The 72089-nt window shown below is 47.3% G+C and overlaps 1 protein-coding gene across 2 annotated transcripts; it reads right to left on the bottom strand.

Moving 5' to 3' along the window:
* Nucleotides 1–13399: 13399 nt before the first annotated feature.
* BCL6B (BCL6B transcription repressor) lies at nucleotides 13400–60425 on the bottom strand. Of its 2 annotated transcripts, none has more exons than XM_086946082.1 (10): nucleotides 60326–60425; nucleotides 56151–56251; nucleotides 52749–52920; nucleotides 49890–50111; nucleotides 38268–39050; nucleotides 37613–37752; nucleotides 34702–34872; nucleotides 32290–32420; nucleotides 31226–31363; nucleotides 13400–15195 (listed from the first exon to the last, which is right to left on the bottom strand). In XM_086946082.1, exons 3-10 carry the CDS (start codon nucleotides 52910–52912, stop codon nucleotides 15055–15057), a joined length of 1890 nt encoding a protein of 629 aa, XP_086802208.1. In that variant the 5' UTR covers nucleotides 52913–52920; nucleotides 56151–56251; nucleotides 60326–60425; the 3' UTR covers nucleotides 13400–15054. The 2 variants fall into 2 exon arrangements, with proteins under 2 accessions (XP_086802208.1, XP_086802209.1); XM_086946083.1 differs by having other exon boundaries at nucleotides 52749–52917.
* Nucleotides 60426–72089: the final 11664 nt, after the last annotated feature.

The raw sequence follows: 72089 nt of genomic DNA, 5'->3' as shown, positions 1-72089 counted from the left end.
TGCAGAGTGCAGATTCAGAGTGCAGATTCAGAGTGCAGAGTGCAGATTCAGAGTGCAGATTCAGAGTGCAGATTCAGAGTGCAGAGTGCAGATTCAGAGTGCAGATTCAGAGTGCAGATTCAGAGTGCAGATTCAGAGTGCAGAGTGCAGATTCAGAGTGCAGAGTGCAGATTCAGAGTGCAGATTCAGAGTGCAGAGTGCAGATTCAGAGTGCAGATTCAGAGTGCAGAGTGCAGATTCAGAGTGCAGAGTGCAGATTCAGAGTGCAGATTCAGAGTGCAGAGTGCAGATTCAGAGTGCAGAGTGCAGATTCAGAGTGCAGATTCAGAGTGCAGAGTGCAGATTCGGAGTGCAGAGTGCAGATTCAGAGTGCAGATTCAGAGTGCAGAGTGCAGATTCAGAGTGCAGAGTTCAGATTCTGTGGGTGACTCTGTGTGTGTGTGGGTGGCTTTGCGTGTGTGGCTCTGTGTGGGTGTAAAATGCAATAGGTCATGCATTTGCAAGCGATTAAGCTATTGGCATTGTAAATGACAAGGCCATTTATTTAACGATTACGCTATTGGCAATGTAAATGACAATGCCATTTATGTATGATTTTTTAAAAAAAACACCCCCAAAAAAATGTCATGAGCAATGCCAATAGCTCTACCTTTAATATTGCCGAGACCATTATATTGTAAATGCTTGTTTACACTGTCCCCCTGCCTCGAAGACACACATTTCTCAGTCAGTCCCTTCAACGCTCAGTTGGAAGTTGCCAAAACCCATTTTTTAACTTTAGACACACAAATATCCGGTTGTATATTATTAGATATGTTGAGTAGCCCATCGAGTCTGTTTGTGTTTTTCCTTTTGCTTTTCATGTTAAAAATGCGAACTCGAGCAGCGAAAAACCCAGAAAAAACGTGAGCAGGCGGACTACTCGCTTGTAAAAAGCTTTCTGAACTTCCTAGTCAACTGCTATTAAACGCGTAAAGTGTATACATGTTGTATGTGGTCGTTTTTAGGGTGTGCAGGCAAAAATGGGGGTAAAATTGGGGTCTGCAGTGCTACACGGTGAGCTCTCCTAGATATCAAGTGTGTATGTTACTGTTTTAAACACATTTTTGGTCTGGCAATAATTGTCAGTATGGAACTAATTAAGTTCTATCAAGCCCTGTGTGTGGTGAGGAGGGCCCCTCAGTGTTATACATGCTTTTACGGAGGTTTAGGGACCTTGTTGCTTCACTGCTGATTGGGCTCTGAGACGACCATCCTGCCTAGTTGCCTGTTGTGAATGTGTATAAACAATAAACGTCCGATTATGGTGCCGGTTGGACCTATCCCCCCTCAAGAACACAAAGAACCTACTGACATTTTCTACCTGAAATAGACCATCTAATTTGGAAAGACCACCCTGTGTCCTTCCTGATTTTATTTTCACCCAGTCACTAATCTCAAACTTATACTCCTTTCTCTCCATGCTCACATTTGTCCCCTTGCCTCCTACACCATTTCAACCTTTCAGCCATGCAGGGACCAATTAAGTACCAGGTAAGCATCACACATCTATTGAAATGGGGGTTGCTGTGTGTGGGGGGGCTCGCAGTGTGTAGGGCTTGCAGTGTGTGGGGGGGTCGCAGTGTGTGGGGGGCTCTGTGTGGGTGTGTGTGGAGGGCTCTGTGTGGGTGTGTGTGGGGGGCTTTGTGTGGCTGTGTGTGTGGGGGGCTCTGTGTGGGTGTGTGTGTGGGGGGCTCTGTGTGTGTGGGGGGGGCTCTGTGTGTGTGTGGGGGGCTCTCTGTGTGTGTGTGGGGGGGCTCTCTGTGGGTGTTTGTGGGTGTCATTTGCGAGAGATAAAGCTAGTTGCATTGTAAATGACAATGCCATTTATGTATGTTTAAAAAAAAAACATAAATAAAAATAATGTCAAGAGCAATGCCAATAGCTCTAACTTTAACAAAGGCAAAACCATTGCATTGTAAATGCTTGTTTCTATTCCTTGTGGGTAGCAAATAGGCCTACCTCATGAATATTAATGAAGTAGGTCTCAGTTTGCGACCCATTGGGAATGGCAAAAATCACAGGGATGGTGGCCTGCTGGGTTCAGCAGACCACCATTTTGTTTTTTAAACAGTCCGTTTTCCATAAAGGAAAAGGGGATGTGTTTAAATAAATGAAAAGTTTTCTTTTCATTTGTAAGAGAAGGCAGTGGTCCTTGAAACCATTGCCTGCTCTTAAAATATATATTTTTTCAATTCTCAAACAGAAAGGGGTCCCACAAGGACCCCTTCCCTTTTGTGAATCCTTCCCACCAATTTCAGTTTTGTGGTAAAATATGAATTTTTTGTATCCGCATTTTGGTTGCAAAACTTTTGCACATAATAATGTGAATCAGTATTTAGAAGGGACGCCCCAGACATGCCTCTTCCAAATACTGAATCGCAAACCCAAATTGCGGTTACCGAATCCCATTTTGGGCTTGGTACATACGAAAAATAATTTTTGTGTTCACAAACGACCCAATTGACATTTGCGAACGCAACAAAGCTTCATACATCTGACCCTTTGTGAATAATTATACATTCTGTTGCACTGTGTACTTATCTGGATGACTTGACATCACCAGCATTATTGTTACAGATAATAGGGTTACCAGGAGGATGAGGCATGTCAATTTGAACCTCCCACTCTATGCTTGGATTGGTTGCTTGCTCTTTGCTGTTTTTTTTTTTAATCTGTGTATTATTTTATTGCCTAAATTTTACAGGATAAAATAAGTCGGTAAATATTATGGATATATCACTACCAAACGAAAGGAAATAAAAACATAGTAATTATATACAACTCACCGCGACCATTACCATAAAAATATAGCGGCATATGAGGAAGTGACTGCATCCATTCTAATTATGGTCCAAGAGGGGTATTGGAACCCAAGAAAAAATTGACCATATTTGTTACTTTGAAGCATAGCAGCTCAACCGACTGCAAGCCAAATGAACTGCCAGGCCTACCAAAAAAAAGGAAATATACTGGGCAGTTTGTCGGATGAGGATTGTTATGTTATGGAAGAATTCAATATTGTTGAATGCCAATTAGTCAAAGAGTAATCAATGTCTCCTCCTATGAATATGCCCCAGCATGAAATAGAATATTCCTCAGTTGCTGAAATGATGTCTGTGATATAAAATGTCTTATTTTTAATGGTAAAATGACTAGCAAAGCAGGTAACTACAAATGACCATGCCGTAGAAATTTTAACATCAGTGCTACAATCATTAACACAAACCCCACGACAATAAAATAGGGATTGAGGGCCAGATGTAGGTATCCAAATACCGGTCGGAAACGGACGAAAATACCGATTTTCGGCCGTTTCCGACCGGTATTTGGATATTGAGATGTAGGGGCATGTTAAATTACAGAATCGGTAATTTTACCGAATTTGTAATTTTTCCGATTCTGTAAAACACCGAATTGGTAAAATTACTGATTCTGTAATTCAACATGTAGGTAGCACTATAATCAATGCTACAATGGTTTGAGAATTTGTTGTTTACCACCAACTAGAAGTTGGTGGTAAATAATGAAAACCCTTCAAAAAGCATTTTTTTTGCTTTAAAAACGTGCCATGTTGCAGACATACATGCCCTAAGGGCATGTATGTCAGCAACATGTGCACCCATGCACAATTGAGGGGTGCAACAGGGTGTCAAAGTGACAGACACCCTGTCCCCCTTGCAAATTCGTTAATTTTACCGAATCGGTATTTACCGATTCGGTAATTGGCATTGATTCCTAAGGGCCTCAAGGCCCATAGGAATCAATGCCAATTACCGAATCGGTAAATACCGATTCAGTAATTACCGAATCATTCCGATTCGGTAGTTTCAAAAGTAAAATTACCTAGATCCCATTTACCTACTCTTAAATACCGAATCGGTATGATTCGGTATTTAAGAGTAGGTAAATCGAGATTACCTACATCTGGCCCCAAGAGTGTTCTCGTATTGCCCGTATGTTGTCACGATACTGCACCAATACCGACTGCCATCGCAGATGAAAACATCTTTTTTCAAGGGTTCGATCAGCATAAGATACCCTTCCACCAATGTAGAGCAATAATCACTTAAACCAATGAATTGTTTAAAGTTGTTATTTATCCATGTGAGCTGGCACCCAGTTGATTGTACTGATCATATCATCTTTGGGCTTTATTCCTTCCGATGCAATGCTATGCCATAGATAATCTCCAAACCCTGCCACAAATGTACATTTTTCTAATGACACTGCCAACCCATGATTTCTTTAAGCTCATGCTGGCTTGCTGCATAAGTCAGTATGTCGACCTGAAGGCCAGTACCCCTCCTGTCTCCTTCAATAAATAGTGCATACACTTTTGAAAGACACTTGCCGCAGAGGCCAGACCAAAAGGTATATGCAAATGCTTATATGTGCCAAAGGGTGTTATAGAGTTGGTTAACCTTTACGATCTTTTTCCTTTATTTTTGGTAACAGGTGAAATGATACCATGATATTTCTATTTCACAAATGGATGTCCGCGCATAACCATGTTTGGCAGACCTGTAAAGCCTATACAGGGCACCATGCGTTTTCTTGGTGGGCTTGCAGGTTGAGGGTCAGTTTTACTTCTGGTGGTGGCTGGTTTTGTTCAGTGGCAGCCGCTACTTAACAGGTGTGGTGGGAAGCAGGGGTGGGGGGTAAAAGAAAAAATATAATTAAAAGAAAATTACCTACAGGCTGGCTGCTGCCTCTCGGCCCTCTTTGACTCTTTGGTCGACTCCAGGAGCAGGAAGTTGTAACCAGAAAGCACATCGGCTCCCAGACTCTCCTAGCCAGTCATGATGCTACATTAAGCAGCGTTGTTATTGGTCTGAGCGCCGTGATTCTGCGCTCAGTGAAGGACTGGGAGACTGGGCCTGTTCGCCACCCAGGCTGTTCAATACAGCCGGTAGAGAACATTTAAAGAGCGCATGACTGTTTGGTTGGGCAAAGACAGCCAGCCAAACAATCATGCGCACTTACGAGAGTGTCCACCACTCCTCCCCTGTGCCTGTGACGGCCAGCCCCATCCCGCCCCAAACCAGCTAATGCAGAGCTCTGTGGCGTAGAGTGGTACAAAGTGGAGTGGCATAAAGTAGAGTGGCAAAGCGCAGTATTGCAGAGTATACTATTGTAGAGTGCAGTACTGGAGAGTAGAGTGGGGTGGAGTGTAGTGATGTAGAGTTGAGTGGCATAGAGTGCAGTGGCACAGAGTACAGTGGCATACAAAGCAGTGGTGTAGAGTACAGTGATACAGAGTAGATTAGCATGGTGTAGATTGCAGTGGTGTAGAGTAGAATAGAGTGGCATAGAGTTCAATGGCTGAGTAGATTGCCGTAGAGTGCATTGGTTTTGAGTAAAGTGGTGTGGAGTGCATTGCATACAGTGCAGTGGCATAGAGTAGTGCAAAACAGAGTGGAACAGTGTTGGGTGCAGTGGCGCTGAGTACAGTGGTGCAGAGTGGAATGTTTCAGAGTAGAGTGCATTGGTGCAGAGTAGTGTGGCATACAGTGGATTGGAGTGCACTGGCGTACAGTGGAGTGGTACAGAGTACAGTGCATTGGCATAGAGTGGAATGATACAGAGTATAGTGCATTGGTGTAGAGTGCAGTGTTGCAGAGAAGGGTGGCATAAAGTGGAGTTGCCATGGAGTGGTGTAGAGCGCAGTGGTGCATAGTAGAGTGCATTGACAGTAGAGTGGAATGGCGTAGAGGAGAGGAGAGAGGTGTAGATTGGAGTGGTTTAGAGAAGAGTGCAGTGTCGAAGTGTGGAGTTAAGCGGCATAGTGTAGAGTGGTAAAGAGCAGAGTGCAGTAGTGTGGAGTGCCAAGTATATTGAGCAGTCATTCATTTATATAAAGAATCTTTGGAAGAGAGACTGTTCCTATTTCTATAGGGACTATGGGCCCGATTCACAGCATGAACTTACTACTTTTGGCATTCACAGAATGAACTTACTACTTTTGGCATTCACAGAAGTTAAGATTTTGTCTTACGTCTGTCTTAAGTCTGTCTTAAGACAAATTTAAGACAAAATCCTAACTTCTGTGAATACCAAAAGTAGTAAGTTCATTCTCTGAATACCAAAATAGTAGTACGTTTAGGATTGAGTCTTAAGTTCATTCTGTGAATCGGGCCCGTTGAGTATATGTATGTTTTGTCACTTTGTATTTGTTGATGTATGTTGTTTTTTGTTGTTATTTACAGAGTTATGCATATATTTTTGAAAAAAGTATGTTTTGTTGTGTATTATGAATAGTAATTTGTGGTGTTATTGGTATATGTAGATACACTGCTTCTTAAACCCCAGTTTAGGAGTTTGGGGATTCACTTTGTAAAAAGATTAACCCCTTCCGTGCGGCCGCGATTTTCCCCGTGTGCGGCCGCCGGCAGAACACGGGCGGGCCATGACGAACCCCAGCCGTCATCAGCACACGAGCACTGTAGTGCATGACGGCTGGGGTTCGTCACCAGCATGGAAGGGGTTAATAAATAATACTTGGGAAGTCTTTACCAGACCAGTGACCGATTAATAGGCTTACTGGCTAAGTTGGACAACCATCGATTCCCACATGTGACCATTTTTTTCTGTTTCATTATGTCTTCTGCCTCAACACTTTCAGCTTGGAAGATTTGCTGAAACACATTGTTAGCACGCTGTTGGCCATGGTTCGCTGTTCGGTCTCCGCTTCGACAATGACCTGGACAGTGGGCTTGCACTACCAAAATTGCAAATACATTCAAATTTACTCTGCTCACCAAAATCTCTCATGGATAATGAAGGACTCTCCAAGACACAATACTCTTTTTTGTTGCTAAATTTAATTAAAGTTGAGTGGAGCCCAGTAATCTGATGGCAGCTAACTCCATGTACCAACACACAAGATCACTGATGGAGCTCTTGAACAAGAACGTAGGCAGTGGCATACCAGCACCTACATCCCCTGCGAAGAGGGGGCCCCAGAGATCCAGGGGCACCTTCCGGCATTGCCAATGAGGTGGGCCCTAGGCCTGAAAGCTCCTGACTGGTTCCGGAGTGTGGGGGATCCTCTCCATGTACTTTGCAGGGGGCCCCCTCAAGTTTCGTTACACTGCTTAACGTAGGGAGTGGCAGGTAGAACCAAACACGCATTATCTAAGGGCACGACTCAAGGCATAAGGCATGTGACACACATGCTAAACAGTAAAAGGCATAACAAAGAAAGGTAATGACATACAGGAGACTTGTATGGAATGTAAGGTTCTGAGGAGAGAGAAAACATCTGCCTTGGTAAAAAAGCACCCTTAGGAGAATACAAGCTTGGCAAAGGTTTCATGAGATCTTGACTGAGTTCAACCAACATGATGGGAATTATGGACTCATGTTGCTAAAATGACTAAAAGATGAGATACCAAAGTGTGCTAATTGGAGATTGAGATATTATTTTGACCTTCTGTGTAGAATAAATCATATCGATAAATTCACAGGAGTAGGTCATCGGGAAAAAAATGTACAATTATATTGATATCAATGTAGAGAAGATTTTTCGACTCATCGTGTCATCTGAAACCTCAAGTGACAAGGACCTGATGATATACTGATAACTATCCAGCAGGCATTTCCACTATGCTGGGCCAAGATCTGTTATTCTCTGTAGGACACGCGTTGATTCTGGTAGGCTTCCACCTTCTTGGAAGAGTATATTAATATTACCACTTTATAAAAAGGGGCCCAAGGAATGGCCAGAGAAATATAAACCAAATGCCAGATGCCGGTGGAAAAGCTGTTCAGGCTGATAAATAGGCACTCCCCTCATGCTTTACACAGATGCTTTACTTACTGGCCTCCTGCTTTCACTTTCTTTTTCCACAGAAGCCACAATACTATGTGTCTTCCAATATACCCCCTGCAAACGCCCCAAAGTACAGTGCCCCCTGACACCAGTTGCCTACTATAAGTTCTCTATCCCCTTTGGCCCAGATACCACTTGCCTCTCTGCACTCCCTGTTTCTGCTGCCTGCCAGCTGTGTCAGGTGTAAAATACTAACAAACGAAACCCACCCTTAAAAAGAAGCACAGGACTAGCACACGGCATAGGACGCCCTAAATTAAACAGGTTTAAATAATCGAGGGGAGGATCTGGAACATTAAAAACATATCCTAATGAAAGAAACACAATTTACATAACATGGTTTAAAAACATACTCATTAAAATTTGCAAACCACCAAATACTCAGACTGCAGCATCAACTATCTGTTTCTCGTATGTTAACGTTCTTAAACTAGAAGTTTATTCATACATTTTATTTTAATTTTAATATTAAACTAACATAAACACATTTATTCAAAATTCATTGTATAGTTTTTTATCTACAAACAACTTAGCTTAGTTCAGGCATTTACCTTCGTGCATTCTTTTGTACATTTGTTGTTAGCATTTACTTTCAAATGCTTCTCAAACAATCAATCAATTGATATTTGCAAAGTGCGACTTGTCACCCCTGGGAGTCTCCAGGCAGTGTGCTGCAGGTTCAATCGAAGAGCCAGGTCTTGAGCTCCCCCCTGAAGTGGATCAGGGAGGGTGAGGCGCAGAGGTGGAGAGTGTTCCAGGCTTTGGCGGTGAGGTGCTAGAAGACACGTCCTCCAGTGTGGCTGCAGCAGATGAGTGGAGTCTATGTGAAAGCGAGATGTGCGGATCAAAGGTTTCTGGGTGGTTGGTGGAAAGTCAGGCGGTGGTTCATGTAGTGTGGACCTGTGTTGTGTAGGGCTTTGTAGGCGTGGATCAAGAGCTTGAACTGGCATCTCTTCTGGACTGGGAGCCAGTGGAAGTCTTTGAAGTGTGGGTTAGGTGAGTCCTCCCGGGCAGGCTTTAGATCAGCCTACCTGCTGCGTTCTAGATTGTCTGGAGTCTTTGCATGAGTTTGGATGTTGTGCCAGCGTAGAGTGCATTGCCATAGTCTGGTCGGCGGATGTATGACGTTACAATGCATACTTTTACCACGCATACCTTTACAACGCCTTTTTTACAACGCATACCATTACAACGCATAGCGCTTTGGGGTGCTGGATAGTGAATAGTTTAATTTACTATTCCAACTCCACTCCCCGTGGACACTAGGGAAGGTGTTGGATAGTAAATTAAATCTATTCCCTATCCTAGAGCGCACCCCTGTGTTTACCTGGAATTTCTTGGAGAGTTTGCTGTCTAGTATGATGCTGAGGTTGCTGGCGTGGTCTTTTGGTGTGGGGGTGGGACGGAGCACAGAGGCCCCCCTGGAGTCTTACACTATCCTGCACCCGCTTTACAACATCATCACCACCCTGCCATTGCCTGGAGTCCTTGTTTCTCCACATACAGCAAAAGACTTCCTTGATACTTTTTAAGCGGATGCCAGTCAAATAGTACATGATCTTTACTATTTAGCCGGTCGGATAAACAGTGACGTTCCAGATGTTTAACAGGCCGCTCATTAAATAGATTAGTTCTGTTTTGCACGCCAATGGCTAACTAGAAGAGATTATGTACTATTTGGCCAGTGGCCAGATAAAAACCCACTTCCTTAAAACAAGGGCCATAGCGAATTGCTTGTTTGCTGATTTAGCGAGAGCATAAGTAGGCATTGGTATTTGTTTTGCTACTCGCTTTTCCCTCCACAGGTTGCCCCAGGCCCGGACTGGGAACCAAAAGCAGCCCTGGCAGTGTTTATCATAGCAATCCTTAAAAATCTGCTCAGCCATGTTCCTAACATCTATAGGACGTTCACCCCAGTTTCCTTTGGCTCCCTCTTCCTTACTGCTGCATTCGTCCTTCACATCTCATTCTTACTTCAGTTTTCTTATCCCTCCATCTTTCTTCTCACCATCTTCATTTCCTTGCTGCCCTCACTTTGCTCCATCTTATCCTGGTGCATAAGACATTAAATCATTTTATCAGGATTATAATTTGTGACATGCAAATTACACAAAGATCTGTGCAGCAAACATATTAACACACTAAACTACCTTACATACAATATACACCTGTGCTCTTAACTGTACTTTACATTGGGCCCTAAGGTCTTTTACAGTGATTCAAGACCACGACCTCTGATCTAATCTGTAATGTAGCTGGAGTAGCACAGATCCTAATAGGAACAAGGACAATGACCCATGCTTTGGCACTAGGTAGCAGAAGACAAGCAGAATTGGTGTGAAGTGGCCCCTCATGCTCCAGGGTAACTAAGCTACTGCACTAGCTGCACAAATGATAAGTGTGTTTCTGAATTACACACAAATCACCCCAGCAATAGTTGTGTGCTTGTGTGACCCAACTTGTCACAGATTCAGGAAAGAGTGGGATGAGAAGCTGAAACTGCGCGGTGAACAACCTTTACAACAAAACTTTTACAACGCACTACCATTACAACGCAGGCATTACAACGCAAACCATTACAACGCATAGCGCTGGGGGGCGCTCTAGGATAGGGAATAAGTTTAATTTTCTATCCAACACCTTCCCTAGTGTCCACGGGGACTGGAGTTGGAATAGAAAATTAAACTTTTCACTATCCAGCACCCCAAAGCGCTATGCGTTGTAAAGGTTTGCGATGTTAAAACCGCGTTGTAAAGGCATGCGTGGTAAAAGCATGCGTTGTAACGTCATACATCCAAACTGCGCAGTGCATCAGCATGCTCCCTGGGAGGTAGGTCCATGCAGAGGCACTGGGCGGTCTTCAGCTCTCAGCTTCATGATTGAGCCCATGATGCCTGAACTCTCAAAGGAACACAAGTAGCTGAGGAGATAAAGTGGGACCTGTGCAGGCAGCTAAGGGTATGCAAAAATGTGTGTATGAGTGGGTTGAGAGTGCGTGTGAAAGTGAGTGTAAGAGTGAGAGGCAGTCAATTGAAGAGTAAGCACCTAAGTGAGACAGCATGAGTGAGGCGGTGAGTGAAGCCATGAATGAGGATGTCTCAGCATGTAAGAGACACAGTGAGTGAAAGAAAGTGAGAAGTGAGTGAGAGTGTGAGCATGTGATAAACTAGTGTGTGAGTGGCAGTGAGTGATGCAATGGGTGACAATGTGTGAAACAGTGTGCGAGACAGTGAGTTAGACTGAGACTGTGTGCATGTGGGGAGAGAGTCAATGAATGAGTATCAAAGACAGTAAGTCGGACAGCGTGAGCATTTCAGTGAGACAGTGGGTGAGTGGCAGTGAGTAACTGTAAGACTGGGTGCAACAGTACATAAGATTGTGTAAGCACAAGAGACAGTGCATGAGACCATGTGAGTATGAGTGAGAGAGCGAATGAGACAGCGGCACCATGTGATAGGCAGTGAGTGTGGCAGTGTGAGCGTGTGAGGCCGATTGAGGCTCACCAGTTTCAGAGTTCATCAGCCAACACTGGAAATATTATTCTCTTTAAGCCTGGGCGGAATTCGCAGAGTTCCGCGTACGAGGAGTTCACTTGATCATGACTGTTCTCGTTGATTTTCAGCGCCGGATGTTTGTCCTGCGCTGGAAAATTAACACGAATGGCACAGTGTGCAGCGCAAGAGGGCGCTGCTTCTTTTCTGCCGCTCTGGTAGATTTTCTACTTGAGCAGCAACTTTCTCGACATGAACAAAAGGATTCGCGTGCGGTTGCAACTGCCCGCATTGAGAAATCCGACCGCCCGTGCTGAGAAATCTTGCCGGGAGGTGGATTTTTCTCAATCGCAATCGCCAATTTGCTGTTGGGGAGCACGGGTGAGGAAGAAGCTCATGTATTTTCCTTGCTCATGCTTGCCAAATGGACATTGGGGAGTGCGAGCAAGAAAAAAAACTCCCCTACAATTTCTCGGAACTCCACGTGCTCAGAGGAGTGCAAAAAACTCTGCAAACTCCGTAAACGGAGTGGGTTTCACCACCCGGGCTTAATGTTCCTTTGTTTTCCTGGCGGAGCTGCTTTTCGTGAAATTGGGACAGATGCAGGCCTCTCGAGGCTGTTTGTAAACATGCACAGCACAATTATACTGCCTTCCGTAGTACATACATATACCTGCAAGAAAGGGTAGTTGTTAGTTTTTTGACGTGACCTTGAGGCCATGAAAGTGCTTTTCTTCTACGCGCTGTCTCATGCACACTTTTGCCTCTCTGTAGGGCTATATGGGTTATTAAGCCAATACATGCCTTCTTGTTGATGTTTTTTCCTAGGGTCTGGGGTGAGTTCAGTTCAGCTTTAGACCTTCTGACTGTAGTAGTAGGGGCAATTTCTGTCTTCCACTCCTTGCCGCCCGCACCCCTAGGCGTTTCCAATTGGCTGTTCCTCTGTCGCTCCTGGGTGGACTCCAAGTGGCCCTCCCTTGGTGGTTTAACATTGCTTCCTGTGGCCTGGTCCTCTCTCTCGCTTGGGTGCTCTGCTTATAGTACCACTTTTGGGTTTTGAGAGCTCCTCCATAGGGTGGGTTTTTGCAGCTGCTTGAGAGGACTCCGTGTGTCTTGGTGGGCCCAAAGGCTGCACGTCAGCAGCAGGTTCTACATCTCATCCCGTCCACCCACAGTTGGTAAGCACCTGCATGCACGGCAACGTCCAGGGCCGGTGCTAGGCATGGGCAGCGTGGGCAGCTGCCCAGGGCCTCGCACTCAGCCCACCAGCATGGGGCCACGCACTGGTGATGTGTCCTGTCGGTTCTCTGGCGATCCATTTCAAAGAAAGGTGTCACCTTTCTTTGAAATGGAGGGGCCCCCCTCCCTTGGCCTCTCAGGGATGGTATCTGGATACATAAGGGAGGGAGACGCTCCCTTCAATTGCAAGGAGACCCATTCACAGACACTGTGGGAGGCCAATTGTCCATCATTTTGGCGCCCCCACAGTTTTAACTTTTAGCCCACAAGCAATTCTCACACCAATCGGACTGAAGGTGTGAGAAATGCTTGAGGGCTCAAAGTTAAAACTGTGGGGGGCAACAAAATGATGGACAATGGGCCTCCCACAGTGTCTGTGAATGGTCTTCTTGCAAGGGGCCACTTATCTACATTAGAGGGCCCTCGCACAGTCCCTTTTAGGCCAGGGCCTCGCAAATCTAAGAACCGGCCCTGGCAACTTTCTATTCGCGCACTCTTTGCTACACCTTCTACTAATGCTTGTACCATTAGGAGCACCGCGCTTTCACCACGTACTGTAACCCTCACCAAACATGTCCCATGCAGACCAAGTACAAACAAGTCCATTTGAACCACGTATTCTGAAAGGCGTCCACGAACTGGATGCAAACTGGGGCACTTAAGACCAAAATCACTACATAAATGACGCAATCGGGCCACCCACAAAGTACCTTAGGCCTCCCAAGTGGAAAGGAAAGCACTATATAAATTCCAATACTTTACAATGAGAAATTGATGCAGGTCTTAAAAACAAATGTTTTATGTTATAAGAGAGCATTTTAATTGATAAAACAGCACATTAAACACTTGGAGAGGACACATTCTTCCAGAAAAATGTGCCTTAGGGCAAAATTATTTGACCAGCAAAATGCACTTTAAAAAAAAACTTCCTAACTGCTCGCAAGCCATTATGAATATCGCTTCCAAAGCTAAATATCCTCCCTTTTACAGTAACCTAACCCCCCCTACCGTCTACCCCGTGCACATCCGCATTAATTATAAGAGAGGAGTTAATAGAGGATTGGATAGTGCCGGCTGCCTGCAGTGAGGTCACTTCCTGTTCTCCCACCTCACTTCCTGCTTGAAGACCGCCATAATTCAAGTGCTTCATCTTTGACATCACGTGTCGCATAAGCATTACGTGGTTCGCCAGTACGTCACAGAGTGGCTGGCCAGTTCTCTTGCGACCATGATATATTTCAGATGCCTGTAGCCTTTGAGCTTCAACATGTATGATTACTTAAGTCTAAATGGGAGTAAACGAAAACATGCAGGTTGACTAAATCTCTCTTATCTCCAAGTGGACTGGCTGATAGAATATTCTGGAGTTTTCCCACCTGGCAAATGACCAATTAAATATTATATTTATGTGGGACGAATCAGTCACAAATTGGGTGTAGCTGATTATGAATGATTGTTCCCCAGTCCTACCAGCCTCTTTGCATTCCGTGAGCCTTTCATACTGATTGACTAGCCCGCTTTCCGAGCCTAAAATCAATAGGAAATGGATTTTAAAAAAATAATGAGACTAGGTAAAACTTTTTGGGATAAATACATTTTGTAAATTTGGCAACAACAACCCATCTCTGACGTGGACATTTGGTATTACTTCATTTCAACACACCCTAAATCCACATATGCCAAAGTACCGGCTATGTTTCCATTTAAGGAAATCAGTTTCTTCCCATTCCAATATGGCTGCTTAGTGTCTCGAGGCTGGCTTTCCTTATCTAATTTGTGCCAGGCACTGGTCCGATGATCTTATGGGGGGGGAGTTGTAACAAGCCAAACGCGGCAAACCTAGTGAGCCAATCCAACCAGCGACTCGCTCAGCGAGAGAACACTGGAACCTGCCCTGCAGGTCTGCATGCTGTCATGTACGGTAACCGTGGCACTTTGGGTGGGAAGCAGATATTGTCTTTTCAACACGGAGAGGATCCACCCTGCAGATCCGCAGCTACCTGTGCACACCACATTGGAATCAGAGAGAGGAGCTTGTCGTAGCATGAGTGAAGGATTCATTTCTTCGCTGGATAAGATGAAGCTGGCAGCGACGCTGATCGGTGAGACAAGAGTTAACGATGGCTTGTGCTCTCCAGATCTTTGGCAATTAGAAGACTATTCGACTGGCGGATAGGCACACTTGACGTGACTTTAATCGGAACCCATGTAGAAGCTTGACGTTGTTGTTGCGAATGAAACCTTGGAGTTGATCCGTCCAGCGGATAGGTGGGAGCCCACTACCTCTGGAGGCCGAGATGAGCATGAAGAGTTTTCGGCAATGGATGCAGGCCATAAGCACGAAGATAACATTATACAAGCAGTATATGTGCAGGAGCCATCGGCTGTAATAAATAAACCGACTGCAATGGTGTGGTGTCACGGCTGCAGGGCGATGACCCGTCCTGCGGGTCAGAAGACAACCACTCCTGTGGCGTACGGCCCGGACAGCACCTTGTAGGTTATCTTGGTGTTTGTGATGGCGCCATGCTTCTGGCGTAGATGCAGACGCAATTGACTCTTGTGGCGGAAATGCAGGTCACACGCCTCACACTGAAAAACATAAAAGCCTGTGAGTCATTGTTGCACAAAGATGATGTCCAGTTCCAAGGTAGATTAGATACGTTGTTATGAAGAGCCCCACCAGGAGCAGCCTTCCTGCTGCTCAGCCCATCCTAAAAGTGACTCCCTCAACTCATCCAACATTCCACTGCATCATCACACACCAACATTCCACACCACAGTCACACTGGCTGTGCAGGAGCAGCAGGTGTAACACACATGTGTTCAGGAATGAGTGCCAAAGAGAGGCAATGAGAACAACCAGAGGCAGAGGACAGCAGAGAAGCACATGTTGACCCTTATAGTCATGCTGGGAGGAGTAGAAGTTACTATTACACATATTGTTGTTACTTAACTTATCAACCTGGATTTAATTGATACATTTGCCTTGCCAAGATTCAAACTGAGTACTTGTAGATAACACTATATATAATCAGTGACTGAAGTAATTTGAGCCACTATTCAGTCTTATGGCACCCGCATAGTGCGGTGTCCTATAGTGTTGTAGGAAACAATCATAGCACCAAGACCACCCTCCTCGCCTCCACCGCCAACATCCGCTCCCTCCTTGACCAGGGTGAAACCGCAGCCCTCATTCTACTGTACCTCTCTGCAGCCTTCAACACCATCTCCCACCACACCCTAGCCACAAGACTCCACAATCCTGGTATCCAAGACTAGGCCCTCAACTGGCTCCTCTCCTTCCTCACTGGTAGAACACAACAAGTTAGACTCCCATCTTACCTCTTCAAAGCGACAGAGATCATCTGCAGAGTGCCCCAGGGCTCCTCCCTCAGCCCCACCCTCTTCAGCGTCTAGATGGCCCTCCTCACAGCCATTATCAGGAACCACAGGCTCAACATCGTCTCCTACACTGACGACACCCAGCTGGACCTCTCCATCACAAAGAGCCCATTGTCGCCAGGAACAACTTCGACAAAGGAATAAAAGCCGTTGCAGCCTGGATGAAGGGCTGCTCCATTAAGCTCAACTTGGACAAGACAGAAGTCCTCATCCTGGAAGCCTTCCCCTCTGCTTGGAATGGCTCCTGGTGGCCCTCTACTCTAGGAAGTCCCACTGCCCCCATGGACCACGCACAAAACCTCGGCATTGTACTGGACTCCTCGCTCACAATGGACCACCAAATAAACACCATCTCCTCGGCCTGCTTCAACACAGTCCGCCTGCTTTGAAAGACCTTCAGATGGATCCCCACTGAATCAAGGAGACAGTCACCCATGCCCTCATCAACTGCAGACTCGACTACTGCACACACTCTACACCGGCGCCACCCAGAAACTCCTCCAAACACTCCAGAATGTCCAGAACGCTTCAGCAAGACTAATCCTCAACATCCTCCTTCGCAGCCGATTCACTCAACACCTCTGCAACCTCCACTGGTTCCCAGTCGACAGAAGAATAACCTTCAAATTTCTCACCCATGCATACAAGGCCCTTGTTAGACCTGGCACCTTGGCGTGAGTTTCCCTTCCACTTTTTGCTGTTGTGCCTCAGATGTTTTGCTGGTGTCCGCTACTCAGGGCACTGCGCCACGGCCAACCCGTGCCGCAGTGCAAGTGCTCCCTACTGTAAATTGTACATGTGATTGATGTCCATGATTGGTTCATTGGATTTACTGTTAGTCCCTAGTAAAGTGCACGAGGAGTGCCAGGGCTTGTAAAGGCCAATACTGCTAGTGGGCCTGCAGCGCTGGTTGCGCCACCCACAGAAGCAGCCTTAAAATGTGTCTAGGGTCTGCCATTGCAGAACCTGCGTGCAGTCTGGTACTGTCATGCTAGCTGGGCAAGTGCACCCACTTGCCAGCCTCTAAACCTTCCCTTAACTTCATATCAGTCACCCCTATGGTAGGCCCTAGGGCAGGGTGCATTGTAAGTGTAAGGTAGGACAAGCCCTGATGTGTGTGGCATGTCCTAGTAGTGAATTACAACCAAATTCGTTTTTCACTATTGTAAGGCTACCTGCTCCCTTTAGGCCAGAATGGGCTGCTGGAATTATTACACTCTATAATCCCAGCAGGCTCAGGGAACATGGTAGAGAGTCATGTTTAGTATGCCTGAACTCAGAATAATAAAATACTTCTTTTAGTAAAGTTTATTTTAATCTCCTGGGTTTGCAAATGCTACTTTTAGAAAGTTAGCATTTGCTTGTCTAACCATTTCAGCCTGCCTCTGCTCTTGTGTGTATCTGACTGTCTGAGTGTGTGAGTGACAGGGCTGGGAGTTGACAGGTTGTGAATAGCAGGATGACACCTTAGTGGGTGGTGGGAGTTTCCCCTGAATGATGCATCAGGCTGTGCTCTGCCACCACAATGCTGGCTCGCCCCCCTGGGGAGCGACTGATGACTCAGCCTGCACCTGGCCCAGGAAGGACCGAAGCTTGTCAACAAAGTGCTCAGGCTACCCCTGTCTTCACAATGCCGGCTCCGCCCCCCTGGGGAGCTGCTGATGTGCCTGCCCTCACACTAAATGCAGAAGCAGAAGTACCCACCACAAGTGCTCAGGGACTGAGAACAGTTATGCAAAGGCCCCCCTGGCCTGTAAGAACAAAAGAAACTGGGTATAAAAGTAGGAGCCCTGCTCCTTGTAAATTAGAGATCAGATCACTTCAGGGGAGCAGCTGATTAGGGCTCTCCCTCCCGCCCTCGCTCCTCGCTCTCTGCTCACTCCTCTCAGGTGCTGGGCCTGCGTTCCCTGGCTTGTCCGGGGCCAGGCTGCGCGCTAAGGAGGGGTAGCTACAGCTGATGGCAGCACCGAATTAGGGCTCTCCCTCCCGCCCTCGCTCCTCACTCTCTGCTCACTCCTCTGAGGTGCTGGGCCTGCGTTCCCTGGCTTGACCGGGGCCAGGCTGCGCGCTAAGGAGGGGAGGCTACAGCTGATGGCAGCACTGGAATAGGGCTCTCTCTCCCTCCCTCGCTCCACCCTCTCTCCCCACTCCTCTGAGGTGCTGGGCCTGCGTTCCCTGGCTTGACCGGGGCCAGGCTGCGCTCCAAGGAGGGGAAGGAGAAGGGCTAGCCCCACTAACCAGCCAACTCCTCTTGGGTGCTGGGCCTGCGTCTCCCTGGCTTGACCGGGGCCAGGCTGCGCACCAGAGAGGGGGCAGGCTGGCTGCCTGAGTATCCCAAGGGCTTCCCCAGACCCTCCCCCAGACCCGTCCTCCTGGACTGACTGTTCCTGCTGTGGCCCGGTGCAGCCTTCCTGTGAGTCGCTGCTGGATTACCGGGAGTCTACAAAAACAGTGAGTTCCTGCTACAGCCCTATAGCTGCTACACCATGTCTGCCCAAGGAGATCCACAGCCCCCCCACCAAGCAGCATCAACCATGGATGCAGACGCCGGTGCTCAACCCAGCAACACCGGAGACCACATGGAATGGCGTCTACAGACAAAGAGAAAGGGGCGCGACTCCATTCCGAGCTCACCGGAAAAACAAGCAAAGCTTGCCCGCGCACCTCTCACTAGCCCCACAGTTGTGACTTACAACCGCTACCAGGCTCTCCAACAGACCCAGGACTGCGACGCCAGCCCCCAGGACCACGGTGCAGCCGAACCAGGGACCTCTTCAGGTCCCACAAAAAGAGCACGGATCCCCCCCATCATCCTGAAGAATTTAGCCACACACAAGGACCTCGTGGAACTTCTGGATGAACATTGTGGCCCGGCCTACACAATCAAGCCCAGGCAAGACCAAGCCAAGATTATGCTCACCACCCCAGATGATTACAGGAGCGTGACCACCATGCTAACGGAACAGGAAATGGAGTACCATACCTTCTCTATGACCACGGTAAAAGCCCAGCGATTTGTAATACGGGGGCTCCCAGCAAATGCTTCACGTGAGCACATCGCAGGGGACTTAGCTGACCTTGGTCTCCCAGTCAAAAATGTCACACAGATTGCCTCTCCAGCAGACAAGAACAAAAAATTTCCCCTCTTTGTTGTTACCCTGTCTCCAAGCCAGAATGGGAAGCCAGCAGACCTCTCAGGAGTCACACGTCTCTGCAGCTGCATCGTAACCACAGAAGCACCTAGAGGGAAACGAGGACCGGTCATGTGTTACAACTGCCAACGCTTGGGGCACACCTCTGCCTTCTGCAAACAGAAGCCAAAGTGCGTACGCTGTGGAGGAGAGCACACCTCTAACCAATGCACTAGGAACCGGGAAACTGAACCGGCAAAATGCGCCAACTGCGCCGGACCCCACCCAGCGAGCTATCGCGGCTGTCCCTACCTACAGAACGCAAAGAAGGTAGAACAACGCAAGCCACCCCCACAACCACAAAGGTCTTCCCAACAATCAGCGGCAACAGACCAGCACCAAAGGAAAACCTACAACCGCCGACCTGCATTGGACCACAGGATCCCAACCCCCACTGCAACCAACAGCAGTAGTGATGCACACATGGATGGAAGGACATACGCGGACGTCACGGTACCTAAACAAGCCAGCCCACCTCCAACAGCCGTACCAGGACCATCCTGTGGATTAGGCTCAACCATCAACTGGCAGGAACTCATTGTGAAGATTGCGAAAGTCGTCGCAGACATGGACATCCACCCCATGGTGACAATGATGGCAAATATCATCGCCGGACTTTTCCCAGGTGTAGAAAGCAACTCCCATGGCAGCAAAGACTAAAAGAAACTCTCTCTTCGTGATGTGGAATGCTAACAGCATTCAGAAGAAAACAGATGAACTCCTACACCTGATGGAAACTAAGGATGTGAGCGTTGCGCTTATCTCTGAGACTCATCTTCAAGGAAGCCAGAAGCTTAACCTAGCCAACCACAGGGTGTACCGCACAGATCGCCCCAATGGAGCCAGGGGCGGAGGAACAGCCATCATTGTCAACACAAAAGTGAAGCACCACGAGATTGTACTACCACCAGTTGGGAGCATTGAAGCAACTGGCATACAGATCCAGACATCTGCAGGACCGCTGCGGCTGATCGCCGCCTACTCACCCCCAGGCAAACTAAACCCAAAGGACTTGGATGCTTTATTGGACCCCAGCATCCCAACACTAATTGGAGGCGACCTTAACGCTAAGCACAAATGCTGGAACTCTCGGACAGGAAACAGCAAAGGACACGCCCTACTTGCCCACTCAAAGAAGGAGGACTTCGTAGTGGCCGGCCCGACTCAACCAACACACTATCCAGGATCTGCACTGCATAAACCGGATGTTCTGGACATTGTGGTCTTGAAGAATCTCTCCCAGTCTATGGAGCTTGAAACCCTAACAGCGCTGACATCCGACCACAACCCAGTGCTGATCACAGTTGGAGACGTACTTGAAGACCAGCAACAGGGCACCAGGCACAACTTCAAGAAGGCGGACTGGTGCCTATACAAGAGATGCCTGGAGGAGACACTGGTCCCTGGTCCCCTACGCAGCATTGAAGACATTGACTAGGCAGTCCACCACCTCACAGCCTCAATCCACACAGCTATTGCGCGCAGCACTCCAGAGCAGAAACTACAACGATGCTCTATCTACGATCTCCCAAAGGGCATCAAGCAGTCAATAGCTGAAAAGAACAGAGCTCGCAGAGAGTGGCAAAGGAATCGCACCCCGACCTGCTGAAGAAGTATAATGAGCTGACAAGGCAGCTGAAGATACAAATAAGCCAGCACAGAGGTAAAAAATGGGAAGCAGCTACAGCTAACCTAAAGGACTCAGACAACTCTCTCTGGAGAATGACCCGACGCCTGACTGGAAAGAAGGAAGCCAACCCACCGATACAAGGGACGACTCACCTGGCATGCAGCAACAGGGACAAGGCTGAGGTCTTCGCTGACACGCTGGAGGCATCCTTCAGGCCTAACCAGGCAAGCAAGCTGACAACAGAAGTCGAGCAAGAGGTCGCCAAGCATCACCAGGAGCACCCACCAGAAACGGAAACTGCACACATTGAGGAATGCTCAATGGGCGAATTACTGGCCCTGGCAAAAACACTAAAAAACGGCAAGGCACCAGGGAAGGACGGAATAGTCAACCAAGCCATCAAGATGCTCCCAGATACCGCAGTAGACCACCTTGCTGAGATATTTAACGCGTGCATGCAGCACCAGTACTTCCCAAACGCCTGGAAAGAAGCAAGAGTCGTCGTATTCCCCAAGGCTGGGAAACCACTGCGAGACGCTGCAAACTACCGCCCCATAAGTCTGCTATCTGGCCTATCAAAACTCTTCGAAAAAGTTATCCTTGCCCGTCTTGTTGACTTCACGGCAAGCAACAACCTACTTGCCAAAGAACAGTTTGGGTTCCGGAAAGACCACTCAACCAATCACCAACTCCTCAGAGTGGTGGACATCATCAGCCACGGATTCAACATCAACAAGTCTACTGGAGTAGTCTTTCTGGATGTAGCCAAAGCATTTGACCGAGTATGGCATGAGGGTCTGCTCTACAAACTTATCAAGCTCAAGTTTCCCAGCTACCTGGTCAAGTTGCTGACCAGCTACCTGACAAAACGGACCTTTCACGTGGCAGTGCGAGAAGAATGCTCATCGCCGCGCCCAAGTCTAGCTGGAGTGCCTCAGGGGTCAATCCTAGGACCATTCCTCTTCAACATATTCACAAACGACATACCCACTGACCTAAAGAAGACTGATCTTGCCCTTTACGCGGATGATGTTGCAGTCATCTCCCAATCCTTCAGCGACAAAGAAGTGGCGAAAAACCTGGAGACATCGCTTTGCAGACTCTCCGAATGGTACAGCGACTGGCAGATCACCCTGAACTCAAGCAAAACCACAGCAACCTTATTTACCAGGAAGCAGAACAGGAAACCCCCGCAGATCCTCCTCAATGGGGATGAGGTCAAATGGGAAAACAGCAGCTCCTACCTGGGCGTGACTCTGGACTCTAAACTCAGCTGGAGAAACCACATAGAGAAGACCTGCCAGAAAGCAGCATCCAAACTGGGTGCATTATACCCACTCCTGAAGTCTAAGTCGATGCCCATGCAGAGCAAGGTGCGAGTAATCACCGCAATAATTCGACCAACTATGACAAACGCTTCACCAGTTTGGAGTGGCTGCCGTCCACAGCTTCGGAAGGACCTACAAATACTACAGAGCAAGGCCTTACGGATTGCAGCAGGTGCTCCCATGTTCACACGAATAGCAGACCTCCACAGAGACCTAGGCGTCGAGATGTTGGACGACCATCTCCTCAAACTCAACAGGACATTCTACAAAGGACTGGATCAAAAAGAAAACCCACTGATCCGGAAACTTGCAGATATCTCTACAAACCCATTTGACCGCTACCCGCGTCCCATTGAAGCGCTAACCTTGCGAAACTGAAACAGCAACGCAGCATCCAAAAACTCATCACTGCTTGAAGGCAAACGCCGGCAGGTACAAAACTCATCGCTGCCCTGATGGCATAATCGCCTCGGCAAGCAAACAAAAATTCGCCCCTGCCAGATGGCATAATCGCCTCGGCAAGCATCCAAAAACTCACGCTGCCAGCTGGCATAATCGCCGCGGCAGGCACCCAAAACTCGACAATATCAGAAGGCACTAGATAGACAAAGACGACACTCTGAGGAAACTTGCTGACAATTCTGCAAACTATATTGACCGCTACCCGCGGCCCATCACTGAGCTGACCATGTGATAAAACCCCAACTGTGACAAAGAGTCACACTTCGATAAGACAACCAAAACAGCGACTAAAAAATTCTAAATGAATGTGGAGTAATGAGGTGACTACCTCGGTATCCAAAAACTCATCACTATCAGAAGGGATCTGACAGGAGAAGACAAGACACAAAGCTTGTAAATTAGATCCTGTTTGCGCTACAGAAGAAACTCTGCCCGAAGAGAAGGACCTGGAAGGACAAGGAGGAGTGCTGTCTCTGGCCTGTGTCTGGTGCCTTGCTGCAGAAGGAGAGGAAAGAAAAGACTACAAGAGACTTTTGCTTTTAATTAACTTTGTGCCAAACTCTGCTGAAAAGATCTCCAAGGGCTTGCCTGTGAACTTGCCCCCTGACCAGCGCCCCAGGAACAGTGGGCGCTACCCCCTGACAGAGGAACCGCTGCAAGACGCTGTTTTCATTCTGCAAGCCTCTCCAGGAAAAGCTGAGCGCGCTGTGACCATCGCGCTCTTCAGCAACGCTCTGGGAGCTGCCCTCCCTCTAAACAAAGTGACTGCCGCCTGCCTGGCCCAGAAGCATCGTGAAGATCAGCCCAGCTGATCCGAGCACCGTGACTGACTCCGAGCTGCAGCTCGCAACGTGAAGAAAGGTGGCGCCCGGTGCCTGCTTGCACCCCTTCGTGTCTTGTGCCCCTGAACGCGCCGCCGCTGTCCGAGAAACAGCTGTTGCGTGGGGTGCCTGAACGTCGCCTGGATTAATAGAGGCCTGCGCCGAGGATCGTTGTCTTCCGTCCGATGTTTGGAGCGAGCGGCGGCTCGGCTCTGGCTCGGGGGTTGGCGTTGCGGCACGGCCGGGTTGCACTGGGCAAGCGCCTCGGGATTTCCTGACCAGGAGGGCACACGCAGAAGACAGCGATCCTCGGCGCAGGCCTCTATTAATCCAGGCGACGTTCAGGCACCCCACGCAACAGCTGTTTCTCGGACAGCGGCGGCGCGTTCAGGGGCACAAGACACGAAGGGGTGCAAGCAGGCACCGGGCGCCACCTTTCTTCACGTTGCGAGCTGCAGCTCGGGGTCAGTCACGGTGCTCGGATCAGCTGGGCTGATCTTCACGATGCTTCTGGGCCAGGCAGGCGGCAGTCACTTTGTTTAGAGGGAGGGCAGCTCCCAGAGCATTGCTGAAGAGCGCGATGGTCACAGCGCGCTCAGCTTTTCCTGGAGAGGCTTGCAGAAGGAAAACAGCGTCTTGCAGCGGTTCCTCTGTCAGGGGGTAGCGCCCACTGTTCCTGGGGCGCTGGTCAGGGGGCAAGTTCACAGGCAAGCCCTTGGAGATCTTTTCAGCAGAGTTTGGCACAAAGTTAATTAAAAGCAAAAGTCTCTTGTAGTCTTTTCTTTCCTCTCCTTCTGTAGCAAGGCACCAGACACAGGCCAGAGACAGCACTCCTCCTTGTCCTTCCAGGTCCTTCTCTTCGGGCAGAGTTTCTTCTGTAGCGCAAACAGGATCTAATTTACAAGGAGCAGGGCTCCTACTTTTATACCCAGTTTCTTTTGTTCTTACAGGCCAGGGGGGCCTTTGCATAACTGTTCTCAGTCCCTGAGCACTTGTGGTGGGTACTTCTGCTTCTGCATTCAGTGTGAGGGCAGGCACATCAGCCGCTCCCCAGGGGGGCGGAGCCGGCATTGTGAAGACAGGGGTAGCCTGAGCACTTTGTTGACAAGCTTCGGTCCTTCCTGGGCCAGGTGCAGGCTGAGTCATCAGTCGCTCCCCAGGGGGGCGGAGCCAGCATTGTGGTGGCAGAGCACAGCCTGATGCATCATTCAGGGGAAACTCCCACCACCCACTAAGGTGTCATCCTGCTATTCACAACCTGTCAACTCCCAGCCCTGTCACTCACACACTCAGACAGTCAGATACACACAAGAGCAGAGGCGGGCTGAAATCGTTAGACAAGCAAATGCTAACTTTCTAAAAGTAGCATTTGCAAACCCAGGAGATTAAAATAAACTTTACTAAAAGAAGTATTTTATTATTCTGAGTTCAGGCATACTAAACATGACTCTCTACCATGTTCCCTGAGCCTGCTGGGATTATAGAGTGTAATAATTCCAGCAGCCCATTCTGGCCTAAAGGGAGCAGGTAGCCTTACAATAGTGTAAAACGAATTTGGTTGTAATTCACTACTAGGACATGCCACACACATCAGGGCTTGTCCTACCTTACACTTACAATGCACCCTGCCCTAGGGCCTACCATAGGAGTGACTGATATGAAGTTAAGGGAAGGTTTAGAGGCTGGCAAGTGGGTGCACTTGCCCAGCTAGCATGACAGTACCAGACTGCACGCAGGTTCTGCAATGGCAGACCCTAGACACATTTTAAGGCTGCTTCTGTGGGTGGCGCAACCAGCACTGCAGGCCCACTAGCAGTATTGGCCTTTACAAGCCCTGGCACTCCTGGTGCACTTTACTAGGGACTAACAGTAAATCCAATGAACCAATCATGGACATCAATCACATGTACAATTTACAGTAGGGAGCACTTGCACTGCGGCACGGGTTGGCCGTGGTGCAGTGCCCTGAGTAGCGGACACCAGCAAAACATCTGAGGCACAACAGCAAAAAGTGGAAGGGAAACTCACGCCAAGGTGCCAGGTCTAACACGTGTCCCCTCCAGCTGAAATGTGGGGGGAACTACCCTTCCCCAGGGAGTTCCACATCACTAAGGCGGAAAAATCTGGACAGACCATCAGCATTGGCGTGATCTGTGCCAGGGCGGTGTTCCACCGTAAAGTCCATCCCCTGTAGGGAGATGGCCCACCTCAACAGTTTTGGGTTCTCACCCCTCATTTGCATCAACCATCTGAGGGGCCTGTGGTCCGTCTGAACCCGGAAGTGAGACCCAAACAAGTAGGGTCTTAGCTTCTTCAGCGCCCAGACCACAGCAAATGCTTCTCGCTCTATTGCACTCCACCTACTTTCCCGTGGAAGTAACCTCCTACTGATGAAGGCTACAGGTTGATCCCAGCCCTCCTCAGTCATCTGTGAGAGACCAGCCCCTACACCATGCTCTGAAACGTCTGTTTGCACTATGAATTCCTTGGAGAAATCAGGAGCCAGGAGCACGGGCGCCGTGCACATGGCAGTCTTCAGGGTGTCAAAAGCCTTCTGACAGGTGTCAGTCCAAATCACATTCCTGGGCTGCTTCTTAGAAGTCAGCTCTGTCAAGGGGGTCACAATAGTGCCATAGCCCTTGACAAACCTCCTGTAATACCCAGTGAGCCCCAGGAAGGCTCTCACTGCAGTCTGGGTCTTGGGGGGTTCCCAAGCCAGGATGGTCTCAATTTTGGGTTGCAAGGGTGCCACCTTGCCACTCCCCACTTGGTGTCCCAAGTACACCACTGAACCCTGCCCAATCTGGCACTTGCTTGCCTTGATTGTGAGGCCTGCCTTGCGCAGGGCCATCAACACTTCCCAGAGGTGTCGCAGGTGTTCTGGCCAGGTACCACTGAACACCGCGATGTCATCCAGGTAGGCGGCACTGAACTCATCCAGCCCAGCCAACACCTGGTTGACCAATCTCTGAAAGGTGGCAGGGGCATTCTTCATTCCAAATGGCATTACCCGGAACTGGAAATGCCCATCTGGTGTAGAGAATGCTGACCTCTCCTTTGCCCCATCGGTCAAGGCGATCTGCCAGTACCCAGACGTTAAATCAAACGTGCTGAGGAGCCGATCAATGAGCTCATCAGCTCTGGGGATAGGGTGCGCGTCAGTCTTGGTGACTGAATTGAGTCCTCTGTAGTCCACACAGAACCGGAGTTCAGGTGTGGCTCCCGGCGCAGCAGCCTTTGGGACCAAGACCACGGGGCTGGACCAAGGACTGCTGGAAGACTCAACCACCCCAAGAGCAAGCATCTTGGAGACCTCCTCCTTGATGCAGGCCCTGACCCTGTCAGTCACTCTGTAAGCTTTATGCTTCACAGGTAAGCTGTCTCCTGTGTCCACATCATGGACGCACCAATCTGTGACACTAGGAACCAGGGAGAACAGATCTGGAAACTGCCCCAGCAATTGGCGGCAGTCTTCCTGTTGCTCAGGGGTCAGGGTGGGTGAGAGGTTAACTCCATCCACTGACCCATCTTTCTCAGAGGCCACTAAGAGGTCAGGAAGAGGCTCAGACTCCTCCTCCATTCCATCATCAGTTGCCAACAACATGCCCACTTCGGACCTTCTTAAGTGGGGCCTGAGGCGGTTGACATGTAGGACCCTTAAAGGGTTCCTGGGCGTCTTCATGTCCACCAAGTATGTCACTGGGCTCTTGCGCTCCACAACCTCAAATGGACCTGTCCACTTATCTTGAAGGGCACAGGGTTCCACTGGGGCCAAGACATACACCTCTTGTCCAGGCTGAAGCTCGACCAGAGTGGCATTCTGGTCGTACCACCGCTTCATCTCCTCCTGGCTGGCTTCCAGATTTGCCTCAGCAAGTTGTCTGAAGCGCCTGGTTTGGTTTCTGAAGGCCAGCATGTAGCTATATACATTCTGGGGAGGTTTCCTGGGAGATTGCTCCCAGCCTTCCTTTACCAAACTCAGTGGTCCTCTTACGGGGTGACCATACAGCAGTTCAAAGGGGCTGAACCCTAGGGACTTCTGTGGCACCTCGCGGTATGCAAAGAGCAGGCATGGCAAGAGGACATCCCACTTACGCCTCATTGGACCTTCCAGGCCCATGATCATGCCCTTCAGGGTTCGGTTGAATCTCTCAACCAACCCGTTTCCTTGGGGATGGTAAGGTGTGGTGAACTTGTAGGTTACACCACACTCTTGCCAAAGGGACTTCATATACTTGGATATGAAGTTGGTCCCCCTGTCGCTCACCACCTCTAGAGGGAATCCTACTCGTGAGAAAATTCCCATCAGTGCACGCCCCACCACGGGGGCCGTCACTGTCCTCAGAGGGATGGCTTCAGGGTACCGGGTGGCATGATCCACCAAGACCAGGATGAACCTGTTGCCCATGGCTGTCTTGGGGTCCAGAGGCCCAACAATGTCAATACCCACTCGTTGGAATGGAGTACTGACCACAGGGAAGGGTTGGAGGGGAGCCTTGTTCTTCCCTCTGCTCTTCCCACTTGCCTGGCAAGTTGGACAGGTCCTACAATGAGCATCTGAGCTCTTGTGCATTTGGGGTCAGTAAAAGTGGGTGACAAGCCTGTCATAGGTCTTGTCCATCCCCAAATGTCCTGCTAACGGCACATCATGAGCCAGTCCCAGTAGGAAGGCTCTGAACTTCTGGAGTACCACCAGCACACGGGCTGACCCAGGTTCAGCAGCCTTAGGCTCTGAATACAGGAGGTCGTTCTCCCAGTACACATAATGTGTTTTGGCCTGAACACCATTGGCCTGGTCTGCAGCCTGCTGCCGCATACCCACGAGAGAAGGGCATTCTTTCTGCTCCCTGCAGAATTCCTCCCTGGAGGGTCCTCCTTCTTGCTGCCAATGGATCAGCTCAGGCAGGTCCCCCAGTTCAGCAATCTGTTCCCCAGTAGGCTCCAGGGCATCCCCCTCAAGGTCTGCTTCCTCCTGGACCGTGGGAACTTCAGGGGCCGGTTTCCCGCGCCCCCTGCGCCTTCTCCCTAATGCCGGTTCCTGGGCCTCTCCTTCAGGCCCCAGGACCTCTTGATCACCCCTACTGGCTGCCATTGACCGGGTGGTCACGCACGCCCAGTCAGGTAGACCCACCATCTTCAGGTGAGTCGTCTTCTCCACCTTTTCCCAAGGGGAGTGCTCCAAGTCATTCCCTAGCAAACAGTCTACAGGCATGGCCGTTCTCACACAAACCTGCAGAGTACCAGAGACCCCCCCCCACTCGAAGGGAACTTGAGCCATGGGGCACTGACTCTCTGAATTGTCAGCATTGACAACCCTACAGTAGGCATGGGGTACAACCTGCTCCTGAGACACCAGGTGATGCCTCACTGCAGTCACACTGGCTCCTGTGTCTCTAAGAGCCTCAGCTTTCTTACCATTGATGGTAACCACCTGCCCATATTTTTTAGTGTTAGAGGGCAGGTAGTTTGTAGGGACCATCTCACTGTCTCCTAGTGAGACTAGGGTCATCTGAACAGGATCTCCACCCCCCGGGACCATCACTTCTTCTCCTAAGTGAACACTAGTCACTTGTCGGGGCGGAGCACCAGTGGGTGCTGGTTTTCCAAACAGGCGACACTTGGGGTCACTGGATATGTGCCCCGGGTCACCACATTTGAAACAATTGAAGGGCCCCTTTGGAACAGGTCTACCTGTCGGGGCCCCATTCTGCTTTGGGGGTGGGGGAGGCTGAGAACCTTTCTGCTGGTCCCCTTGGGGATTACTTTGGGGGCCTTTTTGGAACCCTTTCTGTTTTCCCTTGTCCCCCCCACTCTTCTGCTGGGGACCCTGCCCACCCTTGGCGGAGTCTCCCACTGGACCCTTGTGGACCCTGGTGCTGAGCCAGCGGTCCTCCTCCTCAGCAAGCTTCCTCGGGTTGGACAGCTTGCTGTCTATCAGGTGCTGGCGTAACTCAGGAAAACAGTGATCAGACAAGTGCTCCCATGCAATTAAATCAAAGAGACCTTGAAAATCATTCACTTTGTTACCCTTCACCCAACCATCCAGTGCTCTGCAAAAAAAAGTCACATACTCCACATACGTATTCCCAGGCCGCTTAGTACACCCCCTAAACTTCTGTCTATACATTTCAGGGGTAAGCCCATACCTGGTCATTAAAGCTTCTTTCATATGGGGATAGGAACTCTGGTTTTCAGTGGGCAAATCTAGCAGGGTGTCCCGCCCTTTGCTAAGGAACCTTCCCCACAACCCCGCTCCCCAATCCTTGTCAGGGACCCGGTGGGAGGACATGGCTACCTCATATGCCCTAAACCACTGTCCTATGTCATCCCCCTTAAAGAACTCCTTTACTACATCTTTGGGGATGTGCACTCTAGACTCTACCTGCACCGGCGTTGCGCTGCCACCAGAGGGAGGATTATCCAAGGTTCTCTCTTTTAGATTCATCTCCCTCATTTTCACTTCATAATCCATTTGGTGTTTTCGCTCTTCCAGAGCCATTCTTTTGCTCTCAAGCTCCAGTTGGCTCTTTAATTTTAATTCTGCCAGCTTCATTTCATGATCCCTGGTTGCCTTCCTGTCTGCCAGCTCCTCTGGCGACAGGCCTCTGCCAAAGCTATGCACGCTGTCTGGTTTTTCAAGATCCACCAGATCCCCAGGTGCATTCTGATCCTCAGGTGCCTCCCTAGATTCAATCCAGGCTTTCAGGGCCTTGTAGAACTCTGGTTTGTTCCTGCACCCTGTGTGTGGAACCTTGAGTTTCTTGCAGAAAAAACTCAGTTGCTTCTTTGTGTAGTCATCCAGCTTTGATGCATCCCATTCAAGCTTCGACGCACCAGAGACTATGGATTCTCCTCCATCAATGCTGTTTGTGCCAGGCATGGTTTCAACACTAGGGATCTTCTCTTGGCAAAATTTAAATTACAACACTCTACCAGCATACCTGAATCACCGCCTCACATTCCGCGTACTCAATAGGACACCTCCGCTCCGCCCAGCTTTCCTGGACTACCGTCCTATGGTATAATGTCTGTCCATGTGGCCTAGCCCTGGATTGGCACCTATTGTACAATGCTTGTCCCTGCGGCCTAGCCGTGGTTGGTTCCTATGGTACATTGCCAGCCCCTGTAGCCTAGCACTGGGCGGCACCTAAGGTACAATGCATATCCATGTGGCCTAGCACAGGGTGGCACCTGTGGCACAATGCTTATCCCTGTACACTAGCCCTGGGTGTCACTATTGCACAATGCTTGTCTCTGTGGCATAGCCCTGGGTGGCACCTATAGTACAAAGCTTGTCTCTGTGGCCCAGCTCTGGGTGGCGCCTATGGTACATTGCTATTCCCGATGGCCTAGCACTGGGTGCCACCTAGTTACAATGCTTGTTCCTATGGCCTAGCACTGGGTGGCACCTATGGTACAATGCTTGTCCCTGTGGCGTAGCCCTGGGTGTCCTGTAGCCTAGCGCTGGGGGGTACCTATGGTACAATGCCTGTTCCTGTGGCCTAGCCCTGGGTGGCACGTATTGTACAATGCCTGTTCCTGTGGCCTAGCCCTGGGTGGCACGTATTGTACAATGCCTGTCCATGTGGCCTAGCCCTGGGTGGCACATATTGTACAATGCCTGTCTATGTGGCCTAGCCCTGGGTGGCACCTATGGTAAAATGCTTGTCCCTGTTCCCCAGCCCTGGGTGGCACCTATGGTAAAATGCTTGTCCCTGTGCCCCAGCCCTGGGTGGCACTTAGAGCATTATAGTTTGTTAGCTTCTGATATTTTGTGGCACTCACCTGGTATGGTTTCTCCCCGGTGTGTATCCGGATGTGGCTCTTGAGGGTCTGCAGGTGACGGAAACGTGTGCCACAGGTTTCGCACGGGTATGGCTTCTCCCCCGTGTGGATCAAAGCATGGGCTCGGAGGTGGGCCACCTGTGGCGGGCAAGAAAGAGATGGGAGCAAAGAAAAAAATGTGAGACAGTTAGAGAGGAATTTGTCTGATCTCGATTATTGTTAAGATGAAGCATTGACCTTTAGTGTTGCTCTCATTCTGTACCTTCCAGACTCAGATGGTGACTTCGAGCTCTAGGTTTTCTCAAAATGCAGCCTCTTGTACTGTGTGTATACGTCAAGCCAGTTCTATGGGTAGTCTTTTGAATGAGTATCACTTCATGCCTCTAGTACCCTAGCACCACCTGGTACTGCATACTCAATGGACTGCCAATTCCTTCCTTTCGAAGCGTTGACTTTCAGACAGTGGCGGCTCGCCGAGGGAGTGCTGCAGGGCAGTTGGCGGAGCAGGGGAGGGGTAGTAAACTCCGGCATACGGCAGAACGGAGTTAAGTAAATAAAAAAAAAATTACATTGCGTGCGCCGCAACGCCAACTCGTGATGCAGTGTGCGCAATGTACATAGTTTTTTTTGTTTATTTACTTAACTCCGTTCTGCCGTATGCCGGTGTTTACGGGGGACTCCGTTGTTTTCAATAGAGCTCCCAAGATTCAAATGTTCTAATATCAAACTCAGCACTTGTACAAAAAGAGCATGTTGTTCTTGGCAAATCACTTATTGTACCTGCTTGTAAATATGTGCCATTTAAAAATGCATTCAAAAAGCATGTTTATACCCATCTCCCCATCACATTCTGGATTTTGTAATCTGGTCTCTAAATTATTCATTATTCATTATTCACTCTGTACACATCTCATGTTCCAAACTTTTTTTTTTAGCAAAAAGTAGTTCTCAGATGGTGGAGCTCGGAATGTCCTACATCAGAAAATATAAGCTCCCTCATAGATGCTAGGGACTGAGAACCTCTTGGTTGTCTCCTCCCAGACCTCCCTGGGCAACACACGCACCTGCACGAAGCGGGAGCCGCAGGTCTCGCATCTGTATGGCTTCTCGCCAGAGTGGATCCGGCTGTGCGTCTTGAGGTTGGCGGGGCGGTTGAACTGTGCACCACAAACGTTGCAGCGATACGGCTTCTCTCCTGAACAGGGAATAGACAGAGAATGGTTTGCAGAAGATCTTGCAAGCTCGCGGTGCAACCAAGATAACTGATTTGTAATACTTCCTTCCTCCCTTGAGCCACACTATGTGATCCTCATCATGCACAGGGTTCTAGCATGAGGTGGGATGTTTATCTCATTTGGTACACGGGTCTAGCATGAGGTTAGATGTTCATCTCATCATACACAGGGGTCTAGCATGAGGAGGGATGTTCATCTCATCATGTACATGGGTCTAGCATGAGGTGGGATGTTCATCTCATCATGTACACGGGTCTAGCATTAGGTTAGATGTTCATCTCATACACAGGGTAGGTCTAGCATGAGGTGGGATGTTCATCTCATCATGTACATAAGTCTAGCATGAGGTGGGATGTTCATCTCATCATGTACATGGGTCTAGCACAAGGTTAGATGTTCATCTTGTCATGTACATGGGTCTAGCATGAGGTTAGATGTTCATCTCATCATACACAGGGGTCTAGCTTGAGGTGGGATGTTCATCTCATCATGCACAGGGGTCTAGCCTGAGGTTAGATGTTCATCTCATCATACACAGAGGTCTAGCATGAGGTTAGATGTTCATCTCATCATGCACAGGGGTCTAACATGAGGAAGGATGTTTATCTCATCATGCATATGGGTCTATCATCGGGTTAGATGTTCATCTCGTCATACACAGGGGTCTAGCATGAGGTGGGATGTTTATCTCATCATACACAGGGGTCTAGCATGAGGTGGGATGTTCATCTCATCATACACAGGGGTCTAGCATGAGGTGGGATGTTTATCTCATGCACGGGTGTCTAGCATGAGGTGGGATGTTCATCTCATCATACACAGGGGTCTAGCATGAGGTGGGATGTTTATCTCATCATACACAGGGGTCTAGCATGAGGTGGGATGTTCATCTCATCATACACAGGGGTCTAGCATGAGGTGGGATGTTTATCTCATCATGCACAGGGGTCTAACATGAGGAAGGATGTTTATCTCATCATGCATATGGGTCTATCATCAGGTTAGATGTTCATCTCGTCATACACAGGGGTCTAGCATGAGGTGGGATGTTTATCTCATCATACACGGGTCTAGCATGAGGTGGGATGTTCATCTCATCATACACAGGGGTCTAGCATGAGGTGGGATGTTTATCTCATGCACGGGTGTCTAGCATGAGGTGGGATGTTCATCTCATCATACACAGGGGTCTAGCATGAGGTGGGATGTTTATCTCATCATACACAGGGGTCTAGCATGAGGTGGGATGTTCATCTCATCATACACAGGGGTCTAGCATGAGGTGGGATGTTTATCACATCATGCACAGGGGTCTAACATGAGGAAGGATGTTTATCTCATCATGCATATGGGTCTATCATCAGGTTAGATGTTCATCTCGTCATACACAGGGGTCTAGCATGAGGTGGGATGTTTATCTCATCATACACAGGGGTCTAGCATGAGGTGGGATGTTCATCTCATCATACACAGGGGTCTAGCATGAGGTGGGATGTTTATCTCATCATACACAGGGGTCTAGCATGAGGTGGGATGTTTTTCTCATCATACACAGGGGTCTAGCATGAGGTGGGATGTTCATCTCATCATACACAGGGGTCTAGCATGAGGTGGGATGTTTATCTCATCATGCATATGGGTCTATCATCAGGTTAGATGTTCATCTCGTCATACACAGGGGTCTAGCATGAGGTGGGATGTTTATGTCATCATACACAGGGGTCTAGCATGAGGTGGGATGTTCATCTCATCATACACAGGGGTCTAGTATGAGGTGGGATGTTTATCTCATCATGCACGGGTGTCTAGCATGAGGTGGGATGTTCATCTCATCATACACAGGGGTCTAGCATGAGGTGGGATGTTTATCTCATCATACACAGGGGTCTAGCATGAGGTGGGATGTTCATCTCATCATACACAGGGGTCTAGCATGAGGTGGGATGTTTATCTCATCATGCACGGGTGTCTAGCATGAGGTGGGATGTTCATCTCATCATACACAGGAGTCTAGCATGAGGTGGGATGTTTATCCCAATATGCATGGGGGTCTAGCATCTCAGCTCATCATGCACTCAGGTCAAGCATGAGGTGGGTTTAATCTCATCATGCACTCAAGGCGGGCATGAGGTTGGATGTTTATCTTATCACACGCTTATAAGTAACACGAGCCAAGATGTTCATTTTAACACACTCACGTCATGCCTAACTTAAGCATGCATTGCCCTTGCTTGCGTTTACCAGAGTGGGCAGCCCGGTGGCTTGCCAGGTTTCCCTTGTAGCGGAAGGCAGCCATGCATGAGCTGCACTTGTACGGCTTCTCATCGCTGTGGATGTGCAGGAAGTGACGTTGCAGCTGTTCCTCTTCTTGAAAGTGCAGGTCACATGCTCCGCACGCGGGGGCGCCATTTTCTAGACGAGTCAGGGAATACAACAATGAGAAAAAGGTAAACCAACATATGTGATCACATGAACTTGATCTCTGCCAGTACCAGAGACAGGCTGGCCTACAAGGAATTGGCAGCATGACTGGAGCCTATCAGCCATTGTCTACTTTCGCTACAGGCCAGCCGTCCGAATACCCTGTCGGCCTAAGTCCGTCAATTGTTTTTTACATGGTAGGACTCTGTAGTGTCTCACGTTCATTGTCAAAACCCCTTCTTCTGACACAGAATATAAGAAAAGCCCAAAATGTTGGCATTTTTTCCCCCAAATAGCACATCCAAGGAAACAGTAAGCTCAGAAGTGAATTTCCAATTGGAAGGAAGCTTCCTCACAAAAAACTAAGAATTAAAACCTATCTTAATCCTTCTGGAGTCATCCAGGGAGAGGCAGAAAAACACTCTAAGGCCTTCACTGGGAGGATCTCTTGAAAATCAAAAGCAACACTACAGATTGGCAGCAGATGCAAACTTAGCAGTAAATGAGGAAATACATGTTTATTCTAGTGTTCCTGCGTATAAACATCAAAGTGAAAGCTTTCCCACACAGTAATGCTCATTTAACTTGTGAAGCTGACAAGGCTTGTTTGAACTTACATAAGCTCGACTAACATTTTCAAAGCAGCTTCGAATTTTAAACCAAGCCTGTTCTTCTGTATATACTAAGTTCTTTTAAATTCTATAGACCACGCTCACGTCCCCATGTAATCCCCACTTGTTAACTTGTAATTTAAAGCGACCTCGTCACAACTGGTTTAGATGCGCTACAGATATGGACAAATAAATACATAACTGATGAAGAGATATCTAGAAAATGGAAGGAGGCAGAAGGCAGAAGGAGACGAGAAGCAATGGGCCCGGGTCACCGAAATGTTTGAGCTCCAAGATGAACTTAGGGGAGCAGAAATTGCAGTTGATACATGTAAATGCTCAGAGTTGGTTCCCAGAGTCGGAACTGGTACAGCTTGAGCTTGGAACCTGCAATTTATGGATTTGGAAACTCAGTCAGTATTGCAGAATTCATAAGTTTGGGGTTAGGGGCAGGATTATTGGATTTTCTGCGTCGGCTAACCTCCAAAAGTAGGTGAATTCTGTGTATGTACACTCATATTTTCTAACATAAGGTGACCTCAGCACTCTATAAATACCTTGGTGGGATTTGAACCCTGACACTGGAAGCAGTTCTGGTGCCAGAGGCATGAAGCATTGCCAGTGAACAATAGTTCTTTGCTTGAGTAGAGGAAATTTTAAGACGGAGAAAGCTAAAATAGCATATGTATCTCAATCAATCAATCAATATATACTTTATTCGGCATCAATACAATACCATAAAAGTACAATTTAAAAACATTCAAATATCACAATAAAAAATATCACAATAAGACCAGCCCAAAAATACACATACAAAGCAATTACTATTAAATCCCCTTCTCTTCTATCAATCTTATACAGGTAATTAATAAATATCCTGGGTTAAAAAAGAAGTAACATAATCAGATAAAATGATGACACATGCGAGATTCAGTATCCTAACAGGGAACACAATAAGTAGTCCTTTGTTTTGAGGATGCCCTCACCCCCACAAATAATTACTGGGACCGTTAACCTACAGATATTAGAGTCAGTCGGGAAACATCCTTTACAACGCAACTTTTACAACGCAGTGCCTTTACGACGCAACTTTTACAACGCATTGCACTGGGGGGGGCGCTCTAGGATAGGGAATAGGTTTAATTTACTATCCAACACCTTCCCTACTATCCACGGGGACTGGAGTTGGAATAGTAAATTAAACTATTCACTATCCAGCGCCCCAAAGCACTATGCGTTGTAAAGGTATGCATTGTAAAAACCGCGTTGTAAAGGCATGCGTGGTAAAAGCATGCGTTGTAACGTCATACATCCGAGTTAGTCTGATCACTCCTCGCCTCAGTGAAACCTCTAGAAACCTAAGTCGCATTGCCGACCTTAAAAAGTTTACAGTACAACAAAGAGTGAAAACCTCTGTGGACAACTTCAAAAACAGTAGGGCCACCTTCACCTGCTTAAAACCTGCGTTTTTTAAAATGCTTCTTAAAAATAGCTTCCTGGGGTACACATAGTAGGGACACAATAAAACAAAGTGAAGGGTAGTTCTTTGCTTGAGTAGAGGTAATTGTAAGACGGAGAAAGCTAAAATAGCATATGTATCTCAAATCATGAGTGTCCTGCCTATATCGCTGTCATCATGTATGATGAATGCAAGCAGAAACTCAAAGGAGTAGTATCACTTAAAGATTTTTGGGAGAAGAATGTTCTGCAATTTCAGAAGTCTTTTAACCCAAAAAGGGAGGGCCACAAGAAGTAAGAGGAAGTGAGAAGAGCTACGGGCGGCAAGAGTGAGAGGCCGCGGTGTGATGGTGAGTTGGCCGGAGGATGGATGGATGGATTTATGGGTGGATGGATTGAAGGAGTTTAATGGGGATTAATGGTTTGCTTGATGAATGTACAGTTGGATGGATTCATGGCCGAGAGATTTACTCGATGAATGCATGGATTGCTGATGAGATGGATGAATGGATGACGGATGGATGGTGTGCTTGGTGAATGTAAGGTTGATGAATGGGCAAACAGTTAGACCAATGAATACTTTGCTCGATAAATGCATGAAATGATCAATAGATGAGGCAATGGATGGTTTGCAGACAGTTTGGTACATTATCTCCTCTCACCAGTCCTGTAGTTCACCGGCTCAGGTGGGTACTCAGATGGTTCCTCTCCGGGATGAGAGTACAACGCATGGTGCCGCAGCTGGGCCGACCCCTGGAACCACTGGCCACAGATAAGGCACTGAGCGGGCCTGGTGAGAAGTCTGGAAGGGAGAAAGGAACAGGTGAGAATCCAGGAAGATGTAGGTTGGGAGGAGTACAGCAGTGTATAGAGGGATGGATGGATGCGCTCAACAACATTGATGACTTCAAGGTCAGCTGTCCGACCACGCTAGAGACTGGTGTTGACATTAGCCACCGGCCTGTTGGGATACACAGTGGAAGTCAAACCAAGAACCATCCTTCCACTGTGGAATAACCCAAGACCAAAGCTACAAACAGGACTGTAGCAATTACTGAAAGTGTAACTGTCCAAAGTCCAAAGTCAAGAAACATGTCAACAACAGCTCACTCACAGGATGTGTCTCCAGGGAAATATAAGACCAAATCCAACAAAGTGGTCAGCAGCATTCTCTAAATAGCACCTGTCTGCCACAAGATCTAAACCTGATGCCATCAAGCTGGCCAGCAGCCCCTCCCATGTGATCCTTGACAAACCCACTACTCCAGACATACAGGTAACCATGCACCTCTGCACCAGAGAAAGGTGTGAACTCACCCACACTGGGATCCATGCTGGCCATTCACTTCCTCTTCCTTGCGGGAGTCTTGCAACTTTAATTTCACCGCCTCTTGATCTTCCAGTGGGAAAGGGAGGGTGGTGGGCGGCTTCTCTGTCCCAAGACTGTGTTCTGCTTCCTCTTCCTCCTGCTTCAGGGAGTTCAGAACAATGAACTTGTATTTCTTCCAGTTGCAGGCCTTGGGATCCAGGTTGTGGGAGCCTGAATGGCACCTGGATGTGCTTGATTCTGTTGGCGAGTTGGGATGGCCATCAGAGCGCATAGGGCTGTTGGGTGTAAGGACTGCTGGTTTTGCGCTGGCGGGATCCCCAATCTTATCCTTAGAGCTCTCATCAGCCCTCGACGGGCCCTCCATCACCAACAGGCTTTGACTGTTTTTTCCTGGAGGCTGATCTTCATTAGCTTTGAGCTGAGTGTGGTCGCCTGGCCCAGACCCCTCCTGGAGGTGCGCGGGGGTCTCCTCGGCACTGCTGAGAAGACCTGGAACCCTATGGAAAGAGCCCTGGGGATGTTTCATTGCAGCCCAGCCCTTCTGGCTCTGCGTCCAGGACTCTGGACACCGTACCACTGATCCTCTCCGGCAGCTGCCAGCAGCTGGGGACTCGGTGAGCGTAGAAGGGGTGACCCCTTCCAGGGGCGCGGGCAGGATCTCCTGGACCTTCTGTGGATGCAGGTATGCACACTCACATTCCCGCGGAGGGGCAGGGCTGACTAAGAAGGTGGTCTTGTCAGGGGTATGTTGATAGCTGGTGTGGTTGTACCTGCAATAGAGATGGAACAACATTGGTGTTAGTGAGGCAATAGAACTTGAATTCTGAGGGAGACCTCAGAATCCATGGATAATAGTTTGACAACTGAATAACAATTGTGTAAGATGTGAATGCCAAAGACACCAGTCTAGCCCCCTTCTCTTTCTCCCCATCTGTGCTTTTTATCTGGGTATGTATGCAGCTGCAAGGCATTTACCCCCTTTTGATGAGGTCCAAATAGACTGAAGAATGAGGTACAAGCAGTGCTAAACTTGTAAAAAAGAAATAGGATGCAACATTTTTCTTGGAAGCCTCCCTCTGGTGCTGCTGAATGCCAGAGTTGCAAAATACCAAAGCTGCTTAGGCTAGATTCCACCTCATGCATCTTTCTTTCACCAGTATATGCTTCTTGCTTGTTTATATCTCTCTAACTGGTTTTTTTATCACTGCTTTCACATTTCTCACTGTTTTCCTATTTCACATTTATTTATTTATTTATTTATTTATTTATTTAAACATTTGTAAAGCGCTACAAAGGCCCTTGGGCATCTCGGCGCTGATATCTGCTAAATTCAGCCCTAAAGGAGGATCTACTTATTGGTCAAATAACCAAGTTTTGAGTTGTTTCCGAAAGGACCACAAAGAAGGACTGTTCTTTATGATTAGCGGCAAAGAGTTCCAGAGCTTGGGTGCGGAAACAAGAAATCTTCTGTCACCCCATGAGACCAGTCTGGTACGGGGTACTTCCAACTGGAAGAGATCAGAGGACCGCAGGGACCTAGTGGGCCGATAGGGGATGAGTTGTTGAGTCAGAAAGGCCGGTCCCTGGTTGTGCAGTGCCTTATAGACAATGCACAGAGCCTTAAACTTAGCTCTGTTTCTAATGGTAAGCCAATGCAACTCTCTGATGGTGCTCGAGACTGATTGGAATTTGGGGATGTTACCCAGCAGTCGGGCAGCAGCATTTTGAACAGTCTGCATCTTATTAAGGACTCTCTCTTGGGCATTCAAAAATAGGGCATTACAGTAGTCCAAGGTGGACAATACCAAGGACGTGATCAAGGTCTTGCCTGCTGAGGAAGGGAGAAAAGGGAGGATTTTTTTGATGATTCGTAGCTTATAAAAAGCGGAGGAGGCAATCTGATTAGCATGGGGAAGAAACGTAAGCCTGTCATCAACCATGACGCCCAGGTTCCTTACCTTGTTGACTGGAGTAGGCGGTGAGCCCATGGACTGTGGCCACCAGCGAGAAGACCAATCTGGGGATAAGTGTCCAAAGATGACCACCTCGGACTTATCCGAGTTCAATTTGAGGCAGTTGGCGGCCATCCAACTTCCTATAGCCTGCATGCCCAGATTGAAGTTGTCAGCCACTTTTTGTCCGTCATTTCTGATGGCCAAGACCAACTGGGTATCGTCAGCATAGGAAGTAAGGCTCATCCCATGAGCTCTGATGGTGTTGGCAAGGTCCGACACGTATATATTAAAAAGTGTCGGACTCAGGGATGAGCCTTGGGGGACTCCGCATGGCAGGGACAGGGTGGTAGATTGAAAAGGCCCTATGGTGACCACCTGAGTCCTTCCGGCAAGGAAGGATGCCAGTAGGGCCTTGGCCTTATGCTTAATCCCTAGATCTTCGACACGGTCGATCAAAATCGCATGATCGACCGTGTCGAATGCTGCTGAAAGGTCCAGCAATATCAAGACCGCAGTGCCACCCGCATCACGAATGATTCGGATATCCTCTGTGGCCTTGATCAGGGCCGTCTCCGTCCCATGATGTTGGCGAAAACCAAACTGAGAATCATCCAATAAATTATGGTGTTCTATAAAGGCTGACAATTGGGCATTCAAGGCCTTTTCGACAACTTTGGCCAAGATGGGCAAATTGGCAATCGGTCGATAGTTCTTGAGCTCAGTCCTGTCTAGATTGGGTTTTTTTAGGAGTGGCTTCAGTAAAGTCTTTTTTAGGTCAACGGGGTAGACTCCAGTGGTAATCACAGTGTTACATATATTAGTAATTGCTGGAAGCAAAACTTCCAAAACTGGTAGCAGTACTTTAAAAGGGCATGGGTCCATGGCAGAGCCTGATTTAATAGGTGCCAAAAAATCCCTGACCTGAGTAATAGAGACCTCCCTAAACTGAGATAAAGAAGGACCAGTTGTGGAGGGATTCGCCTTTTCAGAAGGAATATGTACATGCGCTTCTTCGGAGCTAGCAAAGACCGCATAGATATCATTAACTTTGTCGTAAAAGTAGTTGGCCAAAGCATCACAGAACAATTGGGAGGAGGGAGGTTGAAGGTTAGGTAAACAACCAGCCAATTGTTTAGTAGTCTCAAACAATGCTTTACTTGAATTTTTAGAAAGTTCAATTTTTTCCGAGAAGTACTTCTTCTTAGCATCTAGGATCATATTTTTGTATATGGTAACCGAGTGCTTGTAAATTATTTTGGCCTCTTCAGAATAGTGCCTGCGCCAATTCCTTTCATTCTTCCGACACAGCTGCTTCTGTGTCCTTAGTGTATCTGAGAACCAAGGGGCAGATGGAGTTAATCTGTTTCGAGAACTTTGTTTAGTCTGGACCAGACGAGTAGCAGCAGATGCAACCCATTAATTATATTGGGCAGTAGCAAGATTAGAATCAGGTGATAAAATCGGGCTAGTTTTAATCAGAGCTGATTGTAAGCTATTGCTGTCAATATTTTTCCAGTCCAGGAAGGTCTGACGGTTATTATCATTCTCCATAGTTATTCCTGAGGGATGGCTGGTTAAAGTAGCCGTTATGACAAAGTGATCTGACCATATAATGGGGAAAATTGCAGAGACCCTATTATGCTTTTTAACTTGCTCTAGGACAAAGTCTGATGCTGAAAAGTAACTCAAGGGTTGCTTGTCGAATGAAAGGCCGGTCATCGGTGGGGAATGAGGTGAAGAAGCAGCAAGCAGCGCTTGATGAATGCGCAACTACAGGGAGCCATCTTACTCTCCATATCCCAGGGGGCAATTAGTTTCAAAGTCTAGTGATTAACAATTTGCTCCAGAAACAAGTGATTATTTTGCATGCTTGACATGAGTGAATAAGGCGAATGCAGTTTCGCCCCCTTACCTTTGTAAATAGCTCATCAATATGTAGGGATTGACGGTCTGACAATAGCCACAGACCTACTCAGCATATTAGTTTGGCTAAAACATGTTGCCAATGAATGGATGTGTAAGATATTCAACAAAAGGAGGTGCACCGAAAAGAGTACATTTCAGTCCATTTATATTTTCTTTGTTTTCATCCTTTATTATAACATCCACATGTGATCATAAAAGCAGCCAATGCGTTTTGTTCTTTTAAGGCACAAGCCTTTAAAATGTCTTCTGGGCTCAAAGGGCAGAATGCAAAAATGTCATTTATGACGGCTACTAGTACACACCAGCTGACGCAACCATCAGTATAACTATTAAATATCAGCGTCGGTAGCATGGTATTTTATTAAATTGCTGAGCATTAGCTGCTCTATCAGTCTACTGGCTCAGTGTTCTGAAGCCAGGTGTATCGGTCTCTCAATAATTTTTATGTACTGAAACTATCGCTTGCAATATGACCTATTTTGCACATCCCTCTCTTCTTACACAAACACCTCATCCTACCCTTCCTCTCCCTGGGGCACTATGATAATTGTGCTATTAGTCTGTTATATGTAATGTGAACAAGCACATTGTGATTAAATAACAGTGTGTTGAAGTACTTGATTCTGATTTCCTTTCCTCACTTATCAGAAACTAAAGGCAGCTCCTAGTTTATTTATTGGTAAAGTTTTATAAAGCGTGAACAAGACCCAGACGGGTATCAGTGCGCTGTACAAAGAGAAAAACTAACGTTTGTGAAGATACAAAAAGTACAATACAAAAGGAAACATACGAGGAGCCCGAGTCATAAAGGAACATGTGGGTGCTCGGGGAAGACGAGGTAGCAGGTAATCAAATAGGAAAGCCCTACTAGACGAGGCCAAGCAGACTCCCTAGACTGGTCTTCAAGGAAGCCTGACACCCAACAATGGATCTCCATCAATACGTGTCCATGTCTTTGAATCGATGGCCTAGAGCCATAGACTGTAGTCGAAAAAAACAAACACTCGGTCAGATTTATGAAGAAATGTGTAAATCTGCACTCTCAGGTGTCCACTTACGCGTGAGTGTAGATTTAGGACTTTCTGTAATTTGCAAGCTTCTCAAGGATAGGTGTGGAAAGCTGTGCCAGGGGCAGGTTTAAATGTGTATTCGGGTAATTCCCAGCTGGATTCTATTCCTGCTGTGTGGAGGTCTCAGCACAGGGACAATAATATCACCTCTGCAAACACACATGTTCTGCAATGTGTGTGGGCGTTCACAAGCTTCCAAAGCTAGCTATGCTGTGGACGCCCGCTTCACTGGCGTAACGAAACTCGAGGGGGCCTCCCTGCAAGGTACGTGGAGGGGCCCCCTCTGGGCTCTATTAGGAGCTCTGCAGCCAGAGTGCTCTTCTGAGGGGGCCCCTTAGAGCTTGGGGTCCCCCCGCAATGCGGGGGCTGCGGGGGCCTGTGTTACGCCCCTGGCCCGCTTCACACCCTTTGTTCTCTACTAGAGTCGGAAACAAGCCAGAGAGAGGGCCCTGGAAACTGGACTTCTTTGGGGCTGGGGGAGAGAACCATAATGTACAGCTGTAAAACAATTCTCTCAGCATTAAAGGACAGGAAAAAAACAAAATACCGCACACAGGCATTCTTGTCACAGGAACCCAAAAAAAACTGTCTCTAAAGACTGCTCAAGAACAACTGATTCTTTGTCACTCACAACCCAATAACACAGACAAAGATCTATCAAACCAGCTAGTCAGTGCGCATATAGAAACCCAAGAAAAATACAACCATCGGACCAGGGAGGTAATATTCCAAAGTGCTCTGAAACATCCCTCTACCAATCACACTCACGACAGTCACACGTTCAAAAAAATAAAATACAAAATAACCCTCGGTGAGACAAGGCCGGAAGAGGGGAGTTTGAATCTTATCTGCTGTTTTGAAATGAAAATGGACTACCCCTTTAAACAGAATAATATATCTTCCTTGATCAGAATAGTATATTAGGTTTAGGTCACGTATATATGATAACTTTTGAAATTCGATTTACATCTCGGAAGGTGCACTGGCAAAGACTCGAATGTCTGAAAACAAATCTCATTCCAGTGGTGTTCTTAGAAATGTTTGCGCATTGTCCCTTTGGCTCGTCTGCCATTCTACATTCCTTTTTGATTTAATCCTTTGTAAGCATTTTATTTCCCTGCAACCTGCTGCTTACTGTTCTGGCAACATTCTGAATGTTAATTTTAATGAGTAGATATATGCCTCTTCAAAAATATCTGATGTAGCACCTACATAAAGCAGTAGGTGGCTTCAATTAACCTTATTCATTGATATAATATTATGCCAAGATTTTAAATCAGAAGTATGGAGATGTCCAAAAAAGTGGAATTGCTCCCAAAATATTATGCATGGAATTGTATGAATACCGCTCTCTGAAAAAGGAAACCCGACCCCTGACTGTGGGTCAATGTTTTTTACATGTCATCTTTTAATGAAAGCTGTCCGAAATCAAAAGCAATACCTTACGAGCCATGCAGTGAAAAGCAAAGGCAACCCCACATGGCAGCGCTCCCAATTCACTAAAATTAACATAACTTGCAGCCAGTGACTCTTGAAAGTGGTGGGGCTATTTGCCACAATTTTATCCCATTATCTCCAAAAGTTGCATTGGGTGTTTCCAATATGTTAAGAATTACCTCCAGTGTGCCAATGTCAGCATGTTGTCATGGCAATCCCTTGATGCCAAGAATTACATACGATATGCCAGTACCATAATTCTGCCATTGGCACTGCCGACATACCCTGGGTATGGCAGAGCCAGCATTCTATAATAGTTTGCTTCCTCAACTCCCAGCTCTAATATGGCAAGGTTGCCCCTTCTGAGGCCAAGAATTCCCTCCAATAAGCCTGCACCCAGCATTTTACCCTATGAGGCCCCATGTGCCAGGAATTACATCCAGTACCTGATTATGCATTTTGCCACGAGGGCCCTCCCGTATGCCAAGGTTTACCTTGAATGTGGGTGTGTCAGCATTTTCCCATGGCTGCCCCCATGCCAACTATTTCCTCTAGCATGCTAATGTGAACATCTTTCCATGAGTGCCCCTGTGCAAAGAAATGCTTCCAGTATGTCAGGGTGAGAAAGCAGAATGCATCTACCTACTGCCTTTATACCATGCGCCTTAAAGTGCACTGACACACTACAGTTGAGATGAGTTTAAATGTCATTCTTGTATTAACCTGAAGTGTTCAGTGGCCTAGCCATGCATGCTAAGTTTCATAGTTCTCTCCGGCCCAGAAGTTACTTTAATTAAGTGTTGTACATTTCCACATTTTCTGCATCTTGTAATAAGGTGTAGTCTTGCTTTGAAGATTGACTATCAGAAATGTGGCCAAAGTAGTGAATTGAGCAGTATGCTTATGCATCTTTATATGCAAATCAAGAACTCATTTCATACTTCCAGTGAGAAGATCCTGCTTAGAACTCATTAGTTAGATGGGTTCAAGTCAGTGGCGGCTCCTCCATTATGGCAGAGGAGCGCCGCCCCCCCCCGCAGAAAGTCTCAGAGGCATGGACAGAAATAAAAGGATAATCAAACATTTTTATTACCATTTTATTATGCCAGCTTACCTGAGGAAGGGGCGGGAACAGCCACAGTGACGCTGCAGCACCAGGGAGGAGGGGGAGTGGTGGGCACTGCTTAATAGACATGATGATTTGGCCATCCCCAGGGAGCTGGCCAAACCATCATGCACACTTAGTCTTTCTCCACCTAGCTGTGTTGTATAGCTGGGTGGAGAAACTAACACAGGCTCCCACTATGTGTCTGAGCGCCGAACCGAGGTGCTCAGACCAATCCCACCGCTGCTGACATGCTGGGAATCAAAAGACACACAATTGATGGACGGAATGCAGAACAAATAAAAACATTCACTTCCAGTCAAGAGATCTGGGTTAGATCCATCATTATTTTGCTCACCATGCCACCCCAGTTTAGACCTGGCCATATGCAAATCAGTCTTGACTCTGTGCCTCATGGGAACAGTCCAGCCCGAACTTCTATGCCGAAACTTTTCAGACAATCACCCCCGTTCACAGATCTGGGTTGAATCCATCATCGTTCTTTAGCTCACTTCGCCACCCCAGTTCAGACACAGTCTTGACCCTGTGCCTCATGGGAACAGTCCGGCCCTAACTGCCAAGCCGCGCTCTCCATGCCACTGAAGTCAAGCTATCCTGGCTGATGAGAGGTGAAACCCCGAAACCGGTCCTAGGATGCTTGTTTCCAGTCCAGGGAGGACCTGGCCTGGCAGTTCGGGCTGGCTGTTCCCATTGGTCGCAGGGTCCAGACTGATTTGCATGTGACTGGGTCCAAACTGGAATGGCATGGTGAGCAAAAAAAACTATGGATTTACACCCAGATCTCTGTACGGGGTGAATGTATACCATTGTTCTGCATTCTGTCCATCAATTGTTCTTTTTGCATTTGTCACCCCGAGTGGAACGGGTATGCCCAGACATGGATCCTGTGCTCTCCTATGCTCCCTATGCCACTGCAGTCAAACTATCCTGGCTGAAGAAGGGTGAACAGGCCCGGACTGGCCGTAGCGGGCACCGGGCAATCCCCCGGTGCGCCGCACGGGTGGGGGCCGGTTTTGAGCCCCTGGGTGCCAATTCTGTTACAGGGCCGTTTTTGCAGCATTGCTGCAAAATCGGCCCTGTAACAAAACCGGCCGAAAACCGGCCCTGGCAAAGAGCTCGGCGGCACCCCCAACCCCCATAGGGGGGGCTGGGGCCGGCCGAGCACTTTGCCAGGGCTGCTTTTGGTTCCCAGTCCGGTCCTGGGGGTGAAACCCCGAAAACGGTCCTAGGATGCTTATTTTCAGTCCAGGGATGACCTGGCCTGGCAGTTCGGGCTGAACTGTTCTTATTGGTCGCAGGGTCCAGACTGATTTCCATATCGCTGGGTCTAAACTGGAATGGCATGGTGAGCAAAAAAACGATGGAATTAGGTCCAGATCTCTGTACTGGGGTGAATGTATGACATTGTTCCGCATTCTGTCCATCAATTGTTCTTTTTGCAAATGCTGGAAATAGCATTCCCAGCATGTGATCAGAGTTGGGATTGGGAGGTGGGAGCCTGCGCAGTGTGCACCAGGTTCCTGATGAGGAAGTAAGGATCAGGTGAAAGGCGGCAGCCATCGGAGCAGGTAAGTGACATTTTATTAATTTTGTATTGTCTTTTTTTGTGTTCCCCCCTCCCACAACCCCATCACTTCATAGTACGAGAGGCCGCTCCTGGTTCAAGTAACAAGTTTCTATCACATGTTCATGTTCCAATTGACTTGTACAGAGAGTAAAGTGCATAGAAACGGTCTAAAGTGAAAAAAAACCTAGCATGATATGCTCCAACTGTATTTTCAGCGGCTGCTCTGGCCCACTGAATTGACGAATGGCACTTGTGTTTTTTGCTTGCCTGCTCACTCTTTTTACATTAAAACATGTTAGACGTTTGGCCTACAGAAGTGTGATGTTTTATTTTACACAGGGCCTATATTTTGCCATAGGTGCCCTTACTTATGCCAAGAATTACCTCTAGTGTGAATTTGGCACCACGTTACCTTGGGTGCCCCCTTAAGCCAAGAATTATCTAAAGTATGTCATGGCCAGTGGCAGACGCAAAAGCATAAAACACGCTAACAAGCACTGCAATTCACTCACACTAATTTACGTACTCATTCTCACTTATAGTCTCTCCTGTTCACTGTCACTCCCACAGAAGCATACTCACACTCACTGGTTCTCCCACTCACAAATACACTTAGACATACTCTCCCTTTCACATGCACTGACTGTCACTCTCACTCACTCAATCAATGAATCAATCAGGATTTGTAAAGCGCGGAAACTCACCCCTAAGGGTCTTGAGGCGCTCACAACTACTGTTCTGCTCTGCTTTGAAATCTTGGATGCAGGTGCTCTGCTTTGATAGCTAGGATTCAGTAGGCCACTCAGGCCTGCTCTGAGTCCTGGTGCAACTGCACCTGCTGCACCGCTGATAGCTGCTCACTCCCTCCACTCTCCCTTTCACTTATTCATACTCACACACTCTCATTCGCATGGATCCCTGCTGTCTTTTATTATCTCCACAATAACACGTGCTCACTCTTTCTCATTCAGGCTCAATCAATCACAAGCACACTCGCTCACGCACACATGCACGGGGAACATCACTTTTTATGGACTCACTTTGCTTCTTTTGCTGGTAACTCAGATGCTACCTGGCAGCAGCAGAGAAGGAAGTCAGTGCTGGACCTTCCCACCGACGAGCCAGACAGAGCAGGAGAGCCAAGGTTAAAAGGGCAAGACCCCCCTCAACTGCTCTCCCAGCTTCTTGATAGGATTGGAAGCACAGTCCCATCAGCTAGGACTGTGCTGGGGATCCCGCCCCTGCTGCTCTGTGTTGCTACTTGTGGTAAATGACTTCTGTGTCTCTTCCCTCTCTACCACTTCATCAGAATGTCTTGTGACATCATAGAATGTTTGAGTGCCTTTCTGGAGCTAGATTGTCAGTTAGTGATCTCAGGCTGAGGAGCTGGTAGCTCGCTCCTGGTGGGGTTTCTTTCTACTTACTTATCTCCTGCTATCTTGCCACCTACCTATCTTGTCAATTAAGAGTTGTCTACAACTACACCTGGACTACGCATCATCATTTGTGTACCACACTACTCATTGGCATTGATTGTGCCATTGTGAGGGGATTGTAGTAGAATTACACCTTTCAGACATGCTGAACCCAGACAACCACATGCAGAGGTTCATATTTTGAAACAACACTCTGTAGTAGGTGGGTATTGCTTCAGTATCCTCTCCTTTCTCCTTATGTCATTTTATTGTTCATGCAAACAAGAAGGTTGTGTTTTGATGTATACTGATAAATAATTAGCAGGCGTCTGCATAGGCAAGGGACAGTAAGTGGGGGCACACAGGAGGCAGGGCTGTGCCATGAGGCCCCCGTTAAGGAGCCACCGCTGCTTACGACTCTTGTAAGTCACCTCTACGTATGTTGTTAAGTAATGCGTGTTTCTTGTGCTTTCTAAACTTTCCGTCCCAAAAATCCGCAGCTTACGGCTGTCATAAGGAGCAGTCTAAAGTTAATGGGTTTTACCTTAAAAAAATAATTGAAAAAAACAGATCTGTTTCCTAGCCCCGAGTTTATGTATTTCACATCTTGAGTAAAATATGATGCATATTTGAGAGATTTTGAAACTAATTTTCCAAAATCTTTCTTTTCTCATATGAAACTATTTTTGTGTAAGTTTCCTTTCTTCCTTAGTTGTTCCCTGGGAAAAAAGTGTGTTTCCCAAAGTTTCTGCGCTTCTTTAACCTGGAACTTCCAGCAGTAACTTTCGGGGGGGGTATAAACCCCTAGTTTTATCAGGGAAATCCACCTTCAAATTAAGTTTTTGCTAGAAACTTCTCCTGCATAAGATTTTCGTGTGTGAAAACTCCCCGCAAGGGGAATTTGAGAAATGGGGCAACCTGCAGAAATTGACTTTTATCAACTTCTCCCAACGCAGAGGGGCACTAAACCTTTGCCACCCCTTAGTATTAAGCACCATTACACATGTTTACTTACTTTTTTTAATGTTTTGTGAGGCGCTAACTTGTGATGGGAGTCAGTTTGTAGTGCTTTTTATACATTTTCTGCGTGGAATCACATGGAGCTTTCCTTACCTGGCCTGGATGAAGCGCCGGCAGGTGTCCATCACATGGTCCATGCGCAAGTATTCCGCCGCGTCCAGCACGGAGCGGATGCTGTCCACGCTTAGCGCCAGGTGGGACGTGTACATGAAGTCCAGGAGCACCTGGAAGCCCCGCAGCTCGATCCTGTCGGGCAGTGGTAGGACAGTCAGCTCGCTGCCGCCCTGCCCCAAAAAGGTGGAATAGAAGAACCCACTGTGGAAGACAAAGGGGGAAGGGGAGCAAGTAGATTACAAAGTGGTGCTAAACAAGGTCCCAGAGAGAGCAGTAAGTAGAATGAAAAAGGTGTGAAGGAATAGGGTCTCTAAAAGGAGATTGGCCAAAGAAGCAGAATTAGGAATCCTTCCCAGGAGTAGTGTTCACCTGTTAATACCATTTCCTTCTGCAGTCTCTCATCTGTTAACCACTTACACCCTTTTCTCTCCACATTTTTCTGGCATCCTCCCATTGCATATCTCAAATACAGTGGGACTAAACCCACTTAACTCCCTTGTTCCAGAGAAGGCCTGCAGTCTGCCTCTCCACCACAGGATGTCGCTGTTGCGCTTAGAACCATACGTCGGTACTTCAGCGAGTGGGGCCACGCCCTTTTCCTAAACGAGGGAACGCCCTCTTCAGATAGTGCAGGCGCTATCAATGCTGCAGAAGGGGCCGCACGTCTGTGGCACCTTCTATAACAATGCAGTACCCTGGGTGCAAAAATATTGTAGGCACGTGCCTGTTGTGCCCACATGACACTGGCTCTAATGCAGTCCCAGGAGTCCACTGGAAGTGCCAGACCATGAAGGTCTCATGGTACCAAGCACAGCGCAGAGGTATTTTGGGAAATACTGGGGCAGAACCTGGGAAACTGATTGGGGCCGATTCACAGAACTAACTTAAAACACAGTCCTAAACTTACTACTTTTGGGGCCAGATGTAGGAGCTGGAATACCGGTCGGTAACGGCCGATGTCGGCCGTTACCGACCGGTATTTAGTATTTGGCATGTAGGTGGCCTATTTTACCGATTCGGTAAATTTACCGAATCGGTAAAATACCAAATCGGTATTTTTACCGATTCGGTAACTTGCAGATGTAGGTGGGACTCTTCTGAGTCCCACAGGCCTTACCGAATCTGTATTTTACCAACCAATCGAAGTGGGTGGTAAAATACTGATTCCAGGTGTGCATGCACATGTGTGCATGCACACCTATGCCATGTGACAGACAGACATGCCCTCAGGGCATGTCTGTGTGCCACATGTCACACGTGCCTGAATTCGGGGTGCTAGAGGGTGTCAAAGTGACACCCCCTGCACCCTTTCAACATTTGGTATTTACCGAATCGGTAAATACCGATTCGGTAATGCCCATTGATTCCTATGGGCTTCAATGCCCATAGGAATCAATGGGCATTACCGAATCGGTATTTACAGATTCGGTAAATACCGATGCAAACAGAATCGGTAATTCAATTACCGATTCTACCTAAATCTCCCCCCTTCTATTTTACCGATTCATAAATACCGAATTGGTAAAATTCGATATTTATGAATCTGTAAAATATACTTACCTACATCTGGCCCTTGGTATTCCCAGAAAGCATTTAGTAGTAGTAAGGTAGGCTAAGTTTGACTTAAGACAAACTTAAGACAGACTTAAGAGAAAATCCTCACTTTACTACTACTAAATGCATTCTGTAAATACCAAAAGTATTAAGTTTAGGATTTTGTCTTAAGTTAGTTCTTTGAATCGGGTCCATAGTGAATACGAAGCAGGGAGTCAGTAAAGTATTACGCTTTTTCTGCAAGACATCAATGCTAGTACATTTTCATCTGGATTTAAATTACTCTTAGGTGCTGGGTGTCAATTTAGGTGAATCCTGTGTGAGTACAAGTAGAGCCTTAAACACTGAATACTATTTGGCCTGCTTGCCAAAGACCAAGACGCATGAGTTGGTCTAATTATGCATTCCACTGCCAAATGACCAAAGGTGAGGGGGTGCTGTGATAATCTACAACCAAGGGTTCTCGTGGCACGGGAACCACAGTTCTGCATGGATAGGCCAGGACAATTTTATGGCAGGAGGCAGGTGTTGTTACATCGGCCCTGGGGTTAAACTGCAAATTGGTCAGCAATAAAATCTAAAATCTAATCCCAGTTTTCCAATTTGGGCAAAATGTGTCCTGGGCTAACCACTTATGCTTCGTATTTCATAGCAACCAACAGACTAGACACCAGTATCGGAGCTTTACATAAACTAGATAGTTTCATGCACGTAGTTGCCTCTGCATGGAGTTCACATCTGGAATCAGGGCTTTAGGCCAGCGGTGGCTCTTCTGCTAAGGCGCAGGAGCATCACCCCACTGCTCTCTGAGTAGTTCAAAAAGAAAAAGAAAATGATCATCACGCAACGTTATGATCATTTTATTTTTCGGTACTGCAGGGGCCCGGTTAGTTTCATGTGGGGCAGGGCTGCGCTGGCCAGAGCAGGGGGAGGAGTGGTGGCCGTCTTGGCCTACCCACACAGTAATGCACACTCAGCATGTTCCCTTCCCAGATGTATTGTACAGCCAGAGTGGAAAACATGCACAGCCGCTCTCTCCCTGTCTGAGCACCGAACTAGAGCATTCGGTCCAATCACAAAGCTGCTGTCAACAGCAGCATTATGATTGGCTAGGGGAGTCTGGGAGCCTGTGTGCTTCCGTGCTGCCGGGACTTGCGACAGGAAGAAGAAGAGGACGGAGGAGAAGCAGTGGCCAGCTGTACCCAGGTACGTGCTTTTTTATTTTTTTCAATCACCACCCCACCACCCCCATTCGGTAGCAGCCGCCACTACTGCAGGCCTCACCTGCAGGCCATGAGGACGGCCTTGTGGGCCCGTAACTGATGCCCGCCCACCAGCAGACAGACGTCAGTCAAGATGTGGCGCTTGCGCAGCTCGTTCAAGTTCAGCAAGACGTCGCTGGAGTGCCGCGTGAACTCTTTGATGTATCCACCCGCCGAGGAGTCCATGGTGCCTGCTGATCTCGAAGAGGAAACAGGTTATAGTGAGCAAATGTGGATATTACAAGAACTATTGCTGCAAAGTCCTAATAGTATAAAAAATACAGCGGCAAGTATTATGCAGTCTTTCTTTTTTTAATTACATAGCAGCCAGATATCAATCAAACATAATACCAGTAAAAACACTATGCTACCCAGCACATCCTGGAGCTTGGCTACAAATGCAGATATGACAAGTGAATCAATATAAGGTTATATATAGACCCCTCCAAGACCACTATTTTCTCTACCCTGGCTCTGTACTGTCAGTTCAGAGCAGTGCTTACTTTGAAAAAAAATAAGTGTCAGGCCCTCGTCAGGAGGCGACGAAAGTTTGCGCCACACATTGCCACTGCACTTATGCAACTACTCACCATCACACTGCTAAAAGTGTGACAATTCAGATAGTTCGAAGCTGCCAAATTTTTAGGAATGTTTTGGGTGGCAGGTATTAGTTGTTTTTAATGTATATAGAATTAACAAACAGCTGTTTTGCTGCTCATCTTTAAATTGCACAAAGAGCGCCACCATGTGGCAGCTATCATAAGGGCAGGTTCCAGCAATGAATTGCTGGTGCCGAGCACCGGAAACCACCTGCACAAATTAAGCACTGATTCAGACTGTTCCAAAATGGGAGCAAAATGAAGAATAAGCAGATGGCAATCAACAGGAAAAACGTGATCTGCTCTTTGATGTTCTCTGATTCATTCGGTCATTGAAGAACTGTAGATTGTGGAACTGAGAAAATTAAAAGATTTGGGGCCCGATGTAGGTAATTTCTATTTACCTACTCTTAAATACCGAATCATACCGATTCAATATTTAAGAGTAGGTAAATAGGAAGGGGGTAGATGTAGGTAATTCTTATTTTAAAATTACAGAATCTGTAAGATTCAGTATTTACCGATTCGGTAAATACCGAATCGGTATTTCCTATTGATTCCTATGGGCCTTGAAGCCCATAGGAATCAATGGGAAATACCGGTAAATACCGAATCCTGCAAGGGTGAACGGGGTGTCACTTTGACACCCTGTAGCACCCCAATTCCAGGCTTGTGTGCCATGTGGCACACATACATGCCCTAAGGGCATGTCTGTGTGTCACATGGCACAGGTGTACATGCACAGATGTGCATGTACACCTGAATTTGGTATTTTACCACCCAATTGTATTGGGTGATAAAATACCGAATTCTGAAGGCCTCTAGCACTGTAAACAGTGCTACGTACATCTGGGATTTACCGAATCTGTAAAATTACCGATTCGGTATTTTATAGAATCAGTAAATTTACTGATTCGGTAAATTTACCGATTCTGTAAAATATTGGCCCCTACATCTCAATCACCAAATACCGGTCGGTACCGGCCGAATTCGGCTGTTACCGACCGGTATTTGGTGACCTACATCGGGCCCTAAGTAATTTCTAGAAATAACAAGAAGTGATCTCAAAATGATCTCAAAGTCATAAATTCAGCCATGAGGTGACATAATACTCGCCTCAATCAATCAATCAATCAATCAATCAATCAATCAGGGTCTTGTATAGCGTGACTACTTATCCAAGAGGGTCTCAAATCATTAATTAATTTAAGACTTTCCAGCAATAGCTGTTGGAGAATCCAAATTTTATGTCCAGAACAGAGGTGGACCTTCATGCTATCATCAGATACCTTTTCTATCTCTAGCCATTCTCTGGCATCAGAACTCTTGTGAGTAGAGAGACTTGCTCTGTTAATGCCCCCAGTTAATGCATAGCGTGTCTTTGCTCTGCACCTGGGCTTGTAGGGAGATTGAGCCACATAAGAATCTGTTTGTTTACTGATTAATGATATCTTGCACATTCCTGCCAATGTCCTTTACAATGAACTCTATTAAGGTATTGACAGCAGACTTCCCCAAGTTGGTAATAAAATTAAGCTCTGTCTAAATATGTTCTCGCTGTCATCCATCCCCACCTGGGTGGTCAGATTACTCATTGCGAGTGGTCACGTATGCTTGCGACTGCTCGCAGTGAGAAACCGTCCGTCCGCGTTGAGAAATCTGCCGTTCAAGTAAAAATCTACTCAAGCGGCAGAAAGGAAGCAGCAACCGCTTGTGCTGTGCATGGTGCTGTTCATAATGATTGCACAGTGCGGAAAAGCACCTGGCACTGAAAATCACAGTGAACGACATATATGTAATGCACTCTTCTGCTTGCGGAGCTATGCGTAGCGCAGCTGACTTTTTTTTGCACTTCGTGGAGTTCCGTGTAGTGGACCTCCGTGAACTCCGCCCAGGCTTAGCCTTTATCCAACTGGCAATTTTAGTCATGTAGGCATTGAACTTGATCTGGCTACTAGTATTGGTATGTTTCATTTTATTACATACATTTATGTAATAGTTGTATTTATTTACATGTTAAGGATATTATTTTTAAATGAATTAATTTATTTGAAAGTTATATATTTCTTTTTGTGAAGTTATAAAATGTATTTATATATTTTCTATAGCATATGTATATATTTTTTAATATAATAGTATTTAAAGTTAATATTTTTTTAAGTTAATATATTGTTACATACTTTAAATCCAATAAACTTGTTATGTAATAGCCTATCGATATTTTGGTCCACTGTATTTTTCTAGATAATACTTATGTACTTTACTTAGTATGTTTGTAAAGTTAATATTTGTGTTATTCAATATTTTTTTGTGATATTTGTAATTGCAATATTTTTGCTGTTATTATGTCATAGAAGCCTCTCACCTGGCTCCCACCTTTCGCCTACTATCTCACCTGTCCTTCGACAGGTATGTTGGCCTGTTGGGGGAGAGATGTGGCGCCGCAGCCAGGGTGACTGATGCTGGATGCTGGGGATCACGGTTCGATCCCTGGCTACGGTGGCAGGGGTCTACCCAGCACCATGCGACTCTGCGGCAATAGCTTGCTTAATCTTCCCAACGGCCCCCAGTCCTGAGATTCCCCTTCGGGGGTAATTTGTGCGCTATACAAGTACTGGATTTACAAGTACTGGATTTATCGTTCTACCCTGTGCTCCCCCCACCACTCCCCACCCCCTCCAAAAAAAGAGACAACTATAGTGACAGCGGGAATTTGTTGCATGCACATCTCTGATGATAGGAGAGTTGGGTTGCTGACTCCGGCAGGCCCAAGTATGCACAGACCTGTCCCTCTACTCACAGCCATGCCACAATTGAACACTCACCTCCTTGGTGGACAGTCCAGTCCAGCTGAGACTGCTCCAGACAGGCCCAGGGTGTACCAGGGTGAGTTGGGGTGATGCAAGGTGCTCCAATTCAAACGTACCTGTGGATGGTGGAGAGAGAGAGGACACATGTTAGGGTCAGAAGTCTAGTATAAAACAGTTCGCACATGGACACTAGCATCATGCATCAGAGAGAACCTGGTGGAATTCTTTGCACAGAGACACAAGTCGTCTGAGGAAGGTCACATACTAGGGTGCTGATTGAGCCAGGAATAGAATTGGTCAGAAAGCATCTTAGAAAACATTTCTACGTCAAACAGGGAGTCCAGGGTGAAAATGGACATTGGCACTGCCTGGAGCAGGTACAAGCGTTTGAATCTGGTCAACGATTGTTGGTGGATGGCCAAGGACTTGATTGGGGCACAGGTAATAAAAACAAGCCTTGGCAAATCCAGTACACTGTTGGCTTTGTCAATGCTTGTTTTGTTTTTCACTGGATTTTGCAAAACGTTATTGCTGGGGTAGCAACTCAACTCATGTCAATCTAAAAACAATTGCCTAAAAACAAAAATATTTTTTTTTGTCCCACAAAAGAGCACATTGCCATAGTTGTCTCAAGAATTTACGTGAACTATGTTGTGTTGCACGTGAAAGAACAGAATGCCTTCTCGCAGTGAAGTTAGTCCATTGCTGAAGTGGCTGACCTATTTCCCTCTGCTGTACGGCTATAGTGGTCGGAAGAAAAATGTGAATGGCATGATAACACTTTAATGGATGAAGAAGACTGGCTGAAGAACCCCTATCAGTAAGTATATTAGGTGTAGGCTGGGAAGGAAACCGCATTTGCAACGACACCGGAGCAACGAAGCCTGAACATCGAAAGCATCTTAACATTGAAAGTATTTACAACTACTTTCTTTACCACGAATATGCCTTTACCATGAACGACTTTACAACGAAAATGTAAGTATTTCACAGGTCAGGGGTTTGTGGGGGTATTTGTTTTCTCAGCATGATCCCAATTGAGAAACTTATGGTTGGTTAGTGGCAGAGACAGATTTGAACCGAAGGAAAGCCTTGAACACCATTAAACATCATACTGGGGAATGAATGACAGCCTGATGATATGCCCTGAAGGTTTTGCAACAAATGAACACCACACCGCTCGACATGAAATTATTTCTAGAGGCAAGAGAGTGGGTGAGTGTTTTGAGCACCAATATTTGGGTATGTAAGACTCTAGGAAGAGGTAATATTGTGAAGAAGCAGGTGGGTGCTAAGGATGGACTTAAAAACAGGGCATTATGGTCATTGTAGTGACAGGACCGAATTGGATTTATGAAATGGAAGAAGTTGAGCATGTTTGCTGTGTTTTCCTGCTTTGATTGCAGTAATGGAATCTGCAGCATGTAAACACCTTGGCACTGTGTGATGCCAATTTATTAACAAGAACTGTAGTGTCCAAATCTGCAATTCTAGAAATTATGCAAATTTATTTTGCAAGCCCCGAAAAAAAATCCAAACAATTTCATGATTTATATTCCTCACCGTATTTTATATTTACATTGATTTGCATAATGAAGAAATGGCTGCTTTAGTAGTAGTTGTAATTAAGGCTAAACATGCATTCGACTCTTTCATTCATAACAGCTTCTCCTTGGCGGCCCCTTTAAAAGTGAGCGCCTACACAGTTCAGTTTCATATGTACACGTGGTTTGCAGTCACACTTGCCTCTTATCAGAAACACAAATGTTTAAATGTTTATTCGTGTACAACCCATTTTAAGGTCCGATGCGCCACTGCAGGGGCCTGCTCATGGGTTTGATGAGCGGGTGGGTCCACTCAGCCTTTCCTCCTTCCGAGTTGATAAAATGAGCATTATTTAGTTCTGAACGCGAGCTTTACAAATATAAATTTCGTATTGATTACATGGCAGCATCGTATTATTTAGATTGAATGTGTTGTTATTATATTTCTAAAGCGCTTTCCTACCCATGGAAGAGTGCATTGGCGCTATGTGATATATATATATATATATATATATATATATATATATATATATATATATATATATATATGTATATCATATACTGTTAGTAATGAAAGTAAAGAACGCTACCAACAATAACATCCTTTGAATATGTTTTTCCAACCACGGATAACCTTGGCATGCCATTTTGTTTCTTGTTTTACTGATTACCACTTCTTTTGAAAAGTTGTTTCAAAGTGGCCTCCGCTGCCGTGAACACTCGTCGGAGGTGAGTCATTTTGAGTCAACACCACATTATGTCTGAATCACCCATTTCACTACTAGCGCTTTGATGAAATGTGGTGATTTGAACTGGATAAAATGCTGAGGGGGAGGCGCGCTCTACTGTTTAAGCCTCTGAGTCGAGAACTCGAGACATTAATCTTGGATTCCGCCCTTCACCACACTCTCTGATCCTGAACGGTGCAGCCCCCTCTGCGAGGGAGCGCGCACAGTTGCAGCCCCCTCTGCGAGGGAGCGCGCACGGTCGCAGCCCCCTCTGCGAGGGAGCGCGCTCTTTTAGCTGTAAACATTGGGGCAGTTTGGAACGCGCCTATCAGTGAGGCTCAGCATACTTATAAAAAGATGTGTTTATATTTTCGACGATTAATTTTGTGATACTACGTAAAAGTTGGCTCGAGAAGAGCCTCTCTCTTCTGCACAGTGCTTGCAGCGCAGTGGGTTGAGTATCTGCTGCGGGGCAATGTGTGTGTGACATCCGCCTCAAAGGTTCCGATGCCACGGGGCCAGCGCAGCCTTTCATCCTTCTCAGAGTTTTAAAATGAATGCCATTGAGTGTGTGATAAATACACTTATTACAAAATCGACAACAGAAAGTGTAGTTTGTGGCGAGCACTGCGTACATGGTCATGCTAATCACACACATGCCCAGCACAGTAGCATGTACGCATTGCCTACTACACACACCACATTCATAAACTCAGGGGCACGCATCAGGCACAAACCTGCACGCACGTCCAACACAGCACAGACAGGCAATGCATTTGGAAAGTAGGACAGCACTGATAACAGCCATGCCTTGAAAACATGCACAGCGCGTTACAAGAGCCCACTGCACACATCAAGACAGAACGAAACATGAACACGTGCTCGACCTGGCTTGGGACGCGAGAGCCCTCGATGGCACCATATAGTCGCCACGCAGGCAGATGGCAGGCAGGGGGCACCAGCCCAGGGGATGCCTAATGTGGCGCAAGCAGCCCCCCGGCCACTCCCACTCACGCAACGCTGCATCACTGCCACAAACCGGTCCAAACGTGCTGTGTGTGTGTGGGGGGGCACACCCCCGGGCTACAAACACCCAACAGCCCGGCATAGCCACAAACAGCAAAGCCCTCGCCACCCCAGTGCACGTCACGTGGAGCAGGGGTAAACTCATTCCACGTTCACACTAATGACAAAAAAATGACTTACCTAGACATTTTACAAAGCATACACGGCCGACTGTCATATGCAGTAAAATAAAGGAACTCTCAAAAGCGTATGAAATGTTAGCCGGACGAAAAAGCGCTTCAGTGCCATTACCTAATAGTAGAAGGCGCTATACAATTGGTCATTAAGAGGTCACGGTGTGAAGACGCACTGTAGAGTCGTGGACAATGACTGAAGGACACTACGATACGGCACGGCTACAGGGACATGGCCCAGGTGACCCGGACACTGGAGCAGAGGTCTGTTGAGTTACAAACTCTGAGAAAGAGGCACTTAAGCGCTACCTGGACAGCGGCAGTGCGTCTATCGCCTTCAGCAGCCCCCACCGCTATTCCCTCTTACAACCCCCCCCCCCCTCCCCCCTTGCTCTGTTGAACTGTCCCCCAATCCCCCAGAAAACCACCGTCACTGGCACATTGTGAGGAAAGCTGGTGCACCTGCTGATGGGCTGATGGTCAAAGCTGCTGAGAGGTCAAGCACGGAATGGGCATGAAATCTAAGCTCCCCAATCAGCCTCCTGACCCTACCCCAGCACCTCGGTGGAAAGCATGAAGACACCCCACGTCTCTCATTCTGACACCAAGCCGTACCATGAACCGTTCTCAAGCGCCTAAAAGCCCCTCCGTGTGGGTGTAAACGTCGGCATACCCTTGCTGCAGGTGCAGTGTTATATGTGAGTGTGTAGGCAGCTTACCCTGACCGGCAGGGTCTCCTCCTCCGCCGCAGTCCCGCCTGCGGGAGCGTTCCGGGGGTCGGCCTCGGCCCCGAGTTCCAGCCTCGAAGCGCCGTCTCCTGGCCGGCGGGGCCGTGGGCGCTATTTATCACATCCCACGGGAAGCGGCCGGGCGAGGCCGTCACATCCTTCCTGCGGCCCGGGCCCAGTCCTGGCCCGGCCGGACAGCTGCGAGCCTGTATTGTTAGGTCGTTCAGGAACATGCGGCGTGGGGGTGTTTTTAGGATTCTCAGGAAAAGGGCCGGGCAGTTTCAGGAACATCCACGGGAATGACATAAGAAAACAAGGCCCCGGGGGCCACGCGTCCAAGATGGCGTCTCCCCTGTCGCGGCTGGGGAGGTCAGAGCACCGGGTGACAGCATACGCTTGGGACAAGGCAAATTACAAACAGGGCCTACAATATTAGCGGCACACAAATACACGGCTACACAGATTGCTGGTTGGGACCGGAAGTCACGAGCGACCCCGGCCCATTTATTTATAGCTCTCTGGCCAGAGAGTGATACAATGTGTGGTGGTGCTTCCGGTGGCTTGCCCCTCTGGGCTAACCACTAGAACGCTACAAACGTGTTTTGGGACCCCCCTTGGGTCCCAAATGGATGCATGGATAAGTGCAGAATGGATGCATGGATGAGTGACTGAAAGCATGGTTGGCTGAGTGGATGGATATATGTTATATAGAATGAAAAGCTGGATGAAGGGACGGAGTGAAAGGGTGGATAGATGAATGAATTAAAGGAAGGATGCTGGGTCATCGTGAACCCCAAACTTTAGCAGCTATAGCAGGGGTTGAAGTTCTTGATGGGCCTCTTCTGTCTGCAACTTGGCAGACAAAGGTGAGTGAGTGAAAGGATGGATAGATGGATGAATGGATGGGTGAGTGAGTGAAAGGGTGGGGGGATGGGTGAGTGAAAGGATGGATGGATGAATAAGAGAAAGAATGGATGAGTGAAATAATGGATGCGTGAGTGAAAGGGTCGGTGGATGAAATAGTGATGGATGCCTGAAAGAATGGATGGATAGGTGAAAGGATGGATGAATGATGAGATAAAGGATGGATGATAGATGGGTGTGAGTGAAAAGAGGGATGGCTGAGTGAAATGATGGGTGGATAGAATGAGTTAAAGGGAGGATGGATGAATGGATGAGTGAAAGGGTGGATGGATGATTAGAGAAAAGATGGATGAATGGATTGATGGATTTGTGAAAGGATGGGTTGCTGAGTGAAAGGGTGGATGGATGAATGATTGAAAGGATGGATGGATAAGTGAAAGGATGAATGGATAGATAGATGAATGGATGAACAGATTTGGAGATGGATGGATAGGTTTGGATATGGATGGGTGGAAGGACAGAATGGTGAAAGACTGAATGAAGGATGACAGAATGTAAGGGTGAGATGGTGGATATTAGCAGGTGAAAAGAAGGATGAATGGATTGATGGATTTGTGAAAGGATGGGTTGCTGAGTGAAAGGATGGATGGATGGGTGGGATGAGTGAAAGGGGGGATGAATGGATGGGTCGATGGAGGGATTGAACAGATGGATGGGGAAAGGCTAGATGGATGAGCGAAAGTTTGGATGCATGAGTGAAAGTATGGATGATGAGAGAAAGAATTCATGAGTGAAAGAATGGATGTATCCAAAGGAAGAGCGGGTGGATGAATAAAAGGGTGGATGGATGTATTTGTGAAAGAATGAATGGATGAGCAAAAGCATGTGTGAATGGATGGACAGATGAGTGAAAGTATGGATGAGTGAAATGGTAAATGGATGATGGAAGAGTGGATGGATGGGCGGAAAGGTGGACGAACGAGTGAAAGGATGGATGGCTGAGTGAAAGGGTGGATGGATGAATGATTGAAAAGATGGATGGATAAGTGAAAGGATGGATGGATAGATAGATGAATGGATGAACAGGTTTGGAGATGGATGGATAGGTTTGGATATGGATGGGTGGAAGGACAGAATGGTGAAAGACTGAATGAAGGATGACAGAATGTAAGGGTGAGATGGTGGATATTAGCAGGTGAAAAGAAGGATAAATTGATAGATGCTCTGGGGAGGGTCGTGATAACTTGCTTTGTTTGCTCGGTGCCATAAGAGCTTTTGCTCGATGTGGGGGGTATTTTAATTGTCTGGCTACTCCCTTGTCTACTCAACTCGGCTGCCCTCTATGCCAAAGCATTGGACACCACTATGCTCTACACCGCTCTGCTCTGCATTGCTGCACTCTATGCCGCTGCACTCTATGCCACTGCATTCAATGCCACTCTAATCTACTCTGCACCACTCCACTCTATGATACTGTACTCTATATCACTGCACTCTATGCCACTGCATTCAATGCCACTCTAATCTACTCTGCACCACTCCACTCCATGATACTGTACTCTATATCACTGCACTCTATGCCACTGCATTCAAAGCCACTCTAATCTACTCTGCACCACTCCACTCCATGATACTGTACTCTATATCACTGCACTCTATGCCACTGCATTCAATGCCACTCTAATCTACTCTGCACCACTCCACTCTATGATACTGTACTCTATATCACTGCACTCTATGCCACTGCATTCAAAGCCACTCTAATCTACTCTGCACCACTCCACTCCATGATACTGTACTCTATATCACTGCACTCTATGCCACTGCATTCAATGCCACTCTAATCTACTTTGCACCACTCCACTCCATGATACTGTACTCTATATCACTGCACTCTATGCCACTGCATTCAAAGCCACTCTAATCTACTCTGCACCACTCCACTCCATGATACTGTACTCTATATCACTGCACTCTATGCCACTGCATTCAATGCCACTCTAATCTACTCTGCACCACTCCACTTCATGATACTGTACTCTATATCACTGCACTCTATGCCACTGCATTCAATGCCACTCTAATCTACTCTGCACCACTCCACTCCATGATACTGTACTCTATATCACTGCACTCTATGCCACTGCATTCAATGCCACTCTAATCTACTCTGCACCACTCCACTCCATGATACTGTACTCTATATCACTGCACTCTATGCCACTGCATTCAATGCCACTCTAATCTACTCTGCACCACTCCACTCCATGATACTGTACTCTATATCACTGCACTCTATGCCACTGCATTCAATGCCACTCTAATCTACTCTGCACCACTCCACTCCATGATACTGTACTCTATATCACTGCACTCTATGCCACTGCATTCAATGCCACTCTAATCTACTCTGCACCACTCCACTCCATGATACTGTACTCTATATCACTGCACTCTATGCCACTGCATTCAATGCCACTCTAATCTACTCTGCACCACTCCACTCCATGATACTGTACTCTATATCACTGCACTCTATGCCACTGCATTCAAACCCACTCTAATCTACTCTGCACCACTCCACTCCATGATACTGTACTCTATATCACTGCACTCTATGCCACTGCATTCAATGCCACTCTAATCTACTCTGCACCACTCCACTCCATGATACTGTACTCTATATCACTGCACTCTATGCCACTGCATTCAATGCCACTCTAATCTACTCTGCACCACTCCACTCCATGATACTGTACTCTATATCACTGCACTCTATGCCACTGCATTCAAAGCCACGCTAATCTACTCTGCACCACTCCACTCCATGATACTCTACTCTATATCACTGCACTCTATGCCACTGCATTCAATGCCACTCTAATCTACTCTGCACCACTCCACTCCATGATAATCTACTCTATATCACTGCACTCTATGCCACTGCATTCAATGCCACTCTAATCTACTCTGCACCACTCCACTCCATGATACTGTACTCTATATCACTGCACTCTATGCCACTGCATTCAATGCCACTCTAATCTACTCTGCACCACTCCACTCCATGATACTGTACTCTATATCACTGCACTCTATGCCACTGCATTCAATGCCACTCTAATCTACTCTGCACCACTCCACTCCATGATACTGTACTCTATATCACTGCACTCTATGCCACTGCATTCAATGCCACTCTAATCTACTCTGCACCACTCCACTCCATGATACTGTACTCTATATCACTGCACTCTATGCCACTGCATTCAATGCCACTCTAATCTACTCTGCACCACTCCACTCCATGATACTGTACTCTATATCACTGCACTCTATGCCACTGCATTCAATGCCACTCTAATCTACTCTGCACCACTCCACTCCATGATACTGTACTCTATATCACTGCACTCTATGCCACTGCATTCAAAGCCACTCTAATCTACTCTGCACCACTCCACTCCATGATACTGTACTCTATATCACTGCACTCTATGCCACTGCATTCAATGCCACTCTAATCTACTCTGCACCACTCCACTCCATGATACTGTACTCTATATCACTGCACTCTATGCCACCGCATTCAATGCCACTCTAATCTACTCTGCACCACTCCACTCCATGATACTGTACTCTATATCACTGCACTCTATGCCACCGCATTCAATGCCACTCTAATCTACTCTGCACCACTCCACTCCATGATACTGTACTCTATATCACTGCACTCTATGCCACCGCATTCAATGCCACTCTAATCTACTCTGCACCACTCCACTCCATGATACTGTACTCTATATCACTGCACTCTATGCCACTGCATTCAATGCCACTCTAATCTACTCTGCACCACTCCACTCCATGATACTGTACTCTATATCACTGCACTCTATGCCACTGCATTCAATGCCACTCTAATCTACTCTGCACCACTCCACTCCATGATACTGTACTCTATATCACTGCACTCTATGCCACTGCATTCAAAGCCACTCTAATATACTCTGCACCACTCCACTCCATGATACTGTACTCTATATCACTGCACTCTATGCCACTGCATTCAATGCCACTCTAATCTACTCTGCACCACTCCACTCCATGATACTGTACTCTATATCACTGCACTCTATGCCACTGCATTCAATGCCACTCTAATCTACTCTGCACCACTCCACTCCATGATACTGTACTCTATATCACTGCACTCTATGCCACTGCATTCAATGCCACTCTAATCTACTCTGCACCACTCCACTCCATGATACTGTACTCTATATCACTGCACTCTATGCCACTGCATTCAATGCCACTCTAATCTACTCTGCACCACTCCACTCTATGATACTGTACTCTATATCACTGCACTCTATGCCACTGCATTCAATGCCACTCTAATCTACTCTGCACCACTCCACTCTATGATACTGTACTCTATATCACTGCACTCTATGCCACTGCATTCAATGCCACTCTAATCTACTCTGCACCACTCCACTCTATGATACTGTACTCTATATCACTGCACTCTATGCCACTGCATTCAATGCCACTCTAATCTACTCTGCACCACTCCACTCTATGATACTGTACTCTATATCACTGCACTCTATGCCACTGCATTCAATGCCACTCTAATCTACTCTGCACCACTCCACTCCATGATACTGTACTCTATATCACTGCACTCTATGCCACTGCATTCAATGCCACTCTAATCTACTCTGCACCACTCCACTCCATGATACTGTACTCTATATCACTGCACTCTATGCCACTGCATTCAATGCCACTCTAATCTACTCTGCACCACTCCACTCCATGATACTGTACTCTATATCACTGCACTCTATGCCACTGCATTCAATGCCACTCTAATCTACTCTGCACCACTCCACTCCATGATACTGTACTCTATATCACTGCACTCTATGCCACTGCATTCAATGCCACTCTAATCTACTCTGCACCACTCCACTCTATGATACTGTACTCTATATCACTGCACTCTATGCCACTGCATTCAATGCCACTCTAATCTACTCTGCACCACTCCACTCCATGATACTGTACTCTATATCACTGCACTCTATGCCACTGCATTCAAAGCCACTCTAATCTACTCTGCACCACTCCACTCCATGATACTGTACTCTATATCACTGCACTCTATGCCACTGCATTCAATGCCACTCTAATCTACTCTGCACCACTCCACTCCATGATACTGTACTCTATATCACTGCACTCTATGCCACAGCATTCAATGCCACTCTAATCTACTCTGCACCACTCCACTCCATGATACTGTACTCTATATCACTGCACTCTATGCCACTGCATTCAATGCCACTCTAATCTACTCTGCACCACTCCACTCCATGATACTGTACTCTATATCACTGCACTCTATGCCACTGCATTCAATGCCACTCTAATCTACTCTGCACCACTCCACTCCATGATACTGTACTCTATATCACTGCACTCTATGCCACTGCATTCAATGCCACTCTAATCTACTCTGCACCACTCCACTCCATGATACTGTACTCTATATCACTGCACTCTATGCCACTGCATTCAAACCCACTCTAATCTACTCTGCACCACTCCACTCCATGATACTGTACTCTATATCACTGCACTCTATGCCACTGCATTCAATGCCACTCTAATCTACTCTGCACCACTCCACTCCATGATACTGTACTCTATATCACTGCACTCTATGCCACTGCATTCAATGCCACTCTAATCTACTCTGCACCACTCCACTCCATGATACTGTACTCTATATCACTGCACTCTATGCCACCGCATTCAAAGCCACTCTAATCTACTCTGCACCACTCCACTCCATGATACTGTACTCTATATCACTGCACTCTATGCCACCGCATTCAAACCCACTCTAATCTACTCTGCACCACTCCACTCCATGATACTGTACTCTATATCACTGCACTCTATGCCACTGCATTCAAACCCACTCTAATCTACTCTGCACCACTCCACTCCATGATACTGTACTCTATATCACTGCACTCTATGCCACTGCATTCAAACCCACTCTAATCTACTCTGCACCACTCCACTCCATGATAATCTACTCTATATCACTGCACTCTATGCCACTGCATTCAAACCCACTCTAATCTACTCTGCACCACTCCACTCCATGATACTGTACTCTATATCACTGCACTCTATGCCACTGCATTCAAAGCCACTCTAATCTACTCTGCACCACTCCACTCTATGATACTGTACTCTATATCACTGCACTCTATGCCACTGCATTCAATGCCACTCTAATCTACTCTGCACCACTCCACTCTATGATACTGTACTCTATATCACTGCACTCTATGCCACTGCATTCAATGCCACTCTAATCTACTCTGCACCACTCCACTCCATGATACTGTACTCTATATCACTGCACTCTATGCCACTGCATTCAATGCCACTCTAATCTACTCTGCACCACTCCACTCCATGATACTGTACTCTATATCACTGCACTCTATGCCCCTTCACTCTACTCTGAAACAATTTACTATATGCCACTGCACTCTCGCTTCTCTATTGCACTCTACGCCACTGCAATCTACCCAATGCCACTCCATTCTACTTGGCACCACTCTACTCTAGGCCTTTGTATTCGACGCCATTCTATTATGCGCCACTGCACTCTACTATACTCCCCTCTATGCGAATGCACGCTACACTACTTTACTCAAAACCAATTTACTCTATGCCACTGCAGTCTACACCAATCTACTTGGCACCACTGCACTGTACGCTATTATACTCTACTCTACAAGACTCTATGCCACTGTATTCTATGCCACTGCACTCTACACCTCTCTACGTCACTGAACTCCATGCCACTCTATTCTACTCTGCACCACTGTGCTCAATGCCACTGCTCTCTATGCCACTTTACTCTGCACCACTCCAATCTATGTCACTGTACACTACACCAATGAACTCTATGCCAGTCTATTCTATACCACTGCACTCTACGACACTGTACTCTGCAATACTGCACTCTCTTCCACTGAACTCTACGCCAATCTACTCTGCGCCACTGTACTCTACTCTGCACCACTCTACTCTATGCCACTCTACTGCAATCTACACCACTGCAATCTATGCTGTACGATTCTACGCCACTCTACGCTATGCCACTCTACTCTAAGCCACTGCACTTTTCACCAATGCACTCTAAACCACTTTGCTGAAAGCCAATGCACTCTTCGCCACAGCACTCTACACCAACTACTCTGCACCACTGCACTCTATGCCACTATACTCTATTCTGCAACACTCTACAGTATGCCACTGCATTCTACGCCACTCTACACCATTACGCTCTATATCACTGCACTCTACGCCACTCTATTCTACTCTGCACCACTTTACCATATGTCACTGATGTCTACACCACTCTTCTCCATGCCAATGCACTCGATGCCACCGCACTCTACGACACTGCACTCCACTCTGCAACAATCACCTCTACGCCACTCTACTGCACTCCGTGCCACTACAGTATATGACACTGTACTCAGCATCACTCAACTCTATGCCACTTCACTCAGCACCACTCTAATCTACTCTGCACCACTGCACGTCACCCCACTGCCCTGTACGCCACTCCCCCTTTATTCCATGCCACTCTCGTCTACATCTCTGCATTCTACCCTGCACCATTTCACTTTATACCACTTCACTCTACTTTACGCCACTGCAATCTACGTCACCCTACTCCACCCTGCGCCACTCCCCTCTGCACCACTTCACTCTAGACCATTGTACTCTACACCACTGCAATCTACGCTCTCCCACGCCACTCTACTCTACTCTGCACCACTCTAATCTAAACTACTGTACTCTATGCCAATGCACTCCTCGCCACTTTACTCAAAATGAATGCACCCTATGCCACTGCACTCTATGCGAATGTACTATGCACCATTGCACTTTACACCACTTCACTCTAGGCCACTCTATGACACTCCACTCCACTCCGCGATACTCAACTTTGTGATGCTGTACTCCATTAAACTCCACTCTACGCCACTCTATAACACGTCGTAGAAGTGTCTCAACATTCAAAGTGCTTTTGATTATAAAACATTGACAGACTGAAAGCGGCTCTGATGACCTTGTAGGGGACAGGGTCATTTTTGCCAGGTCTGGTGGCTCACCGGAGTAATGTATCCACTACAGAAATTGACGAATGACCTCATGGTCCCAGGTTCGGCTCCTGTCAGCCATTCATCCTTCCAAGGATGATAAAACGCGCACTTTTCTAATGGGTAATGCTTTTTTTTCTTTTTTCCAAATGTTATATTGGCAGCATTGTGGAGCGGGGCTCTGGGTGCAGGGCACTGTTTGATCCTGGGCACCGGGCATTTTCTGAGTCCTCTAGAAACCCTATGACAATGAGGATGGTGGGGGGGGGGGGGGGGGGAGGGGCTGGAGAGCATCTCTCCTAGGCCAGTGTGGGCTCCAGGGAAGGCCCAGCCCCCATGGTGCTTTGCGTGGTTTCTTCACGTGTGGCCCCTCGCGGCCCCATCACGTCACACAGGAAGCAGGCAGTGACTCATCCGCTTTTGTTTTTCTCTCGAGGTAGAGAGAAAGTTGGTTTCAGTAATGCAGGCCCGGTGTCCCCCTCGCACTGACTTCCGGCCATTGTCCCCGGCGTCGAGGAAGCAGCCAGAAAGGAAATGGTGGTTTTTCAATTCCGCCAGTCCCTGCGCCCACACGCTCCTTCCGCGCCGGTCTGTGCTCGTGAACTTGGACAAGGACCCAGTGGCGTGAAAGACAGTACTTAGATCCCACGAGCTGAGGCCCTCCACAGCAGAGCTACCTCTCAGGTTACACATATCTTACTGACTTAGGCCCACCACAGCAGAGCTATCCCTCAGGTTACACATATCTTACAGACTTAGGCCTACCACAGCAGAGCTATCCCTCAGGTTACACATATCTTACAGTCTTAGGCCTACCACAGCAGAGCTATCCCTCAGGTTACACATATCTTACAGTCTTAGGCCCACCACAGCAGAGCTATCCCTCAGGTTACACATATCTTACAGACTTAGGCCTACCACAGCAGAGCTATCCCTCAGGTTACACATATCTTACAGTCTTAGGCCTACCACAGCAGAGCTATCCCTCAGGTTACACATATCTTACAGTCTTAGGCCTACCACAGCAGAGCTATTCCTCAGGTTACACATATGTTACAGACTTAGGCCTACCACAGCAGAGCTATCCCTCAGGTTACACATATTTTACAGACTTAGGCCCACCACAGCAGAGCTACCTCTCAGGTTACACATATTTTACTGACTTAGGCCCACCACAGCAGAGCTATCCCTCAGGTTACACATATCTTACATACTTAGGCCCACCACAGCAGAGCTATCCCTCAGGTTACACATATCTTACAGACTTAGGCCTACCACAGCAGAGCTATCCCTCAGGTTACACAAATCTTACAGACTTAGGCCTACCACAGCAGAGCTATCCCTCAGGTTACACATATCTTACAGACTTAGGCCCACCACAGCAGAGCTATCCCTCAGGTTACACATATCTTACAGACTTAGGCCTACCACAGCAGAGCTATCCCTCAGGTTACACAAATCTTACAGACTTAGGCCTACCACAGCAGAGCTATCCCTCAGGTTGCACATATCTTACAGACTTAGGCCTACCACAGCAGAGCTATCCCTCAGGTTACACATATCTTACAGTCTTAGGCCTACCACAGCAGATCTATCCCTCAGGTTACACATATTTTACATCTTTAGGCCAACCACAGCAGAGCTATCCCTCAGGTTACACATATCTTACAGACTTAGGCCTACCACAGCAGAGCTATCCCTCAGGTTACACATATCTTACAGTCTTAGGCCTACCACAGCAGATCTATCCCTCAGGTTACACATATTTTACATCTTTAGGCCAACCACAACAGAGCTATCCCTCAGGTTACACATATCTTACAGACTTAGGCCCACCACAGCAGAGCTATCCCTCAGGTTACACATATCTTACAGACTTAGGCCTACCACAGCAGAGCTATCCCTCAGGTTACACATATCTTACAGGCTTAGGCCTACCACAGCAGAGCTATCCCTCAGGTTACACATATCTTACAGACTTAGGCCTACCACAGCAGAGCTATCCCTCAGGTTACACATATCTTACAGACTTAGGCCTACCACAGCAGAGCTATCCCTCAGGTTACACATATCTTACAGGCTTAGGCCTACCACAGCAGAGCTATCCCTCAGGTTACACATATTTTACATCTTTAGGCCAACCACAGCAGAGCTATCCCTCAGGTTACACATATCTTACAGACTTAGGCCTACCACAGCAGAGCTATCCCTCAGGTTACACATATCTTACAGTCTTAGGCCTACCACAGCAGATCTATCCCTCAGGTTACACATATTTTACATCTTTAGGCCAACCACAGCAGAGCTATCCCTCAGGTTACACATATCTTACAGACTTAGGCCTACCACAGCAGAGCTATCCCTCAGGTTACACATATTTTACATCTTTAGGCCAACCACAGCAGAGCTATCCCTCAGGTTACACATATCTTACAGACTTAGGCCTACCACAGCAGAGCTATCCCTCAGGTTACACATATCTTACAGTCTTAGGCCTACCACAGCAGAGCTATCCCTCAGGTTACACATATGTTACAGACTTAGGCCCACCACAGCAGAGCTATCCCTCAGGTTACACATATCTTACAGACTTAGGCCTACCACAGCAGAGCTATCCCTCAGGTTACACATATCTTACAGTCTTAGGCCTACCACAGCAGAGCTATCCCTCAGGTTAC

Source organism: Lissotriton vulgaris, chromosome 12 (genome assembly GCF_964263255.1).
Source record: "Lissotriton vulgaris chromosome 12, aLisVul1.2, whole genome shotgun sequence".
NCBI classification, from domain to species: Eukaryota; Metazoa; Chordata; class Amphibia; order Caudata; family Salamandridae; genus Lissotriton; species Lissotriton vulgaris.
This window is presented reverse-complemented; position numbering and strand designations above follow the sequence as displayed.

What these genes read in the sequence shown, in the direction of transcription:
- BCL6B (XM_086946082.1), bottom strand. Translation starts at nt 52,912, where the DNA reads ATGGACTCCTCGGCGGGTGGATACATCAAAGAGTTCACGCGGCACTCC. An exon ending in GCCGTCCTCATGGCCTGCAG is followed by an intron (nt 50,112 to 52,748) that starts GTGAGGCCTGCA and finishes TGTCTTCCACAG; the next exon opens with TGGGTTCTTCTATTCCACCT. An exon ending in CGGCGCTTCATCCAGGCCAG is followed by an intron (nt 39,051 to 49,889) that starts GTAAGGAAAGCT and finishes TCTCTATTGCAG; the next exon opens with GTACAACCACACCAGCTATC.